This window comes from Xenopus laevis, chromosome 3S, assembly GCF_017654675.1.
Source record: "Xenopus laevis strain J_2021 chromosome 3S, Xenopus_laevis_v10.1, whole genome shotgun sequence".
Taxonomy (NCBI): Eukaryota; Metazoa; Chordata; class Amphibia; order Anura; family Pipidae; genus Xenopus; species Xenopus laevis.
In genome coordinates this window covers 96,576,129-96,648,217 of record NC_054376.1, presented here as the reverse complement: position 1 = coordinate 96,648,217, position 72,089 = coordinate 96,576,129, and the positions used below count along the sequence as shown (strand labels likewise).

Here is a 72,089-nt window from a genome sequence, read left to right as displayed (position 1 = left end):
CTGCATTTAGTAGTTGGGGTTCTAGACCCGAGTTAAAGGTTGCTACTGGCTGAGTGAGGGTTATGGAATAGCAGTACTTGTAGTGGGTTTGCCGGTATTCCTGTGACAATTTTGAAGGCCTGGTCCATTAATACTATAGAGATGCTGAAACTTTAGGCTGGTTTAATAAGTCCAATATATTAAATATGGCATTACAGGCCATATACATTTTTAGGGTTTAGTTCTCTTTAACCAAACCGCTTATATTAAGCCTATTCTGATTTATACTTGCTCTGTACAATTTTTCCAATAATGAAAAAATTCATGTCCTTTTGCAATACATGTTCTCTTTGCAGACCATCAAATGCCAAAGCAACACATTTTCAATATTTATTAAATGGGAATAAAATGTTAAAGAGGTTATAGTATGATTGTTACTAGGCAGTGTTTCTTGACGCTGCTCTGAACTCTCCAACAAGGCTTATATGGTTTTCATATATGCGTATTGATTATTTAATCTAAAAACAGCAGCTGGGAGGTATGGTTGATACAAAGGGGCAGATTCACTAAAGGTCAAAAAATTTCCAGAAATCACATCCGCAGGCACATTGGCAATTCATATGCACAGAGGACAATTCGCTATCGAATGAGACCATCGGTAGCGTTTGTTCGCACCTTATCTCCAGGCGACTTTTCGCTCTGACGAACGGTCGTTATGCCGCAAATTCACTAAGATGCAAATTTTACTGAATGTTACCTTTTTGGCCAAAGTTTACTTCGCCACCTCAGACCAGGGCCAACTGATAAAATGGAAGCTACATCTTCCTCAATCTTATGTCAGTGACATCATATCCTGTATGCCGGAAATACATTCATAATAAAAGTCCTTTTCAAATTAAACATGAAATCCAATTTCTATTTTTTATTAAAGCATTCATAGCTGCTGTAAGCTCATTTAAAAATCTCAGCTGTCAATCAAATATTGTCTGCCCCTCCTCTATGCCAATGGTATAGAGGCGGGGCAGACAATTACTTTCACTTTCCATTCAGCACTTCCTAGATGTCACAGCACTCCCCACATTCCCCCGTTCTCTTAACCATTTAATTGTGTATCCAGGGCATGGAAATGGACATTGGGTCCCCCATTCTGGTGCACAAACAAGATTCTGAGATGATACAAGACTTGCCTTAATAACAGTGTGCACAAAATGGCTCCTCCCTGCTTGCTATAATTTTGAAATCCCAGACTGAAGGAAACAAGATTCAAATAATTTATATAGTGTAATTAAAATTCATTTTGCTTGACTAATGTGATAAAATAGGATTTTGAATAATTTCTTTGGGTGACGGGTCCCCTTTAAAGATATATGTGTGAACAACTTTTTAATTAATTTGAGGGGCATGCTACATTTGTTCAAGGGTGGACTCATGTCTATGGCATTAGAGGATCTCTTCTGTCTTTATTATGGCTCATTGGACATGTGTTTGAAAAAGTGGCCACTTCAAGCATTTGCACCAACATTACTATTAAAGACGTCCATACGGATTTTTGCTACCCGCCCTATTCAAATGAACCTAAGCGCAAGAGTGCTAGCAAAGTTCCATTAGGCAGAAATGAATGCAAAAATTTGCTATGAAATGCTCACCCAGCTGATAACACCAGTGAAAATTCGCAAGCGCCTAGCATTTTAGTGAATTAGCGTAGTGGTAACAAATTTGTGCCTGGCGAAGCGGCACGGAGTGTGGTGAAGCGGTTGCTGGCAACAATTCGCCCTTTAGTGAATTTGCCCCAAAGTGCCCATGACATCTATTTATGAGAAACACCATGCTCCATGTAAGAGAAATATTCTTCTCTTTCTGTGCATAACAAATATTGCACTGCTAAAAAACACTTTTCTTGGTTGAATTCTCTGTTTCCCGTTCAATTAGCCATGGCTGTCCTGACCTGTTACAGCGCCTCAACATAGACTGTTTATGCAAAGTACAAAATGCTTCTTTGAAGCGCAATATTCTTGCCTGAAAATGGAAAACAAATCTAATTTGATTATTTTCAAAAATATCATGACATTTGGTACTTCATTTTCTTCATCTTTTATAACTGCCAGAGTGTATTGAACAGTGATGAATTTTAGCGATGCATCTCTGAGAAAATGAAGGTAACATTTATTTTTGATAAGTGACTTACTTTTTAAAGCTTTATTTAATTATACTAACCTGGAAGGTTGCTAACTTTCTTTGGTTTGTGTTTATACAAGGGACTTTACATTGAAAGAATGTGCAAAAACCACCGCCCTAGGGCAAGCAGAACATCGTTTATACACACTTTTATAAACAATTATTGTAGTCTTCAGAAATGAGTACAGTCTCTCAAACATAGGAGAATGTTTGAGGAAAACAAAGCTGGCAGCCAACAGCCATGGGACAATAAATAAAAGTCAGATTCATGGAGCTAAATAATTAGTAGTAAAATAACCAACAAAGGCTTGTCTATCCATCTCACAATAAAACCTGTGCTTTTCTCAAAGCAGTAGTGGAAATACTTCAACCTAAAAGAATCCCATTCCTCTGTAATTTATGTGCACGTTCATCATCATTCCCTGCATGATGCATGTAAGGGAAACACAAGGCAATAAAAGTGCAGCACTATTATTCCTTTAAGACCCATCCTCTCATGCAGAAGAGAATATAATCCCCCTCTCGCTACCAAGATGTCTTATTAGATTTGCTTTCAGAGAGGAAACGTAAATCAGTGCACTACCTATGCTGCTGTAACCCTTAATATTTGCTATTGATGTTTCTATACTTTTCTGTAGAGGTTTGTTTTATATATCAGAAGAACTGTTACTGTGCCATCGACCCAGACTAGTTCTCAATGTGTTAGTGCACACATTTTCTGAGGGAACTTCTGATTCCACCTATGTAATCTAGAAAAATCAAACTGCCCATTTCAGTCCCAATAAGTCCCTCATGGTTAGTTGTATTTGCACAAATACCTTCTTCATAAATAATTCCAGGGCAAAAAAAATGTATCCTTGATCCATATATTTATGAAGTCCACTGTGCTGGTAAAACAGACTAGCTAAGGTTTGCTCAAAAAGTCTTGGTCTGTCGTAAAAGCCTGGATGAGCAAACTATGCAGTTACAGTGAGTACTGTGTTGTTGACAGAAAAGACTTGGAAATGAAAAGGTGGTTGGAGTGAAGAGGCTGGTGGGTGTAAGAGTTTATAAAGAGAATGGAAGGAAAATAAATGAATTGTGGGTACAATTATGAATAGTATAAATTTCAATGGTGAAGGATGCATACATATAAATATATCTGCTCTTACAATCTGAGACGAGAATAAACTTAACGCTTCCTTTAGGACTTTTTTTTTGTAGGATAGAGGGACAAAAGTCAATGTTTTAGGTCAGTGATCCCCAACCAGTAGCTCATGAGCAACATGTTGCTCTCCAACCCCTTGGATGTTGCTCCCAGTGGCCTCAAAGCAGGAGCTTGTTTTTGAATTCCAGGCTTGGAGGCAAGTTTTGGTTGCACAACAGATCCTCGATGTAGGCTGACAATCTACATAGGGGCTACCAAATACCCAATCACAGCCCTTATTTGGCACCCCAAGAACATTTTTCATGCTAGTGTTGCTTCCCAACTCCTTTTACTTCAAAAGGTTGGGGATCCCTGTTTTAGGTGAACATCCTTGCCTAAATTTGGTCTGCTAGTTTAGTAAATGTTCACTATACTAGCAGTTTCAACCATCCTGCGGTATTTCCAAACTAAAAATTGTACGTATATCGCTTTATATGGGTAGTGGAGAGGAACTCAACAAGATTCTGCTCTAAGGGAAGCATGCAGTGTACTACAGTACTCAATTCACTGCAGTAGCTGACTGGAAAGCTAGAGCATTGTAGAGCATTGGTAGGGAAATTAGATTATCTAGGAAATATCCTGAAAGAGTTTATTAGCCCACAACCTGATAAGTAGCAGTGGTACAGTTTTATTTGAACAATTTCTGATCAGTTTAGCAACAAACTGGATTTCTTGAATACCCATTTTACCTGAGCTAGAAATACAGTCCCTAATCTTCTTCTATAATAAAGGTTATTACACTTGTAAGAGACATTTTTTGGCATATCATAGCTAGTAGCCTCCAGTGTAACTCTGGTTTCCCATTGCACTTTGTAAAGCATCTATCTTTTGGTTTTTGCAATGAAAGTACGTGAATTATTTCTGTCTGCTACAATTTACAAATACAGTAAATCAGATTTGGTTCTTTAAGTTTATGGCAGGTCGGGCATTCTGCAGCATGTACACACAGGAATCAGTGTACCTCTGTGCAGGTGGCTATTAAAGGGATCAGGCAGGGTGTTTTAGAATGTTGAAGTTGCCCCAAAATGTGGCATCCATACTGCCCAGATGTTATCACCAGTGTGGCACCTATGGTCCAGCGCAGATGTCCATTTAGTGTGTCTAGTTGCCTTGTGAATCATATTCCTACACATTTCCATAAAGTGTTTGCAAAGAAAACATAAGCAGCGCTGATCTGTGCCTTAGAATAGAATTACATTTCCTTATAATAATTTGAATCACCTTTTCCCATCATATTTAGAAGAACAAGTTATGTGTATAAAGCATGAAATTCTGATCAGTGCCTCATTATCCACATGTGTCTTCCATTCCCAATTAATGACCCTTTATAAGCCTGTCCCTGACCTAAGATCCGGGCTTGATTATCTGAGCTCCTGAGCCCGATCCAGCCCCTTACTTGCGACTCCTGATTCCTGACTCCTGTGTCCCCTGCCTGGTTCCTGTGTTCCCTGCCTTGATTCCTGATTCCTGTTCCCACCTGGTTCCTGATTCCTTTCTCTGTGGATTCCCTGGTTTGACCTTCGGCCTGTTATCTCGACCCTGCTTGAACGCTGCCTGCCTTTGACCTTGCCTTCTCTTTGGACCTTGTTTGCCTGCCGCCTGCCCAGACCTTCTCCGCCTGTTTATTGGACTTTGCTTTGCCTTTACCCAGGTTGTATCTTCAGTTTATACTGTTATTGATAATTCATTCATCTCCATTAAAAACTCCTTTATCATAACATGGCTTTTGCTGTTAAACCTGCAGTAAATGTTTATCACCTGGGTTATCCAGCATATAGGCTCCATTCATCCGTACCCAAACCTGACAGTATAATCAAGCCACACAATAAGGAGCCTGCTGTTAACTCCTCTATATCACCTGAACAGGGTGAACTGCAACTCTCTGCTCAGTGGCTCTCATCAGTTAAAAAATATGAAGGAGAAGAGGGAACTTTTTCTGACTTTCTACTCGCATGTAAGAAATTTGCCTCTATTCCTTTTGTCAAGCAGACTCCAGACTCTATGAAGAGCAGACTCGTTATGATATTCCTCTTAGGGGGTAAAGCACAAGAGTGGGCAGAGGCTTGCATTGATGAAGAAGCTCACTTTTTGGAAGACCCCTGTTCATTTCTTTCTTTTTTGAAAACAACCTTCACGGGTGATTTATGGCCAGTCCCTTCCGACATTTTCTCCTCCTCAAGTTCTCCTGTCATTCAAGGCTTTGTTAAGCCATTTCAACTTACCCCTCCAGTGCCAAGATATTCCCAACTTGTTGGCCATAAAAATATCTATCAACCTGTTGTACCCTATGACGAGAGTGAGGAAGAGGAAAGTTATTGGGAGGATATTTATGACGAGAGTGACTATGATGCCTGTAATGATGAAGACTGGGAAGATGTGGAGTCAGACGATCAAGTTCAAACTGCATTTACCACTAAATTTAAGGGTCGGTCAGTCTCCCAGTATCTGCCTGCAATGCACTCTCCAGTTATCTCCCAGTCTGCTTCTAAGCCTGTTGCTTTCCATAAATCAGCCTCCCTGGGTCTCAGGCCTGAACCACAGTTTATTTCTTTTTCTAATATACCACGGCCGGCTTCCCAGCCAAACTTCTCTCCCATCCCAGGCTCTGTGCCAGCAGCCCAGCCGGTTCCAGCAGCCCAGCCGGTTCCAGTGATGGCTTCCCAGCCGGTTCCGGCTTCCCAGCCGGTTCCAGCAGCCCAGCCGGTCCCAGTGATGGCTTCCCAGCCGGTCCCAGTGATGGCTTCCCAGCCGGTCCCAGTGATGGCTTCCCAGCCGGTCCCAGTGATGGCTTCCCAGCCGGTCCCAGTGATGGCTTCCCAGCCGGTCCCAGTGATGGCTTCCCAGCCGGTCCCAGTGATGGCTTCCCAGCCGGTCCCAGTGATGGCTTCCCAGCCGGTCCCAGTGATGGCTTCCCAGCCGGTCCCAGTGATGGCTTCCCAGCCGGTCCCAGTGATGGCTTCCCAGCCGGTTCCCCGAAAGCTGCCTCCCGTGCCGGTTCCCCGAAAGCTGCCTCCCGTGCCAGCATCCTTCCAGCCTGCATCTCCTGTGCCAGCATCCTTCCAGCCTGCATCTCCTGTGCCAGTGGTCCCGTCTGCAGCTCCTGTGCCAGTGGTCCCGTCTGCAGCTCCTGTGCCAGTGGTCCCGTCTGCAGCTCCTGTGCCAGTGGTCCCGTCTGCAGCTCCTGTGCCAGTGGTCCCGTCTGCAGCTCCTGTGCCAGTGGTCCCGTCTGCAGCTCCTGTGCCAGTGGTCCCGTCTGCAGCTCCTGTGCCAGTGGTTCCGTCTGCAGCTCCTGTGCCAGTACTTCAGCTTCCAGCTCCTGTGCCAGTACTTCAGCTTCCAGCCTCCGAGCCAGCAGCCTTGCCGCTTCCAGCCTCCGAGCCAGCAGCTTTGCCGCTTCCAGCCTTCGAGCCAGGAGCCTTGCCGCTTCCAGCCTTCGAGCCAGCAGCCTTGCCGCTTCCAGGCTCCGAGCCAGCAGCCTTGCCGGCTTCAGTCTGTGAGGACCTGTGTACTGTGATCTCTGGGCCCAAGGACAAATCCACTTCTAGACCTGCCGTACCTGCTACGGGATCTGATAGTTCTGGTGCTCCAGAGTCTACCAGTCTTGTTGCTGTTCATGATGGTCTTCCTGTTGTCCTGGGCAAGCCACCACCTGTAATGGGTGCCTCTGCTGGTCCGCCACCTGTAATGGGTGCCTCTGCTGGTCCGCCACCTGTAATGGGTGCCTCTGCTGGTCCGCCACCTGTAATGGGTGCCTTGGCTGATTCTTCTGCTCTGCTGGCTGACTTTGGCGACTCTTCTGATTTGGCTCCCGATCCTGGCAACTTACCTGTTTGGACTCCTGCATCAGGTGGTCCCCCGGTTCCAGAAGTGGCATCAGGTGGTCCCCCGGTTCCAGAAGTGGCATCAGGTGGTCCCCTGGCTCCTGACTCTGGCAAATCCTCTTCGGCTCCTGACTTTGGCAAATCCTCTTCGGCTCCTGACTCTGGCAAATCCTCTTCGGCTCCTGACTCTGGCAAATCCTCTTCGGCTCCTGACTCTGGCCAATCCTCTTCGGCTCCTGACTCTGGCAAATCCTCTTCGGCTCCTGACTCTGGCCAATCCTCTTCGGCTCCTGACTCTGGCCAATCCTCTTCGGCTCCTGACTCTGGCCAATCCTCTTCGGCTCCTGACTCTGGCCAATCCTCTTCGGCTCCTGACCCCGGCAACTCCTCTTCGGCTCCTGACCCCGGCAACACCTCTTTGGCTCCTGACCCCGGCAACTCCTCTTTGGCTCCTGACCCCGGCAACTCCTCTTTGGCTCCTGACCCCGGCAACTCCTCTTTGGCTCCTGACCCCGGCAACTCCTCTTTGGCTCCTGACCCCGGCAACTCCTCTTTGGCTCCTGACCCCGGCAACTCCTCTTTGGCTCCTGACCCCGGCAACTCCTCTTTGGCTCCTGACCCTGGCAACTCCTCTTCTGATTTGGCTCCTAGTTTATTTGGATTCATTTATTGCCACTGGTTTCAAGTCTATTTAAGAATATTCATTTTTTACTTTGTTTTCCTGTCCATATCCATACAGTTTTCCCATTGGTTTCTCAGTCCCACTTTAAATTATCTGGCTTTGACTGTGGACGATGATATGAATCAGAGACGTTTGAATGCTTGCTTGGACAATCTAGCTACTGCATCATTTCAAGAGTTTTCTAAAAGGAACTTTCTCTTTGAACTTATGTACCCACCTGACCCTGGGATCGCCCTGAGGTCGATCCTTTGGGTGGGGGTAAACTGTCAGGTTTGGGTACGGATGAATGGAGCCTATATGCTGGATAACCCAGGTGATAAACATTTACTGCAGGTTTAACAGCAAAAGCCATGTTATGATAAAGGAGTTTTTAATGGAGATGAATGAATTATCAATAACAGTATAAACTGAAGATACAACCTGGGTAAAGGCAAAGCAAAGTCCAATAAACAGGCGGAGAAGGTCTGGGCAGGCAAACAAGGTCCAAAGAGAAGGCAAGGTCAAAGGCAGGCAGCGTTCAAGCAGGGTCGAGATAACAGGCCGAAGGTCAAACCAGGGAATCCACAGAGAAAGGAATCAGGAACCAGGTGGGAACAGGAATCAGGAATCAAGGCAGGGAACACAGGAACCAGGCAGGGGACACAGGAGTCAGAAATCAGGAATCAGGAGTCGCAAGTAAGGGGCTGGATCGGGCTCAGGAGCTCAGATAATCAAGCCCGGATCTTAGGTCAGGGACAGGCTTATAAAGGGTCATTAATTGGGAATGGAAGACACATGTGGATAATGAGGCAGGGGAGAGAATATATTTCAAGTCTGTCCAGAGCAGTGTCTAACATGAGGACAGAGATCCTCCAGTGGCTCACCCTGGTAATGCAGAACCTCCCAACAGGGACCAGGGTTCGATTCCTGGCTGTTCCTGACATAGTCCCAACACTGGTTTAATATTTACTTTCATATTTGCTAATAATAAAGTAGTGGATTATTTTTAAACAAGAAATAATATATGGTGAGAAAGCTGTTGTAGTTATCTTGCTGATCTATTACCTTGACAAATAATACACTCGATGTACAGATAAGATTGGGGGACATGAACATATTTAACAATAAAGATTGCCACACAATGAAGACAATTGTGGACCAAACTCGATGCTTTTGCTTTTTGTGTGGGGTTCTTGCACACATTTTCAAACTACTATTGTTGTATTCAGTTGAATTGCAATTTCTGAATTAAAATCTTGTCAGTTGGTGAAATCCATTTGTGGTTATGGTAACTGGATGGATGTCAGGAAGCAGTAGAGTATGAAGGACCCTCAGAACTTGGGTTTATAGTGGATTTCAACAGACTTTAACCTCTTGTGGTTAACCGTCGGCTATGTTTTTAGGAGCAAAGCTGCCAGATGAGTCATTTGTTAATTATTCCCGCATCCATGGAAAGCTATACCAGATAGTTACTGCTGAACCCATCACATTAGCTCTATTCCAAGGTGTTAAACCTCTTTGGCAGCAGCATTTAAATGAGTGACTGTCTATTCATAATGCAGTTAGAAAGCAGCCAGTAACTAATGTCTGATGGGTACAACACAATTGAGAGTGTTATTATTAAGATCCCATTATTAATTATTCACATGAAGCTTGTACAACATACATCAGTACAAAGAAAAGTGTTGACTCAAAGTAACACTTCAAGGGCACACACCAAAGTCTTACAATCTATAAATAACAAAGCCCTTCTGGGCAGAATTCACAGTTAGTGATGGGCGAATTTGCGCAGTTTCGCCGAAAAATTCGCGAATTTTGCGCGAAATGGCGAAAAATCCGCGAAACTGCTTTTTTTTTTTTTTCAGCAAATTTTCACGGGCGTTTCGCGAATTTATTCGCTGGCGGCGAATCGCGCAAATTCGCCGCGAATTCGCGCCTGGCGAATAAATTCGCCCATCCCTATTCACAATTTCCAACTTATTTATTCAGCTACTAAAGGCTTAATGTGAAAACACAACAAATTGACACAGACATTGAAAATCAGTGTAATTGCCACTTGTGAACCCATAGCAAGCTGAATGGAAAACCCTATTTTTCCAGTAGTTGAAAATCAGTTTCCAGTTCAAAACCACATGGTTGGCAACATTACCTCTATTTTTATTTTGCCTGATGAGTAAGCCCAATGCTTTACGATTACAGGTACTGGATCTATTACACAGAAATCAATTATCCAGAAAGCTCTGAAATACAATGTTAATTTAGAAATACAATTGAATGATTTGGTCTTTAATTGTTTCTGTAATAATAAGAAATGAATTGCACGTAATAATAACTAAGCCATGTTGAAGGGAGTATCTTAGTATTTAAATGTTTGGCATTTATTGGCCAGATGGGTGTTTATGTTTCACAAGGCTTAAAGGAGAACTAAAGCTTAAAAAAAAGAAGTAGCTAGAAATGTTGTACATTATGTTTTGGGCTTCTGTACCAGCCCAAGACAACCACAGCCGTTTAGCAGTAAAGATCTGTGTCTCTTAAAGGGGAAGGAAACCTCGTCGGCGCTAACCCCCCTCCCCCCTCCCGTGTATTGCCCCCCCTCCCTCCTCCCCCCCTGGCCTACCCCTCCCGTTGGGCAAATGCCCCTAACTTGTTACTTACCCTTCTGCGCAGGTCCAGTCCAGGGAGTTCAAAGGCGACATCTTCTTCCACGCGATCTTCTTCCTCCTTTGACCGGCATTTTGGCGCATGCTAAGTAGGAGCATTTCGCCGGTACGGATCTACTGCGCATGCGCCAAAAGTCACGCGCATGCGCAGTAGATCCGTACCGGCGAAATGATCCTACTGCGCATGCGCCGGTCAAAGGAGGAAGAAGATCGCGTGGAAGAAGATGTCGCCTTTGAACTCCCTGGACTGGACCTGCGCAGAAGGGTAAGTAACAAGTTAGGGGCATTTGCCCAGCGGGAGGGGTAGGCCAGGGGGGAGGAGGGAGGGGGGGCAATACACGGGAGGGGGGGTTAGCGCCGAGGAGGTTTCCTTCCCCTTTAAGATGCCCCAGTAGCTCCCCATCTTCTTTTCTGCTGATTCACTGTACATGCTCTGTGCTACTGTCACTTACTGAGCTTAGGGACCCACTCACAATATACAGTACACATAGAATATAAATGTCACACTATAAGGCTGATTAGTAATTAATACAGATAATTATTACATGGCAGCTCAGAAACCAGTGCAACTAGCATCAGAATTTAATATTCAGCCCTGTAGCATCCGCTGATATTACAGACAAACCTTTTCTGCTTGTAAATTTGACGCCCCCTAAACTTAGCTTCTCAACAGCTGCTCAGAGCCCACTGAACATGTGAGTGTCACAGACACTTTCCAAGAAGGTGACCCCCTGTGACAAGTTTGAATTCCTGGATCATTGCTGCTATTGACAAGCTGAAACTTTAGGCTGGTGCAATGAGTTCATTATATAAAACATGGCATTTTTAGCCATATTAATTTTAATGGTTTAGTTCTCCTTTAAAACCAGAACAGAAAGTTGAGACCTGAACACAGGGTTGCCACCTTTGCTGATGGCTAAACCCGAACACAGGGGGCAGGGCAGATATGATTGGGGTGGGGCAGTGATGTAGGAACAGGCATGATGACATCAGAGGTGGGCACAATGATGTTGGTGGAGTTATGACACCAGGGCAAGGTTATTGCATTACTTAGATGCAACTGGCTGGATTTCTATCCAGTATTCAATGTTTTAAAGTGTTGACGCCCAGTTCAAAACCACACAGGTGGCACCCCTATCTAAGGTTGCCACCTTTTAAAAAAAAAAAAATTACCGGCCATGGTGGGGGGTGGAAAAGAAAGGGGTGGGGCATGCCGCAAAAAGGGGCGGAGCAGATGAGGCGCACCACAAAAGGGGTTGAGCCATGGGGAGTAGCATCACAAAAGGGGCAGGGCCATGTTGAGTAGCGTCACAAAAGGGGCGGGCCACCGCCCAAAGCCGACGAAAATGTAAGTTTTCATCGGCGGGCAGGGGATTTTCTAAATGGTATTACAAGCAGCTACATTGCCAGCAAATTTGTAATACCGGCCCCGGCAGGTGTTTTACCGGCTAGGTCGGTAAAATACCGGCCGGGTGGCAACCCTACCCCTATCTCTAGCTATATTCTGCCCAATACTTTAATTACAGGTATGAGATCTATTATACAGAAACCAGTTATCCAGAAATCTCTAAAATACAGAGCAATGCTAATTTAGAAAAATATATCCTTATTTTTTATTGATTTGCTTTTTTTTTTTGGAGTATCTTAGTAAAACCGAACAGAAAGTTCAGACCAGAACAAGCCTTACAAAAACTGAACTGTTCGGGTCAAAACTAAACAGGTGGTAACCCCAGTTCCTAGTGATTCTGACCCACGTTGGACGAACGGCTCAGTCTCCGTTTCGGCTACATTAACATAGAGCTTATTACGCTAACGCCATGTCGCTACAATGATAGACTGCGGGAAAGTGTGTACACTCTCACGCTTACCTACCCTGCGTGCTGCCGTAGAGTGCCGAGATCGCGCACGCAGAGCACGTGGGTGCGCGAGAGACAGTTGGAACGCATCGGTGACGTCACGTGGCTTTGCCCGAACCCGGGACGAAGAGTAGGGGAGGAGGGGGAAGAGTTCGGCTGGAAGGTGAGGTCCGGACACTGTAGGTGGCGGTGGGGGGTGCATAACACCTTCTCCTCCAAAAACAAGGCGCACATGAGCCTAATGGCCTGGTATATCATGTGGGCTCAGTTTGGTGGGACGTTGGAATAGTTTTAAACCTAATGTATTACCTGTGTTTGTCACTGTCACTTGGCTACCAGGGCAGGACTTGTGTGCAAACATGGCTTCTTTCTTACTTCCCGAGTTCTTTTCCTTTACGGGTTGTTAACTCCAATCCCAACTCCCACACTGTTGTACAACTTCAACTCAACCTAATTTTGTGTCAACACGGCTTTGCTCTGATCAGTAGCTGGAGCCTCTGTACAGCCTCTAATTGCGTGAGATATTTGGGGAGCATTCAGTTTGCATTGCTGCTTACTGACTGCTGGAATATTGTATGGAAGTGGAAATGTGCCCAGATTGTGGAAGACCCAGTCATGGTACATGGAATAGAATTTTTCAACAAAAAACAGCAACACCCCTTCCCCCCCCCCCAAAATATTGATGCAGGATTATGACCATTTTTTGTCATCATTAATTAAAGACATTGATGAAGGGAATTAAAGGGATTGTTCATCTTGCGGTGAACTTTTAGTATGACCTAGTGTGTGCTATTCTGAGACAATTTGTCATTGGTTTTCATGTTTTATTCGTGGTTTTTTAGTTATTTCGCTTTTTATTCAGCAGCTTTTATTTTTATTCAACAGTCTCAGCAATCTAGTTGCTAGGTTCCATATTACCCCAGCAACCATGTACTGATTTCAATAAGAGAAAGGAATATGAATCGGAGAGGCCTGAATAGAAAGATGAGCAATAAAAACTAGCAATAACTCTAAATTTGTAGCCTCGCGGAGCATTTGTTTTTTTTTTTTTTAGATGAGGTCAGTGACCCCCATTTGAAATCTGGGATGAGTCCAAAGAAAAAGGCAAATCATTTAAAAACTATAAAAAAAAATAAACAATGAAGACCAATTGAAAGGTTGCATTGATCTGGCCATTCTTTAACATACTAAAACTTAATTTAGAGGAAGTCTGATACAGAAGCCACAATAGAAGGAAAGAAATACTGTGTTACTTTGGACAGAGGACTCAGAGCAGCACTACTTTGAGGTTTTACTGGTATAGTTAGGTGGACCTTTCTGATAAAGCTTACTTAGTTTTAACCTTTCATTCTCGTTTATGTACTATGCATTTTGTGTATGTCTCCACTGAAGTCTGTGAAAAGTAGGCATGACAAATCCCAAACACAATCCAGGATTGAGTGCATCTCTATCTGAAAAAAGAAAAAAATCTGCCCATGCAGAAATGCCAGCATGCAATTAATGCCTATAAGATCTGAATGGTTCACATTTATTTTCCACGAGATTTAAGAGAAAATACCATGTGCATTATATAATCTTTAACCCATTGGGAGATATAATATGTAGGTCTATCCAGGTTTTTTCTCTTGTGTTGAATTAAAACCCAATGTATTTAGTACATTGTACAAATAATGTACTGTATTATTGTACAAATAATTTAATATATTTATAATTTAGGAATACCTTTGTAGTTTATAAGCATGCGTGATATTTGGTGTTGCAAAATGTGAAAGTAACTGATCTTTTCTAGGAAAATTAATGTTCCTGATGATTGTTTTTTTTTTTTTTTTCTACACAATACAATATTTTAACTTTGCGAAGAAAACATCACTTTTTCCAGATACATTTTAAGGGTTTATTTTCTAAGGGTAGATTTAGCTGTTTTTTTCCCTTTTACACTTTAAGGTTTATCTAAGTGTAGGAAAGGCATGTGCGGCATGTAACTGTGTTGGCTTATTGTTATTAAGGGGCCCATTTACTAACAATCGAATTCAGCTGTTTTTCAACGAATTATTAATCAACTCTGACTTTTAGAGGTTTTCATTTTTTTTATCGCTAGGAATTGTCAGAAAAACTCAAATTGTTAGAGGTATTCATATTTTATTTCTGGATTATTTAGCGCTTTTTTTTGTTCATACTTTTTTTTTATCAGAATGTTTAATAAATTCAATGACAGTTGTGGTTTTACAGTTTGTGAGCAAAATAAAAAAAAGTTTTTTTTAAAATAGTTAGTTAGCCAAAAATGTAATGTATAAAGTCTGGAGTGACTGGATGTCTAACATAATAGCCAGAACACTACTTCCTGCTTTTCAGCTCTCTAACTCTGAGCTAGTCAGCGACTTGAAGGGGAGCCACATGGGACATAACTGTTCAGTGAGTTTGCAATTGATCCTCAGCATGCAGCTAAGATTCAAAAGCAGTTATGACCCGTGTGCCCCCCCCTCAAGTCGCTGATCGGTTACTGCCCGCTAACCAATCAGTGGAAAGCAAGACAGCTACAAAGCAGGAAGTAATGTTCTGGCTATTATGTTAGACATCCAGTCTTTATACCTTACATTTTTGACTAACTAGGTATATTGAAAATATGTCTAATTTTACACAGCCTATCTATTTAGGCAGTTTTCATTTTAATACTGAACAATTCCTTTAAACTTAAATAACTTACAGTTAAGTTTTGTCAGTGATTTCACATAGGCCCAATGCTGTCACTCACATCAGTGTAATCAGCATGAGCATCTGGTCAATGTCAGATGGCAGGACCAAACTGCAAGCAATTTGTGAATCTAAGGGGCTGTATGGCTTCCCTTGAGATACCGCTGTAGAACAGAGAATAAAGCATCGCAAGTGCTTAGAAGAGCACAATAAAGCACATTGACATACTGTATAATGTTTTGGGGGCAACTATCCCGATTGCCAGAAAAGTTGATAGTCTCAAAAGGAAAGAAGAAACATGCAGCTTAAAGTGAAAGGTCAATCATGTGAATATAGTGCTCTTTATAACATGTATAAGTGGTAAGTGTCTCCCCCAAACTAGAATTAAGGGAAGGGAGCAATAATGTGAGAACTGGTTTGATTCTAAAAGGTGACTTCTTTGTTCCAAATTCTGGAACAGGCCACTGTTTTTTTTAGTGCAGAGCTGCCCAATCATTAAAGGCAGCTGTTAGAATTGATACAATAGTTGCTAACACTCCAGAGATGCTGCTGAGAAATGTATCCACTAAATATTGCAAAATTGTAACGGTTCAGATTCTGCATTAGAATCACTGAGCTGTCAAGCTCAAACACGACCATTCAACTTTAAACTTAGATTTTGGAAAAACAGTACAAAATAAATAATGGAAAGTAATTGAAAAAATAGTAATTATTTCAGGGGGAAAAAACAACTGAATTGAAAAAAAGTGTTTTGAAGGTGAACAACCCCTTTAATTTGTTGCAGTAGGATATTTCACTGGTGCAGTTTGGCAACAATGGTAGTAATTTATCCCAACAATTCATGTAAGTGTTGTGCAGCAGTTCAGGTACCTGGCTGGACTCCACGAGCATTTTCGTCGGATCGGTGCCTAGCAACAAAAAGCAGGCGACAAGTCGGACGGAGTCGCATGCGTCAAGATATAATTGGACTGAATGAAAAGTCGCAGGTTAAAACTACACAGTCTTTCCCCCCCATAATTTACAAAGCACACAGTCAATATAATGGACCGTAGGATTCCTATTAGCAATATAAATGATACAAAAATGTATATGATTGAATGTATATGGAACTGAACCACCATTGTGCACTTTCTACATTATTACTGTTTAAAATACACTGGATTGTAACTGGCATGTAAAAATGTAAATATAAAAAAAAAACTACACTGTCAGACTATCGAATCAAGACGCTGCTTTCTGCGTTCACATCCACCAGTCGCGTCAGATGTAATGTAACTTTTACCTGCGACTTTCATTTAGTCCAAATATAGCTTGACACCTGCAGCTCCATCCGACTTGTGGCCTGCTTTTTGTCACTGGGCGCCAATCCGACGAAAACCGTTCGTGGAGTCCAGCCCTAAATATACAAAAAGGGAGATTTGGTGAGTAGAATTTGCAGGCACAAGTATCAGTGAAGGTCAGCAGGCTATGAGTTGGAGCATGGGTTGCAATGTAACCTTCTACTCTCTTGACCTTTCCGCTAAGATGATAAATGGGTGGGGGCGGGGTCTATCGGGTTAAACAGACACACCTCTCTGTGGTTAAAGTTGCTATAGATGATTAAAAATGATTGCAACTATAAAAGAAAAATGAATGAAGAAACTTTCTTTTATGCTTTAAGTGAAGTGCTTGTCTTCAGTCTTGAAAATAAGCAAAATGCTTGTGTGATTTCTATGGCAGTTGACATGCTGCTCCAGGAAGCCCATTTGTGACAACAACACTTACATTTTAGGCATGAAGGGGGATATGTAATAAAAGACACTGTCTGCCCAGGAGCACTAACCCATAGCAACCAATCACTGGGTAGAATTTACTGGTCACCTGTTTAAAAGTCAACATGTTATTGGTTGCTATAGGTTACTGCTCCTGGGCAAACTTAGAGCCTTTTATTACATATGGGGGTAAGTATTTAAACCTGATTCTTGCCTGCTTTCATGGACCTTTTACCCATTTGCATTTTGAAATTCAATTCTCAATTAATTTTCATTTCAGGCAGCACCATGCAGGATAACATCAGATTTGCATCAGCTGGAGATTATGTTAAAATATGGGACTACTCATCCATGACTGTGGTGGAGCAATTCAATCCACACAATACATCACACCCAGTATCATCCTTGTGTTGGAGCAGTAACAGTATCCTTTGACAAGTCACGTGGTTGATCCTATACTTATGAGTAACCCTTTTGTTTGAAGTGATGTTAGTTATTTTTCTTTCAATTTGAGGTTCCAAAAAATGTTCATAACATTGTTTATGTATCAAGGAGCATTCAGACCATAAATACACAAAATGTTCTTGAAGCATTAATAAAGAGAATATACTGTATACCCCATTTTTTGTGACATGAGGTAATGCGGTTTTGTTTATGTAAAAAAAAGTGCATAAATACTAACTCCGAATTGCCAAAAAATAAATATCTTTAGACAGATTCCACAGATTAAAATGAAACCATAATAGCTTGTCTTTGAATCTCCCTCTCCCTTTGGCTTACAGTTTCATGCAACCCCTCCCTCACTTTGTTCTGTTGGGAAATTATGGATTGTAGAGAACTGCGTCGTGTTGGGTACCCACAAACTTATTGGGTCTCAGAATACAGTTCCTGATTCACCAACCAGGCAGGCAAATGGTCCATGGGTACCCTGCCTGGGCCCTACCAGGTTCAGCTGTGGGTCTAGCCTTCTCTCCCAGCATTGCCGATCTACAATGTTTGTTCCATTACGTGGTTGACCCCCCCTACAAAATGGCATCACTTCTGGGTCGGGTGGTGAGTAAACCCTTGCGGTTGTGTAAGATGTAAGGCTCGGGGGTGTAGCGGGGTGGCTGGTGCCGGTACAGATTGGGCACAGGTGTGCCCAACTAGACCTGTTGTAGGACTCTAATGGGACTGGAAGTCATCTGCTTTCCATAGTGGGTGGTGGACAGATTCTCTGAAAAACAGAGATAGCAGAGTCCCAGAATCCAACAAGAGAACAAGGGCTGGATCACTGAGGCTTAAAGGGGATGGGGAGCTTCCCACAGGCAAACTATTTTGGTTTCCTAACACCTAATTTAATGACATCATTGTGGATTATGATAAACAGATTATGCTGATTGGATCAACTTTCTAGAGGATATATATAGAGAAGCAAGATCCTATGTACTAGTTATTCTCAATTGAGAAAGCCAGTTGGATGACTGGTGAAACGACTTCAAGAAAAAAAAAAACACAGCAAGTCCAGTTGATTTGACTTATTTCTATAGATATAAAAGGGGTTGTTCACCTTTGAGTTAACTTTTAGTATGCCGTAAAGAGTGATATTCATAGACAATTTGCAGTTGGTTTTCGTTTTTTATTATTTGTGGTTTTTGAGTTATTTAGCTTTTTATTCAACAGCTCTCCAGTTTGCAGTTTCGGGAGCAAATTACCCTAGCATCCATGCACTGATATAAATAAGAGACTGAAAAGCGAATAGGCGAGGGTCTGAATAAAAATGTGAGTAATAAAAAGTAGCAATAACAACACATTTGTAGCCTACCAGAGAACTTGTTTTTTAGATGGGGTCATTGACCCCCATTTGAAAGTTTGAACGATTTAAAAGAAGAAGACAAATAATTTAAAAGCTATAAATAATGAAGACCAAATGAAAAGTTACTTAGGGTAGGACTACACAGACATTTTCGGTGCAATCCAACTAGCTGCGACAAAACGCTAGTGGCAAATCGCATGCGCCGAAAATAAGGTAAGAGATAGAAATGTCGGCTGAAGTTGCATCATTGATCCGGCACGACTGTTGAATGCAGACGCAGTGTGCAGCGTCTGCGTATAAGGAATGTAAATAGAATTGTATGAACATATAATGAACATATTTTTTACTTTTATTAGATTTTGCACAATACTTTTAACCTCTGTAATAGTTGCAACATTTTCCAAAATGAATACAAAATACCCTTACTTTAAATGATAACATATTTGCATCGGTCAATGCCAGTTCCTTCCCGAAAATTCACGGAACATCATGTCCAATGACTACATTTGAGAATCAACGAAAATCTCATATGTTAAAACAATGCACTTTAAAACTATGTCTGAAGAATAGAAAATGAGTTAATGGATTTAGCTTTCTTTCTGTGTTGTGTGATTCCTGCATTAATGAGTCATTGATGGAAACAGAGTCAATTTGTATTAGGGCAATGGACCTTTTCTGCTCAGTGAACAAATCTTATATCCTTTTAGTATGTCTCTAGTGCAAACTAAGAAAACAATTACAAATCAGTGCCTGCTCCTTTATTCTCCTTGTACTATATGCTTTATAAACAGACATTGGTTAGGGTTAGGTCCATCATGATAGGAAAAATAATTGGTGTACCTGTCAAAATGGCAGTTGTTTTATTTGCCTTTCACTGTGATTACCACATGTTAACAGCTTCAGTGATGCAGACAAAACTTAACAACAAACAAGGCAAAATAGCTTATGCTGAAGCACCAAATACAATATATTGTGCTTTTCCATCCCTCCTAGATTTTTATAGTGTTTTGACCCATCATAAATAACTAGTCTTCATTGTATAAAGAAAACAAACCTATAAAGAAAGCTTTTCTGATTGTTATGGGGCTTTTCGAAAATCTGTTGTGTATCCAAGAGCTTTGTTCCCATCATTTCTAAATTGATTTGTTGGAAGAGCCATCCATCAACATTGTTTATAAATCGTAAAATATTTATTTGTGGAAGATCTTTTATAAGCTATACTGATTTAATAAAATGTTTGCTTGCCATAGGAAACACACATTTTTAGGCAATATACTTTTGTTGTTACTGCATATAACATGCAGACTACGTGAACCCCTTGTTTTGTAAATCTTAATGGGCGCTGCCATCTATATGTTCCTGGGTCACCTATTCAGTTGTAAAAGAAAACTTGTATTTAGCATTGCATCATTCATAGCTAAGAATAAATGTTGAAAATGTGCTAATTTATATTGCTTATATTGCTAATTTAAATTATTGGGAAAATAATTTATCTAAGATCTGGTTAAGTTGCAAGGACACACATTATTATTATTATTAGCATATGCATCTGAACCACTTAATTGGGAGAAGTACCACAGTGCATCCATATTGCCCGGACTTGTTAATATTAAACCACAGGTAGGTCTAGTTTTCCAGCTATTAACTGGTGGTTTCTTGTATACTTTTTTACCTGGCAGAGAAGATTTAAATTCATTGCAGATAATGCTCTGGCTGGAATCAAACCTAGAACTTCAGTGCTGCAAGGCACTAGTGCTAACTGTGGTGCAACTGTTTCATATCAGCACTTAGGCATCCTGTTTTGAATGTAGTAGATATTCTCAGTATGATATATAAGCATATTTTGCTTCTGCATTTCTATAGCATTTAATAAGAAATAATTATAATAAATGGAAAAAGCGGGCGTTAAGCAAAGGGAAGAATTCATTATGGACTCTCACCAATAGGCTTAAAAAATAAGTTAATATATAATTGTAACTCTACATCCTGGAGGCATGCTAACACACCTCTCTTAGTAGTGGGGGAATCATTGTAATTAATCAGTGCTTTTTACATACAGTTATCGCTCAAATTTCAGATGCTTTGGTTCCTTCAGTTTGTGCCTTCAGGAACACATCACCAATAAACACCACAAGCTAAGTATAGCTTGCATAGACATGATCGCTAACAAGAAACATCCACAGTTGAAGCCAAGATGGGATTGGCTTCCACTGCACATGCTCCTGGTTGGTGATAAGCTCCATGGAGCCAGAAACCAAAAGTGATGCAGCTGAACATGGCAATGCTAAGCCCACTGTGTAGCTATTATTTAGGATGTCGGGTATAGGGAAGCAGGGCTTTTTCTTTCAGCACACTTATGGTATGGTTTTAAAAGGGGAAGTGGAAATTGTACACCAACTCTGATTTTGTTAGAGAGGTTTAGATGGATAAAGACTGGGTGTCAACCATGCTAAGCATGTAAGATCATGGTAAAATATGGTTAGGAACTTTTCCTTAAGTGATGTCTTAGTTTGCATCAAGCAAATAGTTTAAAATAATGGCAAAAGTTGAAATATCCAATTTCTCCTTTAATATAAAACCCTTAGCCATAAACCATTAACTGCTGTTTACTCAGACACTGACATATATCCATCATTTCATTCCTCAAAATATCCATCCTATGTAAAAATAATTTAAATGAATATAAAATGATTTAAAGGGATTCTGTCAGGATTTTTACACTGCAAATAATTCACTATACCATGTAAAAATGTCATTCCTAACCCAACAAGTGTATTTTTTTTTAGTTGTAATATTGGTGTGTAGGCAGCCATCTCAAGTCATTTTGCCTGGTCATGAGCTTTCAAAAAGAGGCAGTGCTGCACTATGGAACTGCTTTCTAACAGGCTATTGTTTCTCCTACTCAATGTAACGGAACAAATCACAGTAGGACATGGATTTTTGCTATTGAGTGCTGTTCTTATATTTACCAGGGAGCTGTTATTTTGTGTTAGGGAGCTGCTAGCTGGTTACCATCCCATTGTTCTTCTGATGGGCTGCTGGGGGGAGGATATCACTCTTAACTTAAAGAGTGACTGAAGTTTATCAGGACACAACAGTCAAGATACATGTTCGAATTCACAAAACCGGTATGTTCCCAGGCATATGCTCATTACATTGTGAGAGATGCTGAGAAACCAGCAACCGAACACGGAAACTTCTATATTGATTTTAAATGCGGGTTTTACAAGGACGTTGTGCATTTTTAATTGTTTATTAAAGTTGTTAAAAGCGCTTCTGCATATGCCACTTTTTTCTGCCCAAGTAAGGACTACAGAAGATTGAAAACTGAGCCAATTACTAACTAGATTCAATGCCTGCAATTTCCTCAGTCTTGTGAGTATGATATACCACCGGGAGGAATGCGGTTTTAAAGGCTTTCCATTATACTACTGATACAAGCCACTTATATTGTTTGGATGAAAACATTTTTTATTTAAAGTGTGGGTTACACTGTACCTTATTCACATCGTTTTTCTTATATCACTATAACTACTTTGGTGTGCGATTTTTGTTTGGAACTGTAATTTTTTATTCACCTTGAGTAATTCACTATTAGTTTCACTAAGTATTACTTTTGCTAAAAGAGAGAACACCGTTTCTCTAACATACACGGATAATTTTAAAACTTTAAGTGGAACGCTAAGGGTGCTAACAATATTTTTAAAAAATACTACACCATATCATTATTCTGGTTTTTTGTTTTTTTTGTTTCTATATTTTTCCCTCAATAATCTGTGATTTTTGAGGTATACATCAATTTATTTCTGGATATTATCAGGGCACAAGTCACATGACTGGGGTCACCTTGGAAACCTTCTACCTGGAGTATTCACTTTCTACCTGGAGACCCTAAACTTCAGATTTATTATTGATATTGTTCAGCACCTCGGAAACTGACTATGCCTAGCCCTATGTCAGATTTTAAAATTAAATATACAAAAATCTGTTTAATCTTTTGATACACATATTTCGGTGCAGACGTCTGCTGGAGCAGCACTATTTTCTGAGCATTTTAAAAAAACATGGTTTCCCATGACCGTATCCCTTAAATAAAACCATGATGAAAAGTGAATGAAGACAAGACAGCAATGTAGCATTACAAATGAACCAAAATATATGACCTTCCAAAGAGAAATAGACACATACACACATAGATATATATATCTATATGGCAGTGCGTAAAATACTTAGAATGGCAGTGTTACTTCTAAACAAGGGAAAGTTGTGCTCACCACTAATTTTTAAAAAAATTAGTGGTGAGCACAACTTTCCCTTGTTTGTTATAGTTATTCAGGAGCAGTGACCAGCTCCATGTTGTAGCTCCCACCCTTCCCAACTATAGTCAGGTGATCCCTCAGGTGTCTAATAAAAGGGCAGCCAAGTTTGGGAGTTTTACTTTGAAAGCAGCAAGTAAGTTGCAGATAAAACTTAGTCCCTTTCGTAAAATGTATAATGAAGCAATAGAATTCTTAATGAATCAAATGAAAATTAAGTATAGGACTAGCCAAATATGGGATGTCTTTGACGTAGTTGGCCAGCTTAAATATATTGCAATATATGGACAAACAATCCCTGTTTTGTTTAAAGGTTAAGGCATTTTTCAGTAGCAGTATGCACAAAATGTCTCTGTCTTAAATATATTGATAATGGGTTGAGTGCAGAGGACTCTTGTATGTGTCTAGTGTTACTTCTAAAGCCAGCTTGCCCAGCTTCACATTCATTTTCTGCTTTCATAACGAGACCTTTTAGTAGAAGGGCTGTGTAATATACAAAATGTTGGCTTTCTTCCACATAGACTATTACATTTTTATTTGACAGACCTAGAAGTCCTGCAGGGCTCCGTGTTTTTTTTTTTTTTTTATACGAGGAAGTGTTCTCCTTGACAATTAGTTTTGTTCAGGTAACAAAGTTTAATTTTCCGTCCGCTTAGGATTCCCAGAGTATAAAGAGAATTGCATTTAGTGATCCACAGGGCTATAATATCTATTACACGAGTAACTCTTATGTCCTACTTTAACACTGCTCTTTGAACAGCATCCGTAGTGTTATTTAGAGACAAGTCTGGTGTTTTTCAGAAGTATAATGTTGCAGTTTCCTTTGCTTTGAATGGCAAGCTGAGCAAAACTTTCACATCAAAGGTAGACAGACTAAAGCTAGTTCGCAAATTCTATTTTTATTTTCATTTTTAGGTTTTAGGCATTTTACAGATTAGATAACCAGTTTCTCTTTCTTTGAACTTGAAAGTGACCTTTGTTGATAGAAGTGTGGAGACTACTAACATCCCTGCTTTGCACTGTCAGAAAATATCCCAAATGTTATTACATTGTCCATAACTACAAATTCAGATCATTTTCTGGTCACTGCTTCTGGCAGTGGTGATAAAATTGTTGTTTCAAGCTGTAAATCTAAACCTGTTCCACTGTTAGAACTTGCAGAAGGGGTAAGTATGACACTTGCTGTTTTCAGCTTTAGCTCACAAGATGTTTTAATAAATACCGACCACTGGCTACTTGGTCCATCAAGTTCAACCCCTCCAAATGAAAACCCAGCATCCATAAACACACCCCTCTCTACTTTTAATTAAATTCTATATACCCATACCTATACTAACTATAGAGCTTAGTATCACAATAGCCTTTGATATTATGTCTGTGCGAAAAATCATCCAAGCCATTCTTAAAGGCATTAACTGAATCAGCCATCACATCATCACCCGGCAGTGCATTCCACAACCTCACTGTCCTGAGTGAAGAACTCCCTTTGTTGCTTCAAATGAAAGTTCTTTTTCTTCTAGTCTGAAGGGGTGGCCTCTGGTACGGTGATCCACTTTATGGGTAAAAAGGTCCCCTGCTATTTGTCTATAATGTCCTCTAATGTACTTGTAAAGTGTAATCATGTCCCATCGCAAGTGCCTTTTTTCCAGAGAAAACAACCCCAACCTTGACAGTCTACCCTCATAATTTAAGTCCTCCATCCCTCCAACCAATTTAGATGCAAGTCTCTGCACTCTCTCCAGCTCATTTATATCCCTCTTAAAGACTGGAGTCCAAAACTGAACTGCATACTCCAGATGAGGCCTTACCAGGGATCTATAAAGAGGCATAATTATGTTTTCATCCCTTGAGTTAATGCCCTTTTTTATGCAAGACAGAACTTTGCTTTAGTAGCCACAGAATGACACAACCAGAATTAGACAACTTGTTATCTACAAAACCCCCTAGATCCTTCTCATTTAAGGATACTCCCAACACACTGCCATTTAGTGTATAACTTGCATTTATATTATTTTTGCCAAAGTGCATAACCTTGCATTTATCAACATTGAACCTCATTTTCCAGTTTTCTGGCCAGTTTTCCAATTTAGACAAATCACTCTGCAAATTGGCAGCATCCTGCATGGAACTTATAGTTCTGCACAATTTAGTATCATCTGCAAAAATAGAAATAGTACTTTCAATGCCCACCTCCAGGTCATTAATAAACAAGTTGAATAACAGAAGCACATGTTTTCGAATAGTCTTGTACATTTATGGTTTAACATAAAACAATGAGCATTTATCCTAACAGAAAAGCCTATTGGTTATTTGATAAGTTCCCAGCCTTCCAGTGCCATTCAGTTGAGATTCCTGCTCTGTCTGTGCCCATGCATCCCTGTGCAGCTAAAGTTACAGTCTTCTATTCTCCACCTTGACTTTCCAGATCTGCCTTACCTAATTGTTTATCCTTTTCAAAGGACCCAGGAAGGTGAAATGGAAGAGAATGATGCTCTTTAACTTTCTGCATCTTTGACCATTTTACATAGCTCGCAGGTATTTTTTTTAAATCAAAAGCAGTCGTTGAACGGGTCATTAATTTAATGATAAATGTTTTGTTGCCATTGCTCCAAATACGTACAGAATAAAGTGACAAACAGAACCTTTAATCTCTTTATATATTCCCAGTGATTTAAGTAATTAAGTGGCTGCTATAAAACTAGGGCCACATGTAGCGAATGTCGGCATGAGGATAATCCCCTCTGCTACCACCTGAATACATTGCCTCGGCTTGGGTGCAGGTAAAAGTGGTGGATTTCCCCATGAAATGCAAACTCAAATTTTTCAGCACAAAAATCTGTTGCCTCTGTCTACACCTGAGTCAAGGCATGGCATTCGGGTGCAGGCACATAGAGCAGCAGCTAAGGAGCAGATTCTGAGACTGCGTTTTTCTTCAGGCCAAGCTCCACATAATTTGGTCATAGCCTAAAGGTCAAAGGGGTGTGCTTCTATACCTAGGCGTTCTAACTGGTTCCAGTGTGTGAGAAGAAGCCCATGAGAGAATCAAGGGACCTGTGGAGCCTGTGCTTGAGACAAAGCAATCATTCCAGGAGGCCTCAGCTTGAGAGAGAGGGGCTTATAACTGACCTTTGAGAATGGTTGAAAGAAAGTCTCAGGCCCTGGGTTGTCAGGAAGACTATATTCTCCTGTGCAATAGACTTGTAGACTGGATGCTGTGTGACGACAAGTACCCCTGTTACTACATGTATAGACAGTATGTAGATATATATATATATATATATATATATATATATATATATATATATACAGTATGTATGTGTGTGTGTATATATATATATATGTATATGTATATATGTATATATAGTCAATTAACAAGAAAGCTGAGAGAAAAGCAAACGAAGAGGCAGAACTTGCTGCTAGGTGCTCTTTATTGCACACAACATGTTTCGGGCCCAGAGCCCTTTATCAAGTGTATCAAGCACACACTTGATAAAGGGCTCTGGTTCCGAAACATGTTGTGTGCAATAAAGAGCACCTAGCAGCAAGTTCTGCCTCTTCGTTTGCTTTTCTCTCAGCTCTCTTGTTAATTGACTTCATTTCCTACACCTGGAGCGGGGGTGCCTTGTTGAGATTGAGAGCACAGCTGCCAAATCCCCCAGTCACTCTAATACATTGTCCATATATATATATATATATAGAGTCATATGATTCACCGGCACTCACCCTCAGTCGATCAAATCCCGGGTGCTCCTCAGAGGGAAATAAATAGATGCAGTTAGGAGCACTCACAGGTATAGTGATAAAGAAATGTCTTTTATTGGAGTGTTACAAACTACCCCACATCAACGCGTTTCGGTTCTCTCTGAACCGTCGTCAGGATGCACCCAGTGGTCATCACATGGTACATAAATACAAAAATCAGTGTAAAGTGTCAATTAAATATTCATGACAGTGAACATGTTCATCATTTAAGTGTTAGCAACAGCTACCATACTGATTAGAAAAATACAGATGTATGTTAAAAAGTCCAGATGTATGTTAAAAATCGTATATAAAAAATCGTATATAAAAAATGTATACAACATTTAACCACATTATCAAAAAGACAATTATAAAGTGCATAGTTGTGAACCATCAAGGCATTATAAACATACAAAAAATTGTGCAAATAACAAACTAACAAACTGGGTTATCATAGATGCCATTGTAGTACAGCTCCAAACAGGGGGTATTTTAGAGATTGAAAAGCCAAACATGGCAAAGATTGATTACACTTAATTACTTATTCAAAACACTGCCTCCCCGATAGTATAAAATTCTATTGAGATATGGGTCTATCCAAGTCCATACATACATATCAAGCATAGTTCCCAACATACCGTATATCAAAGTACTTGGATACTTCCATCCCTTTGTTGCATCTACATGTCGCAATGAATCTATCAAATAGTACCTTTCACATGTATTTATGTTACCTATATGATACCGAAAATCTTTGTTATCTAGGGGCAATGTTGGTCCAATGTTGTAACAAGTATTTATTGAACTTGCTTGCTCGAAGAATCCTATTATTGTGGTCATCCTTGAAGCCCAGTTTGTAGTTAAAAAACCAAGTGTAATCTACATGAATGTTAAAAAATTTCAGACTAGTGTAACAATATGTCACCATTTCATTGCACACTTATCCTGTGAAACAATCACCTGTCTCTAACCCATAAAAAATCAAAAAAGAGTTGTGCTGACAATCTTCTCAAGGATGTACAGCACTGATCAAATCTGTAAAAAGGATGGACAAATATATCATTTAGATAAAGCAAGCCAATGAATACATCTCATTGAGGCCCCTGGGGGCCACTGTGTCCAGAGTCCGGATCCACTTTGCCTCTTTTTGAAGTAATATTCTCCCCCTGTCCCCTCCACGTTTAAGTGGGGGGACATGATCAATTAGAACACATCGAATAGAGGGGAGCAAGTGTCCAAAGTTTACACAGTGTCTGGCAAGTGGGGTATCCGCTTTACCAGAAGTCAGGGCAGTGCGTATAGTGGATCTATGGTTGTTCATGCGGATCCGAAATGTTGTAGTACATTTCCCAACATAATGTAAGCCGCATGGGCAGATAATGCAGTACACCACAAATTCAGACAGGCAGGTTAACCTATGTCTAATTTCGTATCTCCTACCACTATGCGGATGGGAAAAGTGAGAACCCGTTAACAGAAACCCGCATGTAATGCATCCCCTGCACCTGAAGCAACCCATCTTGTTAAATTTCAGCCATGACTGTGGCACACTGGTTTCACGTTCAGTCTGCAAATCTGTGACCATCAGTATATCACGCAAGGCCCGACCTTTACGATAAGCGCACCTCGGCTGTTTCGCTTTAATGAATGGTAAGTTATTATCCATTTGCAGTATGGGCCAATTTTTCTTGATGGCTATACCTATGTGCTTGCTTACCGGCGAAAAATTAGAAACAAAAGTTAAGGTGTCTTCCTTATCCGGTTCTCCTGAAGTCATTCTGGGTGTGCCTGTATTCTCTTTTGTTAATGCTTTTTCCAGTTCACTGTCCAGAAATTCTCTTTGATAGCCGCGCTGTAGAAATATCTCACGCATCTCATACGCCTGTCGCTTTGCCAGCCCAATATCAGAATTGTTCGGAAAAACTCTTAGGAACTGTGTGTATGGTATTGATCTCAAAATAGAGGGCGGATGAAAACTGTGCGCATGCAAAACCGTATTTCTGTCAGTATCTTTACGGTATAATGTAGTGCTCACACCATTAGACGTACGAAAAATCCGAATATCTAAAAAATCTACTGTGTCACGGTCAAAAGTTAACGTAAATTTGACCGGAGTGGTTAGGGCATTCAATTCGGCAACAAATGTTTGGAGTCCGACGTGGCCCCCCCGCCAAATCAGAAACACATCATCGATATACCTCTTGTATAAAAATAACTGGTCAGAGTACTTAGAGAAGATGTTTCTTTTCAAAAAAATCCATAAATAAATTTGCATAAGAGGGGGCCACGTTGGACCCCATTGCCGTGCCCGTCAATTGTAAATAAAACTTTTTTTCAAAACGAAAATAGTTCCGAGTGAGTACCATTTCCAGTAAAGAGCAAAGAAATTCAACCGGTGGATCCCCAGTATATCCATTTATCAAAGCCGCCCTACATGCTGAGACCTTCTGATCAAGTGGTATGATGGTATATAGGCTAGACACGTCAAGTGTGGCAAAAATAGTATCGTCTGGAAGCGGGCCCAATGTAGTAAGAATTTGAAGGAAGGCCGGGGTGTCAGCTATGTAGGAGGGCATCTCTAAACAAAGTGGCTGTAAAAATGTGTCCAAATAACAAGCAATGTTGGATAGAAGAGACCCACGTGCAGAAATAATAGGTCGGCCCGGGGGTGTAGTGGTAGATTTATGAATTTTCGGCAACGTATATATGATTGGGCACCTGGGAAACTCCACAGAAAGATATTGACAGCATTTTTCACTGATCCACCCTGTCACTACAGCTGTATTAAGGTGAGAATCTATTTCTTTTTTAAACTTCACAGTTGGATCCCCTTGTAATTGCATGTATGTGTGCTTCTCAGAAAGTTGTCCAAGTAGTTCATTTCTGTAAAATGAGCGGTCTAATAGGACTATAGAACCGCCTTTATCGGCAGGCCGAATGATCAATTCACGATTATTCTTGAGGGTCTGTATGGCGTCTCTCTCAGTTTTGCTTAAATTCGAATAAAACTTATCCTGTTTGGATGTAATATTTCTGAAATCTCTCTGCACTATGCCACAATAGGTTTTTACTGAGGTTGGTGTATTGGGGGGTTCAAACTTGCTGACAGGGCGAAATCTCTCCATCTGGGTATCGGGTCTATCCTTATAGTAGTCCTTTAGTTTCAATTTTCTTTGAAAACTATGTAAATCAATTTCCAAGTCAAATTCATCAGTCCGCTGAACCGGAACAAATGATAAACCCCTACTCAGTAGAGAGACCTCACCCTGTGTCAGCATATGTTTGCTAAGATTGAATATTACATGTTCGTCTTTCTCGGTGGTCTGCCTCGGCGGTTTGTACCCCCCTCTCCTGGTATATTTCTTTTTCCTTTTGCATCCCCTAAAAAATGAGTGTGAGTTACAACTCCACTGGGGGTGTTCCCTTGAGAGGCACATACTGCCGGTTCCTTCGGTGTCTCAATGTCCGAAGAAGGTGAGTCACCAGAACTGTCTACCGTGGAGAAATTCCTCCTGTGTGTTCTCCGTCTGGACCACCTCTCAGTATCGTGTTTCCCTATTAGCCGCCCATAAACTCGACGGTCCCTGTAATCTGCGTCTACTTTGATGATTTTGGTTTGTTTAAATGCAATTAGTTCCTGTCGGTATTTCTCAATGCTAGTTTCTAGTTTAGCCTTCCAATTCGTGGACTGGTCAGCCACCATTAAAGGAATAGCGGTCAGTTACAATTCACCAATTTCAGCTCGTATCTTTTTGAGTTCTTTCCCAGACTGTTCAAGCACTAGCAACATAAGATCCAAGGAGCATTTATTCAAAATGCCGCACTAGCGGCTGCAAAATTCAGGGCTGGCACGACCAATAGTAGGTGTATTACGAATTCTAAAACCCCTTGGAATCTTGCGTTGCCTATAGTAATCAGAGAGATATAAACCATGCAGATAAAAATCAACCTCCCTCTTTTTGAGACCATTCAACTGATTAAACAGATCTTTGGGTAACTTACCCACCCTCTCAGTGGCAGTCGAATCCGTAAAGAGTATGCGAGTCACATCTTCTTGTGTGAATGTAAATTCACCGGTGGTGTCGACATCAAAAGAAGAGGCTCTTGCTTCTTCATCCATTGGCTTGCTTCGCAGAATAACCCAGTGCTATGTTAACACTTGTAAGTAAAGAGATGCATATAATGTTAGCAGAATAAAGGCACAATTTAGAATATTAAGGCAGATTGTAGCAATCCATGTCAACCAGTCAAACCAGGGCGCACTTGACAGGCCCAGAGTGAATAATCAAAAAGTCCAATGATATGCAATCAAGCAAATAAGCAAATATCCCTTCACTTATGTTGACATGTATATGGGAATGTTACAACCACCCTTATTCTCTCAGATGAGGTTCACACTCGTAGCTTGTCCGGTTGCCTGTCCTGTGAACCGGCTGTAATCTTTGCCATGTTTGGCTTTTCAATCTCTAAAATACCCCCTGTTTGGAGCTGTACTACAATGGCATCTATGATAACCCAGTTTGTTAGTTTGTTATTTGCACAATTTTTTGTATGTTTATAATGCCTTGATGGTTCACAACTATGCACTTTATAATTGTCTTTTTGATAATGTGGTTAAATGTTGTATACATTTTTTATATACGATTTTTTATATACGATTTTTAACATACATCTGGACTTTTTAACATACATCTGTATTTTTCTAATCAGTATGGTAGCTGTTGCTAACACTTAAATGATGAACATGTTCACTGTCATGAATATTTAATTGACACTTTACACTGATTGGTGGATTTTTGTATTTATGTACCATGTGATGACCACTGGGTGCATCCTGACGACGGTTCAGAGAGAACCGAAACGCGTTGATGTGGGGTAGTTTGTAACACTCCAATAAAAGACATTTCTTTATCACTATACCTGTGAGTGCTCCTAACTGCATCTATATATATATACACACACACGCACACACGCGCAAATGCATATTTGGTAGCACTGGGCATTAAACACAGAGCAACCAATGTTATATTTGCCTTCAATATTGTGCCTACAGCACAGCTAATTCAAAGCTAGATGCTCACTAGATGCAGTGGTTTTCTGCAAAATGGGGGTTTTACCACTGTGTTAGCAAATTAATCTTTCTAAAGGATTTTAAGTAGAAAATAAATGCTTAACTTTGCATGTTAAAGCAGCAGTGAGGTGCTTTTGAGACTAACTTTAGATATTCTGTATTCTCTGTAGAAAAAACAGACCTGCGTTAATTTAAATTCTACTTCACAATATGTAGTCAGCGGAGGTGTGGATAATACTGTGAACATCTGGGATTTGAAATCTAAAAGACTTCATCGATCCTTAAAGGTAAGTTATTTCTTTTTTAAAAAAAAAACAAAATGATATTGAGTAGCCTGGAGCTTTGAATATTTTCATAGCAAATTGGCAAAGCAGAATGCATTTGAAGTGAAATGTATTTGTTTCTGAGCACTCACTGAAGTCGATCACTTCCAGGATCACAAGGATGAAGTAACGTGCGTTACATTTAATGCGAATGACTGCTATGTTGCCTCAGGCTCTACGAGTGGAGAAATCATATTGCATAATGTAACTACTAATTTATCCAGCACACCTTTTGGTCATGGAAGCAGCCAGGTACTGTTTACAACCTTATTCAACAGCATTCTTTTTGTTTTGTTTCATTAAAAATTTAAAATACTTTGTGTTGTTTTATACGAATGCTCATGAGTTATTTTTACAACTGGTAAGAATTGGCAGTACAAATCATGTAGTCTGCATTCTTTTTGCATTGTGCTCCTTTATCCAGAACAACAACATACTTGGTCGTACACAATTCTAAATAAATTACATTTCTTTGAAGAGAAAAAGTTAGCTCCAGAAGTTTAAATGATGGGGACGTTTGGACAGGAATCCGGTATGGAAAAGCATTCTAAAGAATAAAAATGGTGTTCTAGCTTGCACTGTTGTGGTTAATCTATTGGCAATAAACTGCCTTGGTAGCTCTCCTTCTCCTTTAAGTGTTGTCTTCACTAGATCTAGGGGCCCTAACCTAAACCATGAAAAACATCAGACTATTATTTTATAAAGGCAGGTAAAGTACAATTAGTCAGTCTAGAGAAAGTTGAATTGCTCCAGGGTCCTGTGGAGGCACACTTCATCCTACTCAAAGCAATACTTTGTATTGTGTTTGGTAAAAACTCATTAAAAAGCAAACTTTCTCCCAAAAAATAGTCCAGACGACAACATTCCTATAGTGTAGAACTTGTGTGTTCCAGATTTGGACATGCTATGTTAGAAGGGGAATCCAGATGCATTTGGCCATATGGTGTTGACCCTTTTTCATCAGGTACTATAACTGACATACAGTACAGAAATAATATTTAATGTACAAAAGGGGTAGTTGTGGGGGCACTTCAAGGTATAGTACAATGTGAGGGATGTGGCCAAGTTAGCTTTAAACATTCAAAAATATTTCATGCAAAGTGTGTTCAGGAGATGCAATATTTCCTTTTCTCTCAACATCTTTTTATTTTCTCAACTGTGTTGATACATTCTGTGAATCAGTGTCATCTAATTTGTTTCTTCAGCCTATACAACATTTGAAGTACTCCTATGTTAAGAAGTCCCTTCTGGGCACAGTGTCTGATAGTGGCAGTGTAACCCTTTGGGATGCAAATAGCCATATTCCATATCATGTGTTTGAAAGTGCTCACAAGGCCCCAACCTCTGGAATCTGTTTTTCTCCTGTGAATGACTTGCTGATGGTGACCATTGGACTTGATAAAAGAATTATTTGCTACGATGTCTCCAGCAAGATGTAAGTAACTGCTTAGGTCAGTGACTATAAGGAAAAGTGTTGATAATATAATAGCTGTTCACTGTTTAAATTTTGACTGTTATTTATAAATTCTGGCTATAAAGGTAGAAATACACAGACGATTTTACCTGCTATACCTTCCTTTCTGACTCGATGACACTAATAGCAGGCGTCACGTTGGTTGCACCGAATCGAATGCAAGTAATACAAATGTCGCACGTAAAAAACTGATTGCATCCGACACGACTGTCGGATGAAGACGCAACATGCAGCAATCGCATGCGACAGTCGTGTTGAATGCAGTCAGCTTCTATGTGCGACATTTGTTACATTACATTCGGCGCGTTCGACGCGACGCCTGCGTTTAGTCTCACCACGTCTGAACGGAAGGTATCACAGGTAAATTCGCCCCGTGTAGTTCTACCCTAAGGGTGGTTGCACATGGGATGTCTTTGCATCAGTTTTATTTGCTGCCTGTGAATGAACTTCTAATGACTAAATATATTCAGCTGTTCAGACGTATAGAAGATTTTTTTAAGGCATTTGCCCCCACATGTAATAAAAGGCACTAAGTTTGTCCAGGAGCAGTAACCAGTAGCAACCAATAAGAGGTTTGCTTTTAAACATGTGACCTGAAAATTCTGCCTGCTGATAGGTTGCTATAGGTTACTACCCCTAGGCAAACTTAGTGCCTTTAATTACATAACCCCATTGGTGACGAGTAAATCAAAACAAGAAGGAAAAATCAGCTGTGCACAGAACAAACAGGGCACTTATTGGAGGATTCTCTTGTTTCGCTTGAAATGTAGAGCATGAAATAACTGTATTATAACAAGTTTAATCTTGCAGTGCTGCTTTAAGAATCTACCCCTGCAATTGCTAAACTACAATTCACCTCACACCTGAAACCTTGATAAAATCTTGGAGAATGTTGTTCACCATATTTATATGGATACACTACAGTATGGGGCAGATTTATCAAGGGTCGAATTTCAAGGGTCGAATTCGAAGGAATTTAGCGCAAAAGCTTCGATCGAATCATTCGAATCGAACGATTTTAAGCGTCAATCGAAGGATTTTTATTCGATCAAAAAAAAACTTAGAAAAGTGCTGGGGAAGGTCCCCATAGGCTAACATTGCACCTCAGTAGGTTTAAAGTGGCGAAGTATGAAGTCGAAGTATTTTTTAAAGAGACAGTACTTCGATTATCGAATAGTCGAACGATTTTTACTTCGAATCGTTCTAATCATTCGATTCGAACGAATTTGATTGAATTTGACCTATTCGATGGTCGAAGTACCCAAAAAAATACTTAGAAATACAAATATTTTTTCATTCGAATTATTCACTCGAGCTTAGTAAATCTGCCCCTATATGTATGCTAGATGAGTTTTTCCCTCTCCAACACGATAGAAAATACTTATATGTTAAGCTAAGATACAGCCATCAGTTCCTGTTTCTGAATTTTTCCTGTTTCTGTTCTGTTTTCTTCTTTAGTCTCTTGCAAACTGTAGTGGCAGAATCTCCCCTAACAGCAGTAGATTTCATGCCAGATGGTGCAACGTTGGCAGTTGGCTCCTCTCGTGGGAAGATTTACCTTTATGATTTAAGAATGTTAAGCTCACCAGTGAAAGCAATCAGTGCTCATAAGACATCAGTCCAGTGTATACAATTTCAGCACAGCAACATTTACAAGGTGAGAAAAGTTATAATTCCCTAATCACCACTACATGGCTTGTGTGTTACTTCATTATTGTACGGCATCCTGAAATATTTGTTTTGACCCAAACCAGGCCTCAACTGACTTCGACTTCTATTCTGTATTCTCCTGTATACTTATTTTTCTGCCTCTCGTGACACTGACACTGCCCATACTTCATTTCTCTTATACCCTTCTAATGTTTTACAGTTTCTCTTTTGCCCTTCAATCCATGTCCCTCCTGCTTCTGTTACCCCTTTAACCAGGCCTATTCCTGTTCTTTTTCTGTTTTCTTCTTCATTTAATTTTATCTTAATAACCCTGCTTTTCTCCTAACTGCTTCCTCTTTTCCACTGCTTTCTCCTTTGCTCTAACTTTTTCTTTTTCCTATTCTTTTGCCTTGACCATTTCCTTCTCTTCAGTGGGTAATGAGGTAATTCTGCTTTCCCTGCTTATACTTAATTTCTCTGCAATATGTGACTGGTTTCACTTTAGATTTCTGAATCAAACTTCTTATGCTTCAGTTCTAGCTGCTTCAGTCATCTTATTGTTCCTTCATTTTAACCAACTTTGTTTTCTGACCATGTTTTAATGTGCTAAATATGAAGCAGCAGAACACTGCTCTTAAGGAGCTGTAACCAGGACCCTACTGTCTATGGGGCGTCTATGTGTGTATGTATATATATATATATATATATATATATATATATATATATATATATATATATATATATATATATATATATATATATATATATATAAATATAAAACTGGGGAAGCAAGCTTACAGAGAAACAGATCACCAAAGTACCTGGAAGAATAACCCAGGAATTCCAATTCATGCTTTTTTAATTAAAGGGATCCTGTCATGATTTTTATGGTGTCGTTTTTATTTCTAAATTATACTGTTTACAATGCAAATAATTCTCTCTACAATATAAAATTTCATTTGTGAACCAACAAGTGTATTTTTTTTAGTTGTAATATTGGTGTGTAGGCAGTCATCTCAGGTCAATTTGCCTGTTCATGTGCTTTCAGGAAGAGCCAGCACTTTAGGATGGAACTGCTTTCTGGCAGGCTGTTGTTTCTCCTTCTCAATGTAACTGAATGTGTCACAGTGGGACCTGGATTTTACTATTGAGTGCTGTTCTTAAATCTACCAGGCAGCTGTTATCTTGTGTTATGGAGTTGCTATCTGGTTACCTTCCCATTGTTCTGTTGTTAGGCTGCTGGGAGGGAAGGAAGGGTGAAATCACTCCAACTTTCAGTAAAGAGTGACTTAAGTTTATCAGAGCACAAGTCACATGATTGGGGGCAGCTGGGAAACTGACAATATGTCTAGCCCCATGTCAGATTTCAAAATTAAATATACAAAAATCTGTTTGCTCTTTTGATAAACAGATTTAAGTGCAGAAGTCTGCTGGAGCAGCACTCTGTGTTTTGAAAAAAAAACATGTATTCCCATGACAGTATCCCCTTTAAAGCAGGTGCATGGCACACAGAGATTACAGACAGGTAAGGACTATAAGATGCGATCATTTGGCAAAATTAACAAACACATTTTTACCAAGTTTTTACCAAATTTTTACCAATATGCCAGGCTCGGGATGGGAAATATTAGGGTAATGTGATAGTTTGGCCCCTGGGCCTGTGATTGGACAATAATTACTATAATGCAGGCATTCGGATCGAGGACTGTGTCAACGTGCAGTCGTGGACCTTGTTCCGTCAGGAAAATGAAACCTGCACAGTCAACGTCTGGCTGATTTTTGGCCAGATATCAGTTGGGGGAGGCGGGGGGGGGGGGCAGTATCCTTGCTGGTTAGTATGTGATACAAACCTTTTTCACAGAGGAGGTGATACTTTGTTCTTCATGTAAGAGATATAGCCATTATTAATGGAGAACTCATGCTTCATACACCCTTGCACCTTGACATCCGGTTAATGTTAAGATAGTGACAGAATAGTGTACAGCAAGCATATTTTGCACGAAAACTTCTCTCCCTTCAAGGACAGATAGATTGTTTACCTAGAAATGTAAAGGACAAAGGGGAGACTTGAAAAATATACTAGCACCAATAAAAGGTAAAGGAAACAAATGCCCATATTTATGTGTTTCAATCAGCTTATTGACTAGTCATTTTTGACTCCAGGCTGTCTCTTATACTCTGTATACAGAACCTTAGCAAAATGATACCTCTTTTCTTTGTGCGACATTGCCTACATTTTTCTTTCCTTAGCTCAGAAACAACCAAAGGGCTTGATCTACTTCTGAAACTTTTTTTTTCATGTGAGCTTGAAGTAAGGATCATATTGTCTTCAAATGCTCAGTACAGAAAGTCAAGCAACTAGTCAATGTGGTCACCAATCCCACTGTGCAAATTTATCTAAATATTAAAGAGTGCAAGATCCTTAGGTCAACCATTATTTATTGATCCACTGCTAGTTCAGGAACAGCTGAATGTGCTATACATCCTTTCATTACTTAAAGGGATACTGTCATGGGTAAAAATATTTTTTTTCAAAATGAATCAGTTAATAGTACTGCTCCAGCAGAATTTTGCACAGAAATCCATTTCTCAAAAGAGCAAACAGATTTTTTTTATATTCAATTTTGAAATCTGACATGGGGCTAGACATATTGTCAATTTCCCAGCTGCCCCAAGTCATGTGACTTGTGCTCTGATAAACTTCAATCATTCTTTACTGCTGTACTGCAAGTTAGAGTGATATCACCCCCTCCCTTTTCCCTCCAGCAGCCAAACACAAGAACAATGGAAAGGTAACCAGATATCAGCTCCCTAACACAAGATAACAGCTGCCTGGTTTATCTAAGAACAGCACTCAATAGTAAAAACCCATGTCCCACTGAGACACATTCAGTTACATTGAGAAGGAAAAACAGCAGCCTGCCAGAAAGCATTTCTCTCCTGAAGTGGAGGCACAAGTCAAATGACTGGGGGCAGCTGGGAAATTGACAAAATGTCTAGCCCCATGTCAGATTTCAAAATTGAATATAAAAATAAATCTGTTTGCTCTTTTGAGAAATGGATTTCAGTGCAGAATTCTGCTGGAGCAGCACTATTAACTGATTCATTTTGAAAAAAAACATGTTTTCCGATGACAGGATCCCTTTAAAGTACCTGACAAACTTTACTTTGTTTTACTTGAGAAGAAGCAAGAGAATACGCAAAGTTGTTCATTGCAGAGACACTGAGCATCCTTAGGTTTATAAGAATTGCTGGAATGATAGGCTCTTTACTAGTTTGACTAGTAAAGAACCAGTTTTTTATTTATACCAATGTGACCACACTTACAAGTATTCTTCTAGCCAACGAAACGCATATCATTTGTAATTTGCACTTAATTGACCATGTTTTCTACTAAATATCAGGTAACACTGTTTAGTTTCTTCAGCAATACTATTTAATACAGTTTTATTTTAATAATTATTTTCTCTTTTATTTCTGCTGCATGTTTGTATTTTGGATCCAGTCAAGCAAGGGTCCCTCAAGTAAAGCATCCATTATGTCCACTGCTGTTAACAAGAAGCCTTCAACAAAGACAGCTGCTGGAGGAATACATAGTACTAACATAACCAAAGATTTACCATCTGCTATGTCTTCATTACCTCAGCCTGTCATGCCTGTAGATATTAAAGGACCTGGAGTGAATGATGATAAATCAGGTAGAATACAAATATTTTTGTTTTAATTAATCTGGTTAAAATACCACAATGCCCTAAATGAATTCATCTAAAGGCCCCAAATGCATTTAAATATAATGCTCTGAATTGTTTCTAGAAAGCATAAGGGCTTTTGCACATAGTATATTCTTCACTAGTGCTTTTCAGTTGGTGGAGAAGTGACTGAAACAGTATATGCGACAAGAAAAACAGGGCTGTCCAGCCCTCAAAGGAATCCACAGTGCCAAAAAATAAGGTAAAAACCTCTATTTATTAATCAAAGTTAAAAAATATTATTACATCTCCATAGGGCCTACATTTTTAACTTTGATTAAGAAATACGTTTCTTTACCTTCATTTTTAGGCCCTGTAGATTCCTTTGAGTGCTGGACAGCCCTGTTTTTCTTGTCGCACATTCTGGTTTGCCGCTCCCTGAAGCTGAGGTTCTGGGGCTGGTGCACCTGGCCCACCTAATTTACTCGGTGAAAAATTTACGTTAATGTTCTGGAGCACCCTTTTTTCCTTTTGTTGCCTGAAACACCCATGCAGGCTATCATTGGCTCTAACCGAAACTGCTTGGTACTACTCTGATGAGCCTTTATAAGGAAAAAACTTGTCTGTAGTTGAGACCTGATCTTTAACCTTTTTGGCTGTGCTTTGATACCCAGTGGACAAGATTTAGCCTATAGGGTATTGTATGAAATGGAATACATTTTCCTAGGAAATGCAATACATTTTCAATTGCTTGCATTAGAAGAGAAGGGAAAGAAGTTACTATGAATGGTCAAACACAGTTTATCTATTTAACTGTGTTGTATGTATGTACTGAGTCCTTAAAGGAGAAGCAAACCCAAATGTTAAAAAACCCCTACCCTACATAGACCACCCCCCAGCCTAAGTGTTACCCCAGGCAAACGCCCCTAACTTTTTACGTGCAGATTCAGGCATTGGAGTTCACAGGCGCCATCTTCAGTCGCATCGATAATCTTTGGAATAAGACCGGCACTTCAGCAATTTTCGTGAGTTTTGGCACATGCACAGTTGTCGCGAAACAGAAAATTGCTCCAACTGCGCATGTGCCGATCTGCTGGTCTCATTCCAAAGATTACCGAATCTGCACAGAGGAGTAAGTAACGACTTAGGGGCATTTGCCCAGGGTAACACTTAGGCTGGGAGTAGGAGGGAGGGGGGTCTATGTAGGGTAGGGGGTAGGGGTTTTTTTTACTTTTGGGTTTGCTTCTCCTTTAAAAACAAGAAAAGGCTAAACACAATAAGGGTGTAGGGAAAGGCATACCTAATTGCAGGCTAACAGTGAAGTCAGTTAGCTGAAGCACGGCTCCTTTTAAACTATCCTAAGCCGATTGTTTCCACAAACTGCAAAGTTTAGCAGTAACATTAGAAGGTATTTTCTCAAAAAAAGTTAGCGATCTGGGAGAGGTTAATGCAACCATTTAAATGATCCACTTACTAAAAACAGGCTTTCCTTGTCCTTTAAATAAAAGTTCTCTGCCATTCAAAAACGTTTAACGACAGTTAAAAAGTTGCTTGTTTGCTGTACCTTTCCATGTTACTGTCGGAATAGGCCAAAAATTACACCTGTTTATATCTTCGTTCAGCATGCTGATATATTAACACAGCAGACAGATGTGCTGGACTGTGGGTTGGGCTTCTCTTTTTGATTGATAGAGAACCGGTGCTTGGAAGGTATTCTGTTCATTCAGCACCTTGAGCCCATTACCACTCATCGTCATGTTTAGCCTTAAGACTAATTGCTGCATAAATTAACTAAAATTGGAATAAATAGATAATGCTTGAACTAATGAATTGGCATCAAGGCCTACTTGCATTCAATAGGGTACTTGCTATTTATTAGTATATGGAAGGCTGACAAGTAAAAAGTTTGTTTTGTTTGCTCAAGAGCCCATTTTTGGGACAAAAAACCTTATGCCCCATTAAGTAAAATCACAATATTCACTTTCTTAAAACTTTTTTCTGGGTGGATTTTAGATTCTGCTTATAGGGATCAAAGTGTTTGTTAGTGGAAATGATATGAAAGCTATCTTTTACATTTTTCTGTCGACAGGTTTTCCAAGAAGCACCAGTCTTGATATAATCCCCTCAAAAGAAACAGACTTTGCCAAAACATCTGATTTTAAACCTGTAGACTCATTTGGAAGAAGTAGCTTAGGGGATATATTTTCCCCTGTCCGAGATGGTAAGTAAAATGAATGTTGATGGCAAATATAATACTGTAATGGCTTTTGTTAATGATTTTTTTTTTTTTTTTGCATCTATTTATTTATATTAATCAAAGTTGTTAAAACTGGTAAGTGTGGACTATATGCATTTGGGCTTATAGGAAAAAAAATGGTACTACTGATGCTGACCACTCATTCCCTTCATCCTGAATGCTTAGTGTGCTGTGTTCCCTTTAAATTTATGGTCATATTATGTATGACCAAATATGTTGAGTATAATTTTCTGAATATTTGAATTTCAGAATTTTCTCAAATTGGAATGGATCACTTTTGATATGATGGAGAGAACGGATGGAGATAGAGTAATATTCTAAAACAATTTGCAATTGGTCTGCCCATTTGAAAGCTGTAAAGGAAAGAATTTAAATTATAGAAAATGAAGACTAATTTAAAACCTAATGTTAATGAACATACATTTTATTTCACACGCTTTAACAAAATGAAATTGTAATTGTATGTTTCTCATAAATTTGGAAGTTTGGATTTTTTTAAAACATACCTTTTGGTATTTATACCTTGGACTAGTCCCTGGATCAACTTGTACTATGAGCTATCTTCTGTAACCCTGTATTTCCCTCACTTGATAAAAAGCTATCCAACCCCTTCTTAAAGCTATCTAATGTATCAGCCTGTACGACTGATTCAGGGAGAGAATTTCACATCTTCACAGCTCTCACTGTAAAAATACCCCTTCTGAATATCTAGATGAAACCTCCTTTCTTCTAATCATAATGGTTGACCTTATGTCAGCTGGAAAGACCTACTGGTAATTAAAACATTAGAGAGATTATTATATGATCCTCTTATATATTTATACATAGTTATCATATCACCCCTCAAGTGCCTCTTCTCCAGCGTGAACAACCTCAACTTGGCCAGTCTTCCTCATAGCATAACATTTTCCATACCTTTTACCAACGTAGTTGCCCTTCTCTGCACCCTCTCTAATTCAATAATGTCCTGTTTTAGTGCTGGAAACCAAACTATAAGGTCCTTACCAGTTCTCTGTACAGTGGAAGAATAACCCCCTCCTCCTACAAATCTATGCCTCTTTTAATACAGCTCAACACTGAATCTCATCTGCCACTTAGCTGCCCAGATTGCCAGTTTATCAGGATCCTGCTGCAAGTATGCCACATCCTGGATGGAATTTATTGGGCTGCATAGTTTTGTATCATCTGCAAACACCGATACATTACTTACAATACCGTTCCCTAATTCCTTAATAAACAAGTTAAATAAAAGTCGACCCAATATCGAGCCCTGAGGGACCCCACTAAGAACCATACTCCAAGCCATGCTGATTGCAGCTCATAATGCCATTCACTAGGACAAAATTTTGAATGTGATTCCTTAACAAGCCTTCAAATAACTTGCCCATCACAGATGTCAAAATGACTGGCCTATAATTGCCAGGCTGAGATCGTTTTAAATATTGGAATGACATCAGCTTTTCTCCAATCCATATCTACTATACCAGATGAAAGTGAATCTAGAAATAGAGTCCGGTCTAAAACTGCAACTAAGCTCTTTTAGATCCCATGGGTGTATGCCATCTGGCCCTGGCTCCATGTTCACATTCATTTTTATTAAAGCTTTATGAACCATATCCTGAGTCAGCCACTGACTAGATTGAGCTGAGCCATCAGTGCAGCTATGAAGTGAGCCTGGGAACTCTGACTCCTCTTTTGTATACACTCAAGAATAGAACTGATTTAGCACATTTGCCTATTCTCTATCTGTTACAACTATATTGGTACCATTATTTAAAGGAGCAACACTCTCAACCCCAACCTCAATGAAGGGAGGCTTACTTCCGTAAACACTATTGCCATTTACTTTCTGTGGCTAAATAAATGGCATCTTCAGTGTGTTCAACTTCTGTTTCCAGAAATTTGCATGCATGATAGACATCTGAGGAGTTTACAAGATTGCATGAAATACTGGCGATCATTTACCAACACTGGTCAGTTTTTCACCTGCGGGGATGCACCAAATCCAGTATTCCATTTGGTATTCAGTTGAATCCCAGCACTACAGTATATGCAAAGATTATGGATTTGGTGCATCTCAAACATTCAGGGAATCAGCTACTCCATTTGGTCTTAAATGTTAACTTAACTTAAATTAGTTACTTTATGAAGGGTTCTTGTCAAGTTGTGTGTGAAGCAGTATTTTTTACCTTCAGTTAGCAGCAAGATATCGATTCTATGAATATTCTATATGTCTGTATTTTTATTGTAGTTTTATCTATCTCTATTCTTTAGATGCTTCGCATTTCAGGGGAGCTGAAGATTTAGCCTCCAAAGGAAACGGTATGTAGTAGGCACACTTACAGTATATCTTGTTTCGTTTTTAAAGTTCTTCTCACTGTGCCATAGCAATGTTTGTAAATGAGCTGAAATGGAATGATGTTTTAGAATACTGTCAAATTGTTGATAATTGTTAAAACAATTGACAGTATATGAAGTGTATTTAGTTTCCTTATTGCTTTTTTTTTTTTTAAAGATCTTGATTACCTGACTCACTTTAGTACATTACCTGCTTCAAGGAGAAATCCTGTGGGTGCCAATACTCAAGGAATACATGGATCTCCCCTACACCTAATTATTGGAAGCCCTATAAAGGAAGAAGATGAATCACAAGATTCAGAATTAAAAACAAGGAAACCTCATCACCTGAAACAAGATTTTAAAGAAAGTGTAAGACATGTTAATTTAAAGGGATCGTTCACATTTAAATTAATTTTTAATATAATTTAAAGAGTGATATTCTGAGACAATTTGCAATTGGTTTTCATATTTTATTATTTGTGGGTTTTATAGTTATTAAGCTTTGTATTCAGCAGCTCTCCAGTTGCTATAGTTCAAATTACCCTAGTAACCATGCACTGATTTGAATAAGGGACTAGAATATGAAAAGAGAGGGCCTGAATAGAAAGAAGAGCAATAAAAAAATAGCAACTTTTGGATGTCCCAATCTTCTGTCCTGCCACTAACCATTCAGATTAAATAAAGTAGTAAAAGAACAAATCAGATGATGTTCTGCCCGTGACAGCAATCATATGAAAGTTATGCCCGACGGATAGCAGTGACAGTCACCCATTGATATCGTCAGATAGGCAATACATGCAACGAAATTATAGTTAGCCAACAGAAATCTTTTAACCTGTCCAATTGACTGATCGCCATGGTAAGAAAAATGTTGGGATGGACCAGTCTCGGCCTGAAAATTGTGCAAAACTTTGATGCTTTATCTTTGTGTCTGTGGCCAGCTTTACAGAGCATTTGTTTTTTAGATGGAGTCAGTGACTCCCATTTGAAAGTTGGAGAGAGTCAGAAGAAGAATGCTAGTAATATAAAAACTATGAAAAATAAAAAAATAAAGGCCAGTTGAAAAGTTGCTTAGAATGAGCTATTGTATAACATACTAAAAGTTAAATTAAAGGTGATATGCCTTTTTAAGGGTTTTTTTTCTTTTGCCTGACCCACCTCACCTAAAGGTACAACTTTAACAATGTAAACTGCCCGACACTTAAACCTGTTGCTTATGTAATGCACTTTTAATGGCTTCCATGGTCCGTGTTTGACGATTACATTTTTTGCCTTGGAACAATGTCATATATTTAGTATGTTAAAGTCTTAAAAATAATTAACATTTTCGAACACTTTGGCCAAATGGGAGAGTTTCATTTTATCACAACATGTGCGTCTCCATAGTTTCCTTTTAACCAAATGGACAATGCCACCTGAAAGATACATAATGACTTCTTTTGGCCACTTCTGTACAGCTGTGCTTGTGTAAAGGCAAACACACATGGGGCACATGCTGGTTCATTAAGCTGGCAGGAAATGTATTGCCAGCTTACTAGTGTAGTCAATAGCAGTAAGCTTCTTGATATCAGCAGTGTTATTTTAAGGGGGGCTTGCTCCACCTGCCATTTTTTTGTAGTTTATTATTTTTTTTAGAACCAGCAATTGAACACTAAAAGTAAACAATACCTTATTTCTATTGTATACCTTCTCAGGCTTGCAAATATAATTGAACAATTTAATTGTAACATCATGAATATTGTGTGTTTTATTTATAATTTTGTTAATCTAGAAAATATTTTTTTTGTTTACTTTTTGTGTGCACTTCTTCAGACCTCAAAACCAGCAAGTATTGACCAAAACAGCCTTAATAATTTGCCTGTTAAATCTGTAACTCGAACGCCAGAAGCAATTGAAAAAACAGCACACCAAATTCTCTCCCGTTTGAAATATGATGTTCCTGCACATGGCACAAAGGTAGCAAGTAAGTTTTGGAGTTGGTTATTAGCCTTCGCTGAACATCAGTGTTTTGCTTGTTTCTTCAGTAGACTGAAATAAAAGCCTTGTGTTAAAACTTTTCAGTAGGTAACATTGATTTAAAAAGACATGTAGTAAAACTATAGTAACTGTTGTTTAAATTGGGAAAAAAAGGGAAGTGTTTTAAAGAAGGGAAGCTACCGAGGCAATTTATTGTCAAAAGATTAGCCACAATAGTGCAAGCTATAGCACTTTATTTATTGTGTATAATACTTTTCCATACCGGAGTAAACAGCTCTAGAAGCTCTCTGCCCTACCCCCTAGGCTCCATAGTCCCCCTCCCTGCTCCCCCCACATAGTCAGCGGAGCTCACGGGGGCCATCTTCAGCTCTTTGGGAATCTTCAGTAAGTAAGTGCCGTATCGGTGCAGTTGCAGCAATATTCCGGTTCCGAACAACTGCGTATGCGCCGAAAGCCACGGAAATTGCTGAAGGGACCCGAAGATTACCAAAGTGCCACAAAATGGCACCCGTGAGCTCCGCTGCTCTGACTCTGCAATGAGGGGTTATTACCAATTTAGGGGCATTTACTTGTGTGAACACCTATGTGGGGGCTATAGGGTGTAGGGGTTTTTATTAGCAAGAGGGTTTAGTTCTCCTTTAAGCTGAAAGAAGGCAGTCTCATGCAGAAGCCCATGTGTACACAATAAAATGAAAAAAAAATGCTGTGTTTCTTTTATTCGTTTGTAAATCTACCCCTGTGAACGGGCCTCCCTGGTTAGTAAGCTTGATATTTAAAAAAACTTCAGAAGACTTTTAGGGCTATGTCATGTGGTGTTTATACGTTACTGCGAAGTTCCACTGTGGAGTGAAACACCAAATAAGCATTACTGTAGAAAACACTGTAATGTGCTTATGAAACAAACACGTTGTACATGCTTACAGCTGCCAAAAAATCAATCAGAATGTGTGTATTACTGAAAATATACAGACATTTGTGTGTAATTAAGCAACATTATTGCATGGTGTCATGGCTTCATTTCTGCATGCATTTCTCCTACCAGATGTGAAACATTAGTTTTTTTTTCCAATTTACTCTTACTGTATCAATTTACCCTAGACATACCCATTGCTTTATAAGAAGGAGTTTTACAAGCAACATTTTCGCAATTAAAGAAAAAAATGAGAAAAAGTACCCCGTATATCCCAAACTCAAATAAATATAAAACCCTATGGTTATACTTGGCTTATGGAATCTATTTCTTGGCTTGGCAACTTTCAAATCAATTTTTAAATTAATTGTTTATTAATAAAACAAAATTGATTCTATTGATTAGATTGAGTGATGATTTAATAATAAAGTGCTTAGGTGCCTAATAAGAAATTATTATAAACATTGATTAATCACCATTCTAACCCTAACCCATTCTAACCCTAAAAATTATTAATCACTGATTAAAAGGAAATGATTCCTTTATAAATACAAAGTGCTAGTGCTTCAAAAATACGGAGAATTGATCTATCCTTAGTATTGGTGTATAATAAATATAAAGTGTGAAGTGCTTCAATTGGTTATTTCAAAATTCCTATAATTCCTATAATAAAAAAATACCATACAGATGAAATTGATCAGATAAACATTAAAAAGGGTAATTGATTTCCTGGAGCGCTTGAATTCATTGAAATAGATGGAAAAAAGAAAATATAGATGGTGGAGCTGTCCCAAGCAACAATTTCGCCCAACGCTAAAAGTGGTGTTTGCCACATAATATTAGTGGAAATAAACGAATGCTGGAATTTGAAATCAGCTGAGGAAGAAGACACATTGTATTCAAAATGTATTGGGGGGGGGAAAACTTGTGTTTTGATGAATCTCTGTGACTGCTTGTGGTTTATTCCTTTATATCAGGTCCCGAGGTAACTTCAAATATGAGTACACAACTTGCCAGTTCTTTGTCTGAAAAGATAGCGGACACCCTTGCAGGTGACAAAACTGGAGCACCATTAACAGCTGTCCAGATTAATTTCATCAAAAATATGATTGAGGAAACACTGGATGACTTCAGGTAATATTTTTATATCTTTTCCCAACTATATTTGTATGGTTGTATGTGCCTCATAAATTTGACATAATACACACACGCTCATGCAAAGATTCAAGAGTTTAGTTTTCTAACGGCATACTGCAAATGAGTATTTGTGTGAGATATTATCAATCTGACCGAGAACCCATTCAGAGTAATCGTAAGTTAATTGTACTCTGTGATAACATTCTGATTGGTGAAATAGTTTATTAATTATTCACAATAGTGTCTAAACAGTTTTATGCAGCCCTTCAGAATTTGGTAGGACAAACAAGGAAATTAAGACCTAACAGCACAGTAGGGAGAAGCGCTCTGCCAAATGGAATAACACTCTCATTACTCTGTAGGCCTCTGCTTGAAATACATTGAAGAAGAAATTTTACATTTATTGAGCATAAAAAGAGCTGTACGTTTTGAATAGATGTTATTTGTCTTTGAATAGATGTTATTGACAGTCTTCCCAAGGAACACTATTTAGAGTCAGTAGGTTTAGTGTAATGAATAGCTGCATAATCCTTAAAGATAACATGATATGCTGATGTCCCAATGTTGAGGGGGTTTTATTCAAACCTGTTCTGGGCTGTTCTTGTTTCTGGACAATGTCGTTTTTAGAAGCATTTAAAAATGTTTGCTTTTTCACTTCTGAAAAGATAACACCACCGTAGATATAAATATTTTTATATCAGATATAGGCAGTGTTTGGTAGGTGCTTCATAACTTCTGTTCTCAGAAAATATCTAGGCAACTAAACTGGGGGTTTTAGGGTAAGGGCACACCTGGCGATTCAGGGAGATTTAGTCACCTGGCGACTAATCGCCTCTTCTTTGGGGCGACTAATCTCCCCGAACAGCTTCCCCCTGTCTTCCGACGGCTATAATGAAAAATCGCCTGCGGCATGGCACACGCAGCACTTCGTATTTCGAAGTTGCCTCACGAGGAAACCTCGGGCGACTTGGGAAAACGAAGCACCGGGTGTGAATTTTCCGCAGGCGATTTTCATTATAGCCGGCGGAGGGCAGGGGGGAGGCAGTTCGGAGAGATTGTCGCCCCGAAGAAAAGGCGATTAGTCTCCAGGTGACTATCCGAATCGCCAGGTGTGCCCTTACCCTTATTCCTGCAGTTGCTGCTGCTTCTTATTACTTATATGCTGACATAAAAACGTCACGGTTCTCATAAATGCTATTAGAAAAGTGTTCCGGATAAGTGCACACAGGAGAGATGTATGCTTGCAGATTACGTTTTATTATACCAAGTAAGTGCCAGATGTCTTTATAGAGCGTAACTGAACTTATGATCACACTTAGGGGGTTATTTATCAAAGTTAAAATTTATCTCAGTATTTTCTGAAAAAAACTCTGACCAAATCCGCACGGGTTTTTTGAGCTTATTTATTAATACACTTTCCCGAAAATTTTGTTTGTGGGAAAAAATCCTAAAAAAATTGTTTGGCTCAAGAAATAAAATATTTTTGTGATTAAAATAATAGGCAAAAAGTATTCTCATAACAGGTCGTATTCATTAAACTGATGGGGATGTACTAGCCATTTAACGGGGGGTTCCAAAAGAGGTGTCCTTTCAGTTGAAGTCTGGTTTAGGGTTTGTTGTCGATAGAAATAAGGCCATCTCTTGAATAAGTAGAGAAATGTTTTTTGGAAGAAATTTTGTAGTTTTACCAACACCACCTCTTATTTGGGTTTGAAGGGGGAAAAACTTGTCTATCACTTTAATGCCAATTTAGGAAGTCCTTAAGAAGGACAGAAAGTTTTCCCTTTACAGGGATTTTTGGGCCTGGACCTAGGCAATTTATCTGGTACCAAAATGCTCATCACATACCTGGTAATATTCTGAATATTGTGTGTGTTTTAGTTTGGGATTCCCAATAGTGTGATAAATACACCTTTTACATCTTATCATGTTGACTTAAGCAGAAGTGTTGAATATGATTGTGTATTAATTATCCTTTTTTTGCTATTTGTTTTGTAATTTAAATTCAGTAACTACAATGGGAAAGCACCTCTTCAGTGTGATTTTCTTAGTCTGGTACATAGGTTTCCAAATGAAATAGTTTAAATGGATCTATTGCTTTTATTTTACACCTTTTATTTAAGAGATCACTAGTGCAACATAAGGCCAACGTGAAATTCGTAGATACAGAATGCCCTCATAATGTGTTCTGCGTGATATATTGCATTATATTTTGCTTTCAATGACCTAAAATGCCCTGCTGGAATTTTCACTCTATATCAAGACAGTCTGCCAGATGGGGTTATGTCTAGAAGTTCTAGAAAAGAAAAGCTTCTGACAGAGGGTGTCTGACCCTTTTCCATCTTTGTGAACTGTGATAGGACTGAAGGGGGGCTCATCTGAAGAGAGAGACAATTCTTGCCAGCTGCTGAATTTCAAAGCTTCAATGTGTGAAGCTTCCAAATTAACTTCCTCTAGATCTAGAGAATCTTCATTGAAATGAAAAGCCACCCGACAGATTTACAACTTGTAGTACAGACAACGGGATGTTATTAAACCACCTTTACAGGACTATTTCTAGAAGAAATGTATTGAAGTACAATGTTTTGGCTTGTCACACAGGGTGATGATTTTAGAACTGGTGCTAAATAACAGTCTCCCGAATCTCCTGGCATGGCTTATTTGCACGACAGGTGATTCAAATGCCCCATGTGCCATTACCCTGAAGGGTAAATATAGCATTGCTATGTGCACATGGTGCTTTTAAAGGAGAACCAAACACTAACAATAAATATGGTTAAAAACGCCATATTGTATATACTGAACTTATTGCACCAGCCTGAAGTTTCAGCTTGTCAATAGCAGCAATGATCCAGGACTTCACACTTGTCACAGGGGGTCACCATCTTGGAAAGTGTCTGCAACACTCACATGCTCAGTGGGGTCTGAGCAGCTGTTGAGAAGCTAAGCTTAGGGGTTGTCACAAATTATCAAGCAGAAAATGAGGTTTGTCTGTAATATAAGATGATTATTAAACTCTGATGGTAATTCCGCTGCTTTCTGAGTTGACATGTAGTACTTATCTGTATGAAATACTTATCAGCCCTATATAGTGACATTTATATTCTATGTGTACAGTATATTTTGAGCGGGTCCCTCAGCTCAGTAAGTGACGGCAGCACAGAGCATGTGCAGTAAATCAGCAGAAAAGAAGATGGGAAGCTACTGGGGCATCTTTGGAGACACAGATCTTTACTGCTAAATGGCTGTGGTTGCCTTGGGCTGGTACAGAAGCCAAAAAACATAATGTACAACATTTCTAGCCTCTGTGTATTTTAAAAATGCAATTGTCTTATTTGTCCATACTAGGCATCTAGTGATGGCAATATATTGTTGGGAACAGGGGAGGCAAAGACATGAAGGGCCTGCCTTTATTATACTGACTGGTACATATATAACTCTTTTTTTAATGAGATGCATAATTAAAGAAGAGGGTTAAAATTAGCTGGAATAGGAGGAGAGAATGATGGAAAGAGTAAGAGAAGGGAAACACATAAAAAAGACATGATCCAGGAACTATATAGATGGGGCTTTCTCCCCTCTCAAAAGAAAGTGCTCTTCTAGCAACCAATCACTATGGAAATGATTTGTAATAATAAACCATCAAGTCATCATTTTTACATGTCTGTCTTCTGTTAATGTTTTCATCCTTGCAAAGTTGTGATGTGAGAACGGACCTGTCTTAATGAAACATAGTTTTGTTTTTTTCAATCACAGTTTTTGTTAAGCCATTGTCTTATAGAAGCAAATATAAACATATGAACAGAAAAGCAGATAACTGACATTGGCTAAAGGTTAACATTGCTTGTCATCTCTTCTGTGGTACTGAACTTATTAGCTGTGTTCTTGCAACTATAATTGGTCATTAGGGAGATATTCAGTAGGTCCAGTTAAAATGGCAATTATAAGTTGGCTAATTATGCATAAATGGGTTTTTATCCCAAAAAGTGTTTTTTTTTTTTTGTTTTTGCTAAAACAAAACTTCTTGTTAAATGCATTCTAAAATCCTTCCGAATAACCCAAATTAGTTATTAAACATGGTGTTCTACAGCTAAGGAGCACCCTAATTGCAGAAATAACTACTACTCACTATAATCTCAGTATGTGTATTGATTACCCATTTCATCTGTCCAGAATTTTGATCTCCTTTTTCAAATTGTTGGTAATTAAGAAATTTGTTGAGTATGTTATCTGAAATTGCTACATAGTTAAAACAAACCATTATCAGTTTTACTGTTTAGCTTTTAAACTGAACTGAAAATCAGTAAATAACTTAAACATGGTTTTCAAGGTTTCAGTTCCAGCCCCACTTGGAGGTCCAGCATTTTTTCAGGCCCTTCGTAGTTTATAAAATTACAGATACATTAAAATACTGACATTCAGCCATAGTTTCAAGAATATTTAGAAAACTAATCCCAAATGTCATTGTATGGGCTAGCATGCCTGGCTTCCAGAGTACTTGGCATTTAAGTATCTGCTCACAAACAGGTCCAGCAGGTGACACAAACAACTGGATTTGTGGCCACTTGTTTAAAGGGCTTAATTGGCTGTGGACCAATGAATGCGTAATGGGTACTTCTAGACACCTAGGTTCAACTAACTAGAAACGTCTAGAATATTCAAGTGCACATGCCTTACAGCATAGAAAGCAGAATATCACTAAAAAGTTGAAAAAAGGTTGTGCTGGTTATTTGAGTTAGCTTTAAACATCTACTAGGAAAGGTAGCCACCTAAAAGATCTATTAGACCTACCTATCAATCAAAATCAGACCCAGACCTCAGCATAAAGGCAACATAAGGAGAGACCGGTTGCAGAGTGTGAGATTCTGAAAAACAACTTGATTATTTCATAAGCAATACAGAAGTTTTAATTGATTATATTTAGAAAGTGGCTTATTTTAGTAAGATGATGCTTATATTACATTCTTAGTTTTCAGTGATCTCATTTGGATATTTCATCAGGTAGAGCTGGTTAGTTATGACACTGTACATCTAAGCTTACCCACAATGAGTAGGAAGGTCATTGTTAAAGGAATAGAGTGACTATATTTATAAGTCTTTATTGGGTAGGCCTTTCTTGTCTATACAGCCATCACTCATTGAATTGAAGTTGTTGTGTAGGGTTTATTGGACCTTTAATTTGCCAAGCAGGAGTAAAATGTCTTGTTTTTTCATCTGGGGTTGGCAGAGGACATGTTCAACGTGTATAAGATTAAGAGGTCCTATGGATTGAAAACTGGTTAAAAAAAACATTGCCATAGATTAGTTGCTTTAAATTTATATTAACCTAGAATTTTATGGCTGCAATGCAGCTTTAATAGATTATTTTTAGTTTTAGCCGAGGACCTTCTGCTGAGACCATCTCTTTTGTGTTTGTAGCTGCATTGTGGAAGCTTTTGTGGTTTACTCTTCACCCTCTACACTATGCTCTCTAGCAGGGACATTCTCCCTTCTAGTTAATAATGACGATCATTATGGTTATATACCTTTTGAAGAAACACGTTTAAGAGTTCCTCCTCTGAATCTGCATCATTTGTAAGAGGAAGAAAATGCTGTACATATTCTTATGAGATTTACTCTTAAAACTGTTTTCTTTATTGCTTAGAGGGAAAACACTTGAAAACATTTTGTTTCTACTAGTTTAGAAATAATTGCTTTCCCTCTTCTGCCTGTAGTTTAAAACTGATGCTTTGTTAAATTATTAGAAATTATCCAAATAAATGTTAATCCAAAAGGAGGTTGTTCTAGCTAAAACAATTCCTTCTTACTTTAGTTTGAAATGTTCTAGAGCAGTGATCCCCCAACTAGTGACTTGTGAGCAACATGTTGCTCCCCAACACCTTGGATGTTGCTCCCAATGGCCTCAGAGCAGGTTCTTAATTTTGAATTAAGGGTTTTGAGGAAAGTTTTGGTTGCAAAAATACAGGTGTACTGCCAGAGTCTTCTTTAGGCTGACAGTCCAAATATGAACTTCCAAATAGCCAATCACAGCCCTTATTTGGTATCCCCATGAACTTTTTTTCATGCCTGCGTTGCTCTCCAAATCTTTTTATAATTCAATGTGGCTCACAGGTAAAAAAAAGGTTGGGGACCCCGGTCTAGAGTCTAGACAAAGTAAGATAGTGGGAAACAAAAGCAATACATTGTATGCTGGAATAGCATAACTGACTAGTGATCAATGGCATCCTTGGTGGATCAGAAGTCTATTATGCAGGGAATCTTCTGTGCACTAGTAATCCATGGAGCAGCTTCAGTTTCCCTTATGAAATAGCGGGCAAGGGAATGTGCATTGAACAATCCCCCTCTTTTTGTATGCTTGTAGTTAATTTAGCCAGATTAGTAGCAATTCCATTGTATTTATATATTAGTTAGGGATGCACCGAATCCAAGATTCGGTTCGGGATTCGGCCATTTTCAGCAGGATTCGGATTTGGCAGAATCTTTCTGTCCGGCCGAACCGAATCCTAATTTACATATGCAAATTAGGGACGGAGAGGGAAATAGTGTGACTTTTTGTCACTAAACAAGGAAGTAAAAAATGTTTTCCCCTTCCCACCCCTAATTTGCATATGCAAATAAGGATTTGGTTCGGTATTCGACCGACTCCTTCGTGAAGGATTCAGGGGTTCGGCCAAATCCAAAATAGTGGATTCGGTGCATCTCTAATATTAGTACTTAGCCTTGGAATGCTCCCACAACCCCCCCCCCTTTTTTTGCAGTGGAATATTAAGCAATATCTCTTTTTAATGGATAATAATTTAGTCTTTTGCATTGTGTTATGATATAAGCATAGAAAGAGGGGATATCTGTAACATCCATCTGAAAGCTTTTATGTGGGTACGTTAAAGGACTATTTGAATGTAAAATGCACAGTATAAAGAACTTTTGTTAACATTTGTGTATACTAAATGTATTTGGGGAGTGATCATAGCAGTTCATTGTGTGTTGATAGAGTCATGAAAATATAACAAAAGAATTGTAAAGTATTTTCTGCATTTTCTGTTTTACAGAGAAGCGTGTCATAGAGATATAGTGAACTTGCAGGTGGAGATGATCAAACAATTTCACATACAGTCGGTATGTACCAGACCCCAGTGCCATTGAAAAAAAAAAAGTCTTTTGATTTAGATGTTGTTTTGATGGATATTAAGATAAAAAAGGGATGGATTTTTGAAGCATTAAATCCAATTTCTAACATGAAAATATTTTTCATACTTTCCAGCAGTCAAAATATATTGTGTTTCTAGGTACTGTCTCAATTTACAGTAGTGTTTTTTATGCCTATCATGCCTCCTTTAGCTCCATTTGCATGTGCAGGACCGGCATCACACTGTTTATTTACTGATGCCAAAAATAATAAATGCAGAACTGTAGGTGTGGGACTTACTGGGAAGGGTTGCAGCACAGAAACAAACACTAGAAAAGAAATAACATAAATAAAACCTGAAAAGTTGTGTTTACTAAATATTTTTGAATATATCTGCTGCAAATTTAGGTATTATTTTCATTTTATTTATATTGAAATAGTTAACAGTAGGTTTTTCACTAGCTATAAAAATTTGAATAATCCCTCCTAGGCAAAAACCTTTGGCCAAATTATGCCAAGTATGAAAGTCACTGGCACGCAGAATGGAATTCCCTATTCCACAAATCTGTGACCTCAAACTGTCTTGTCTGACTGCTTAGAACATAACAAGCTAAAGAGAGTATTTGTTTTGAAACAAGCAATTGAAGTATACTGTGTTCCGCAATCAGTGGAAGTATTTTAATATTAAATGTGCCTGTTGAAGCAACATAATAAAGACATGCTGTTTCAGCAGTTTTGAGGAAAAGAATCTTTGCAATAAAAATTAATATGTACATGACTGTGAGAAAGTTATTAAGACACTGTAAAATATTGCCTTAAATGTAACTTGCAGGAATTTCAGTTAATATTTTTCTAATGGCGTTCACTGCTGAGGGTTCATTTCACAGCATGCAATAAAGCATTGAGGTTATCCTCGGGAAACCATGGTGCCATGCAGATGCTGGGTGGATGTTGTGTGCATGTTTTGGTGACGTTTGTCATTTATAATATGAAATTCCTCATTGTTGTCATTGTTAATGTTTTTTTAGAATACAGTTGATTATGAATAATGTTCACTACTCAAACGACGGTGTTAGTAAGTGAATGCCATATATGTAGACTCTTTAACAGTTACCCAGCTCTATTACTGGTTCTTTAAAATCCTTTATATGTTTCGATAAAAATTTTTTAAACAAGTTCCGTAATTTCTAAAATGCTTTTAAATGTGGGGTTTGCTTTTATTTACAAGTTGGTTGACCAGCTTTTGCCATGATGTATTACAGTCTGATTCTGGCATTGTACGCTATGGTTTATACACTTACTCGCATCTTCATCATTTCTTTGCAGAGTGAAATACAGATGTTGTTGGAAAGATACTCCTTGAACGAAAGCTTAGTTGCAGAAATAGAAAAGCTGCGGGAAGAGAATAAAAGATTACGGGTCAATTTTTAGAAGCAAATTGGACGACTGTTAATAAGCACTTTTTGTTTTCTGGTTAAAAGGCGAAAATAATATTTCTGAATACTCCTCTCTCCTCTGTGCCTGTATCTGTATCACTATTGGGTTCAAGTATTGGGCTTAAGGTTCTGCATGTGCAGCAATAGTGAACTACTTTGTGAATGAAACTTTCTTAGGATTCTGAGATAATAAGTGTCATCGCCTTCTCAAGCCATTCACTGAAACCATAAAGGTTTTTCTTGAGAACATCAGGATTTACAGATTGAGGATTGCTATTTGTTGTTGCTTAGGCATATTTCATGAAATAACAATATAACTCCTTTTCAGGTATTTATTGGATCCATTTTGATTCTGGTGTAACACTGAATCTTACACCATAACTGGTTGGCCAAATACAAAACTGTATTCAAATCTCAACTTAACATTTAAAAGTGCCGATCACAAAATTTCCACTTCTTTGAACAAAAAAAGTAGTTTTGTGCAGTGAACATAAATGATAACAATGGTTTGGGTTCAGTTCAGAAGAACTGGTCAATTCATTTTAGGTTCTGTAGTGGGTCTTTGTCCCTTTACCGTTAACATTTGCAAAATATTGCAAGTGAAATTATCTGTCAAGCAGAATGCTTATTTATAAGTATGGTTTTATTCTCCCCAAGAAAATGCAGTTAAACATGTGAAACATTATATATATGCCTATCCAAGTGCCTGTTTTTATTGCATTGTTTATAAAAACTACAACTTTTTTATAAACAATGCTGTTGCTAAACTTTTGGAGGTGAATGATTTTGAAAAACATTTCTGATATCTATGAGATAACAAAAAATGACTACAATTTTTATCTGTATTTTGTATTTATTTAGATTAGACAAAGAGTTATTTTTCAACACCGTCCGGATTTGCATACATTTTTCTATTTTTTTTCTTGGATAATAACCTGAGTCTGTATTAACACTATTTATATAGTGTAATGTATATCATTTGCCGGATGTAGCCTTTGATTCCAGTTCCAACTAAAATGTGTCTGTAAAGTAAAAGTCTTTTTCTTGTTTCACTGGTTATTTTAATTAACTTAAAATGGTTTTGTTCCTATCTGATACGGCAAATCATTTTACTGAAATGGTAAAAATAAATGCCATTTTAATCCTCAGCAGCACTACATCAATATTTAGTAATAAGAGATGAAGAAATGGTACTCAGGCTAAGTCTGATTGATGTCTGGTCAAGCATGATAAGAAAAATTAAAAAGGTGTACCAAGAGAATCACAGTGCCTTTATACCGGTGATATGAAATCATTGAATTATTTAATGACCTTGAATTTTAATAAAATGTCTTCATATTCAATCACACCTCTTTTGTATTGCCAGCTATGCACATTATGTTCATGTACTGACCAAGCAGGTCAAGTGTATTGATACTTTATGTGGAGCAGGAATTTTAATGCCTTTAAGCAACCTCTTCTATAAAGCAGTGTAATATTACTCCAATGTATTCCCAAGGTAGTGCAATGTTGACTTTTCTGCTCACTCCTTAAAGGATAACCAAACCCAAAAGTCAAGTATGGATAGAAATGTTGTATTTGCCATATTAAACTTATGACACCTGCCTTAAGGTTCATTATCCCATCCAATATTGACCCAGGCTTTAAAAGTTGTCACAACAGCTCACCGTCTTGCATTGTTTTAGGATTGTCATGACACTGCACATGCCCAGTGTGTTTGTGGCAGCTATTGAGATTTTAAGATAGGTGTCCTCACACATTATCCAGCTAAAAATGAGGTTGGCCTTTTTTTAAGATGATTATTAAATTCTGATGCTAATTGCACTAGTGTGAATTAATTACTAATCAGCCTTGTGTTGTGTATATTCTATAAATGCAGTATATTGGTTGGTCACTAAGGTCAGTAACTGTCAGCAGCACAGAGCATGTGCAGTAAAGAAGATGGGGAGCTACAGAGGCATCTACAGATTTGCATATCTTCACTGGTAAAGTTCTGTGATTGGCTTGGGCTGGTACTTAATCTCACAAAATAATTGTGTAGCATTTCTACCCTAATTCTATGTTAAGCTTTAGTTCTCTTTTTAAAGATGTCTACTTATAAAAGAAGAGTCAATTCCCATGGGCTGACCACAGATCAACATCTTCACTAGTACTTCTCTAGCATGTAACACATATCTGTACAGAGACCTTGTAACATATAGTTCATGGCCCTTCTGATAACATTTAGAGATTTCAAGTGCATTATATCACAAGGGTGGGGGCAACTGACATGGACATGTCCCCACAAGGGTGGGGACCAGGCTTACATGGACATGGTCACGCCAGTGCAGTATTTGGGTAACGCACCTTCTGTTACCATCTCACAAGTATATTTATCATTCTGTGTAAAATTATTTATGCCGGTATGATTTGGGCCACCTGAACCCAGTATTCAATGCCTTTATTTTCAATGGAAAAAATGTAGACCGTAAGTAAATTCCAATTGCTGTTTTTTTTTGCACTGCATTTTCAAGTAGCTGCTAGATTTTAGAAAGTTAGAAAATTAACTTGAAATGTTGTGTTCAGCATAATAGCAGTCCTACATCAATAACCTGATCAATCACTATTTTTGGTTGAAATTATATTTCTATATGGCAAATAATTTACTTATAGATGTAGTAGAGTACTAGAAAACCAACAGACCCAACGGTCATGCATGCTGCTGATTCTGTGTCATTGAATCATTCAATGAGGCTTGTTCCAAATAATAGCAGTGTGGAGTTCAATTAGTGAGGTCATTCTTTCTGTGAAAAACCAGGTGTCAATTATGGCCCTCATTTAAGGAAGGAAGGCAGAAAATCTGAGTAAAATTGTTCAGAAGAACAGCGTACTTTGATTAAAAAGTTGATTGGAGTCAAAAACATATAAAAAAGTGCAGAAAATTGTATGCTGCTCCGCTAAAATGATCTCAATGCTTTAAAATGGCAACCAAAACCTTAAAGACGTTGAAGAAAACGGAAAACTACAATTCGAATGGATAGAATAGCCAAATTGGCAAAGACTCAGCCAATGATCGGCTGCAGGAAGATCAAAGTTACATGTGAGTATTGTTACAAGTAGAAGACCCCTATGTGAAGTCAAGCTATAGGCAGGAAGCTCCTGCAAAGTTCCATTGTTGGGAAAAAAAAGACGTGCTGAAGAGGTTACAATTTGCCAAAAAAACACATTGACTGGCCTAAAAAGAAATGGTGCAACATTTTGTGAACTGATGAAAGCAAGATGGTTTATTTTGGGTCTAGGGACCACAGACAGTTTGTCAGATTCATTTCAAGTCACAGTACACTGTGAAGCATGGTGGCGCAATCTTCATGATATGGGGATGTTTCTCAGACTATGATGTTGGGTCTATTTATCACATACCAGACCAACAAGATTGATGTTATGGAATGGCCAGCCCAATACCCAGACCTTAATCCAACAGAAAATTTGTAGGGTGACCTCAAAAATGCTGTTTCTGAGGCAAAACCAAGATATGCAGAAGAACTGTGGATTGTAACAGGTGCCAGAAGTTGGTGGACTCCATGCAACACAGATGTGCAGCAATTCTCAGAAACACTGATTATACAGCTAAATATTAGTTCAGTGATTCAAAGGAGAGCAAAATCTTGAAACATTTTTCAGTTCATACAGTGAATGTTTGATATCAATGGAAACCAAACCTGAAAACTGCTAAAAATATTGCGTTCATATTAAAGCAATGGACTATGGTAAATTTTGAGTGATGAGAATGGGAAAATCAAAGGACCTATCTTCAGTAACAAAGTGGAAGTATTGACTTTCTCAATTGTTACTTGGATTTTCTACAAATCAGCCATGTGAAACAGTACAATATTCAGTACAGAGACAAGAAATGTATTGATAGCAGTAATACAACAATATTGTGTACATGTTGTTGCAGAAAATTAGCTTCTGACCCTTTCTCCTTTTGGTTTAATGAGTCAAAATTAATTAGAAATAAGCTTAGTGGGGTTATAAGTCAAAAGGAAAATTGGTACTTTACTCATAACAACTGTACAAAAACAAGGTAAAAAGTTCTGTAACTTGAAATTGCTCTGTGGGTTCTTTTCCCTCATCTAGCTTTGCTCATTGCACTTTTGAACCAAAACCTCATTTATTAGTCATACTGTTCTCTGCTCAATAGTGTTCAGAATGAGCCGTATTATTTCATGTTTCCGTTCTTTCTTAAATCGTTCAACTTCAAGATATACGTTCAATAGCAATGTTCTACTGAAATCTATATTATGATCATCTGCCTACTAATTGAATGCCGTACACAGAGTTCTAAATGAACAGTAAGTCCCTGCCTTGAAAAGCTTGCAATCCAGTTTTGATGCTAAGGTTTAAAGGAGAACTAAACCCTAAAAATAAATATCCTTGCAAGACCAAGACTATGCACATGCCCAATGTGGGCTGGGCTGCTTAGGGATCGTCATAAATTATCAAAACAGCACAAGTCAAATAATATCTGCCAGAAGTTGATATACGTAGGTACATAGTTACATAGTTAAATTGGGTTGAAAAAATGCAAAGTCCATCAAGTTCAACCCCTCCAAATGAAAACCCAGCATCCATACATACACCCATCCCTACTTTTAATTAAATTCTATATACCCATACCTATACTAACTATAGAGTTTAGTATCACAATAGCCTTTGATATTATGTCTGTCCAAAAAATCATCCAAGCCATTCTTAAAGGCATTAACTGAATCAGCCATCACAACATCACCCGGCAGTGCACTCCGCAACCTCACTGTCCTGACTGTGAAGAACCCCCTACGTTGCTTCAAATGAAAGTTCTTTTCTTCTAGTCTAAAGGGGTGGCCTCTGGTACGGTGATCTACTTTATGGGAGATTTCAGCTTTCAAAGTGACTCTGTCATCAGAATGGTAAGGTTTTATTTTATGCATTAGAAAATAATCACTTACATTTAGAAGTAAGTATGGGAGGATTATTTGCTTATCCAGTTATTCCTTGAACTAGTGCAGTTAACTAACAACATCCCATCAACTATTATTGGCAAAGTTAGCAAAGAGTGGAACCGTTCCTTAGAGGAGAACTCTGTTCAGCCATTAATGGCCATGCACCTTATATTTGATCTACAAGTTAGAGAATAAAATATGCTTATGATTGCTATGGGCCACAACACTAGTTCAGTTTAGCACATCTATTGCTTGCATATTTCTATAACAGGCACACAAGTTACAAAAGTCACATGTTCTTTCTTTACATTTTCTGAATTTAATATTACACACATGTTATTTTGATCATTATGGCTTTATCAGTGTTATCCCTACAAGGACAGTGGCTTTCGAAATGTCCCATGTGCAAATACCCTAAATGGTAAAGCAAAGTACCAAAAACTTGATTGACCTTAAAGGAGAAGGTAAGACATTTTCTACTTGGGGTGCCAAAAGTTAGGCACCCCCAAGTGATTCCATTAACTTCCCTGACACCCGGAGTTGGTGCTCCTATCAGCAGGAATCTGCACCAGCCCAGGATTCTTCCGGTGAGCACCACGGATCAATCGTCTTACTGATATTCTTGCGCATGCTCAGTAGAGCAAAAAGCCAAACTTTAACAAAAAAGCTGGCTACTTTCATTCTACTGCGCATGCGTCTGCCCCAGGATATTTGAAGAAAGAAGAAGCAGGACTGCCATTGCACTGGACTTTAACCTTTAAAGATTTCACCTCCCATCTCTAGAAGCAGAATCCAATTGAATGCATACTGTACCCTATGTACAGTATCCTCACAGGGTTTAAACAAATTATTACCTGTATCTGTGTTTTTCTAACTTTTAATCATTTCTACAGCCCACACAACTTAATTAAAAGGGGATCTATCACAAAAATCTGAATTTAATTTAAGCTTCATCTTGCTGAAAAAAAGAAACTTTCTAAATATAATCAATTAAAAATTAAGTACCATTTATAAAATCAAGTTATTCTTCACACTTCCCCTCTGCCTCTGAGCAACCTTTCTCTCTTCATTCTGTCTTCATGCAGTAGGTGGAGTCAGTTTTTGATTGACAAGTCTAATACATCCTTTGGGAGGGGGGCAGGGCCAGGCTAAGGTATTTTGGCACCCTAGGCAAGAGCTTCAATTAGTGCCCTCCACCCGGCCCTGCATTACCATTTCCCACCTTACTATTCCCCTGTACCTATGCCAGCAGCCATCATATTGCCCCATGTTCCTATGCCAGCACCTATCATATTGCCCAGCAGCAGCCAAAAATCCATTATATTGCCCCTAACCATCTGCTTAACTGTGATAGAAGCTGCCAAGAGGGAGGTGGGGAGTGCAAAAGGGGGTTGAAACAAGCAATTTATAAAATTGAAAACTATTAAAGGCCACGCAAAGGCCAGTGTAAAAAAAAAAAGAAGAAAAAGATCCCCTTAAAAGTGCGCCCCCCACATGATTGCGCCCTAGGTGGGCGCCTACCCCTAGTTCCGGCCCTGGAAGGGGGGGGAGGTTGCACCCTTAACCTAGGTGCTCACTCTAAAAATAACTGGCTCTGATGTTTTTGCCAGAGTCTGTTATTTTGTCACCTTTTGTTTGTGCTAGGGTTGGTTATATGAGTTATTCTGCTAAGAAAGGGAGCCCCCCTAAAAGATGTACTAGCCCTACCTGTCAATCAAAATCTGACCCAGACCTCAGCATGAAGAGAAGAGCAGCGAGGCCACGCCTTTGCATATGCGCAAAACAGCGCAAGAGAAAATGAAGCGAGAATGCGTGTGAACTGATGCCGCAACTTCTGCACAAAACAGTCTGAACTAGGGGAAGGCGTCAGAAGAGGTATGTGCCTGGGACCCCTCTGCTCCCTAGGCACGTGCCTCTTCTGCCTACCCCTAGTTCCGGCTCTGACCAGTAGTATTCCTAATATTGATGGCGTGTTGGTTAAACCAGTGTTCTATTAATGGCTTCTCTAATACACAATATGTTTGCACTGATGTCCTATTAAGCCATTTTTGGGTTTAACTGTCTACATTCCTGATAGAATCATGCTAATTATGAGGCACAGTTGGGGAATTTTACATTCTGGCTCTTGCCTTTGGGCCCCCTTAGCCTGTTTACTGGCTTACAAATCTGTGAGCCCAGTATCTGTTTAATAACATCTAGGGGACCTGTGTGGGGAATGCAATACCTTGGCTTTTGAGCCTTGGAGGCCCACCGGGGCTGCAAATGAAGGGCCCTCCTGGCAGTCCCCGGGGACCCCTCCCTTAATCCAATTCCCTGCCCAGCGCAGTTCTTACTTTATGGGGCAGCAAGAGCCAGGGTAGCAGTCTGGGCCAACGGGGGTCCATGAGGGCTGGGGCCCACCTGGTCCTGCTGGCCCAGTCCGACACTGGTCTCAGCTTTACTATTGTAGAGGGCATTGCTTGGGAATGCTTTATCAATGGCTCCTTCTCCAGCAATGCAATTAACTCCAGCACACGTAGATTTCTCAAGGGATTCTCCCGCGTTTAATGTTTAAGCCAACAATACAACGTTTCGGGGGCATGCAGGTGCAATCTACTGCCTAAATCCTTCTCGAGCAACCCTAGTCTGCTCAACCAATGAGAGTACCTCTCTCCCTTGACACCTGCTGCCTGCTCAACATCACTTACATAGGTTGACCTTGGACACTCTGCATTTCTGACTTTGCTACTAATACGCAGTAGATAACGTTACCCGGTTAGTGTGCATCTATCCAATGTTACATTTTATAAACTCAGTGAAAAAATGAATGCGGCTCATCTGTACCACATTGATACTGCGTTTTCTTATAGCAATTAATGTTCATTTTGTTTGGATACTATGTCAGGATAATAATAGTATTGTGAGTGTTTTGACATGCTGAGTAAGGCAAGAACACACCGATTAGGTTCTGGTTTCCACTGTCACATTTATTTACATATGAGTGTTTGCTACAGTTACTATTGCAACTTACAGACTAACAGACTTTTTGGTGCTTATTTGAGTCTGATCTTTGTAAAGTACTGTAACCTTGATTTCTTATGAGACCTAAACGCCGGTTGAATACATTTATTTTTTGTTACATGTGTGTGTAATCTTAAATATTTTATAGCTCAAAGTCTGGTACTGCAGGATACTGTATATTTCTACAATTAAAGTCTGAGGGCATAAGACATATTGTTATTTGGTTTGGGAGATGCCTGAAGCCTTGTTCTTGTTATTATTACAATGTATGCATTACTAAGCAAACTGCACTGCTCAGCTGGAATGTAAGGCTGGAATCTATGCAAAGTAATGACAATGCAAAAATAATTACAAAATATGTAAAACTGAGTTCTACTGAATCAGATCTGGAGGCAGATAAAATCCTGTAGTCCTGTATTTTTCTTTAAAATATAGGTTTTTTTAAAGTCAGGAACTGACATTGAATACAATAGCTAGGTCAAGTATCAACTCAGTACCAAGCTGTGTTTGTTGAAGCTTAAAGGGGCAGTATTCCCCACAGTGGAAACATGTGCTTCCTTATTATTTAGCTCAATTTTGACAGGGGGAACACAGCCTTATCCTTTAAGCTGCTTACTTGCCCTTGAAATGTACACATGCATATGTATTACATTTATAGTTTATAGAAGCAGTCAAGTTGTCAGTGTAGAGCATAAAGCTAAATGAATCCTAGCAAAATGGCCCCAGTTCTGTAACACACAACAACCAATTAGCAATTAGCTTTGATAAGACCGTGGCAAGTTAAAGAAATGAATGCAAACTTCTGACTGCTTGCTATTATCGGTAAAAATTTCACAGATTCAGATGTCGATGGCCAAATGTTTTCTGCAAGAGAAGTCAAGTGGCTTTTAGGATAAATGTCAGTGTTAATATTTAATTGGTATTAAATGGCCCCGAATAGATATGTAAAAGACAAAAACTGGAACAGCAGCAAGTAGAAATGTGGCCTCATTTAAGGGCAGCGAGGCTGTGGAATGCCCTGATGGGTGATGTTGTGATGAGAAATTCTGTTAATGACTTTAAAGGGAAACTAAACCCTAAAAATAAATATGGGTAGAAATGTCATATTTTATATACTGAATTTATTGATCCATCCTAAAGGTGAAGCATCTCTATAGTAGTAATGATCTAGGCCATCACACTTGTCACAGGAGCTTGCCATCTTGAATTTCATTATATTTAATGTGCTTTGAGCAGCTGTCGAGAAGCTAAGCTTAGGGGTTATCGCAAATCATCAAGTAGAAAATGAGGCTTGCTGTAATATCAATTAATGCTAAAGGGCTGGTTATGAAATTCTGATGGTGATTGTGTTGGCTGAGCTGCCATGAACCAATGATCTGAATTATTTACTAATCAACATTGTGACATTTATCTCAGTATCTCAGTAACTGAGCAGCACAGAGAATGTTCAGTGCAAAAGGAGAAAAAATGGGGAGCATCTTTGGAGGCACGGATCATCCCTGCTAAAGGGCTGTGTTTGCCTTGTACTGGTATAGAAGCCAAAACATAATGTACAACATTTCTACCTACTTCTTTCATTAAGCTTTAGTTATACTTTAGTGTGATTTGAAGGATCCAAACTTGAAATCCAAATTTTTGCCAAAAATATATTTTTCTGAAAGCTTGGATAGCTTAATTTACTAAAGGAAAACAAAAACCTCCCAAATTCTCATTAAAAAACTTGGCAAATAAAAGGTTGTGTGTCTCTCTAGAAGTTGATGGGAATTGTCTCCTACAACTTTATATTTTCCCAGTTTATTAAAACAGTTGAGATTTTCAGCATCACTGAAAATAATTGGAATAATGTGGTTCTCGCTTGTGTGCAACCCTTTTTTCTATGACAATATATGATTGCAACTATTCTGAGTTTTTTTGTTAGTTAGTGCTTGAAAATAAGAAACTGCTTTTTGTTGTGTTTTTTTCTTAGAATATGAAAATTGATAAATGTGCCTCCCCATTTTGGCATTCCATCAGAAAGAGCAACATTTCTGTAGGAATAAAGTAGGAATAAATGTAAATTATTTTGTATCATTTTATTCATAGGTTGTTTGCATTAACATACACTTCTTGATTTCTTTCAATGATATGATCTAAGAGTCACCAGTAAAAAAATTATTATATTGTAAACATCCCTTCCAAAATCAGATTTGCTCTGCATGTGCTGCCTGATGATTTTAAGATAGGGTGTGCTGATTAATGCTGAAAAGGTAGTTCTCAGAAACCTAGATAAAGAGACAATATATAGAGTAGTACGCCTAGAATAGATTTGTTGATATTTGCTCATCTCTAGGTTGGAGATCATGATATCCAAAGCTTCCACAGTTTGGACTACTTTCCATTTTTCAAAAATTGGTTTTATACAATTTCCCTTTTCCATTTATATCAGTGGGGCTTGTCCCAACATTCACAGCACATATGTCTACCACTGATATGACAAACTCAAACAGACTGAAGAACACAAGTAAAAAAGATGTTCCCATAATTGTAATCCCATCGATTTTTGGGATGTTACGAGTGTTAAAGGGGGGAAAGAATCATTTCTGTCTCCGATAAATCAGATAAAAAGTCAGCACTGGCACATCCAAGTAGCCATAGTTGATAAACAAGAAGATACAGAAGTTAAGAGGTCTGGGATGAAATTAGGAGAGGAGAAATAGATTCAATGACCTTCAGCCTAGAGATACTGTTGGAAACCATGTTGTTTAATTGACCAAGGTCTGTAAGATGTTGTCTAGGACATAATCTTGTGGAACTCCAACTCAAAAATGTAATGTGAAAAACCATTGTAGGAGAAACTAAATTAGGAATTTGAATGATAAAAGGAAAACATAGCAGCGACACTAAGGGCAAGATCATCGAGAAGCTGTAGGAGAAGAGTGTGATGATTGGTGCCAGTATCTGCTGAAAGATGAGTATTTGTAGGGAGAACTGTTTTTTTGCAGGGAGCAAATCATTTTTCAATTGTGTTTCTGTGGAATGTTGTGTCTGAAAACTAGATAGTGGGGGTCTCAGTTAGAGAGTTATTGAGTCAGTTATATAATAAATGCTCAAGCAGAGGTCAAGAGAGGGTTTCTTCAGCATGTTGTGTTTAGTGCTTGTTTCAACTGGATGGAAAAGATTCCAGGTGAGAGATTGAATAGATGGGTTTAGACCTTTATTCAACTGGGGTAACAATCAGAGGAGTTTGGAAGGAATAGGAATTTTATATATATATATATATATATATATATATATATATATATATATATAACAAACAAGGGAAAGTTGTGCTCACCACTATTTTTTAAAACCATTAGGCGGGGGTGCAATGAGTCTGTGACCACAAAATACATATAGACAAATACAAGAGTCCTCTGCACTCAACCCATTATCAATATATTTAAGACAGAGACATTTTGTGCATACTGCTACTGAAAAATGCCTTGCCCTTTAAACAACACAGGGATTGTTTGTCCGTATATTGCAATATATTTAAGCTGGCCAACTACGTCAAAGTCATCCCATATCTGGCCAGTCCTATGCTCAATTTTATCTGATTCATTAAGAATTCTATTGCTTAATTATACATTTTACAAAGGGACTAAGTTTTACCTGCAACTTACTAGCTGCTTTCAAAGTAAAACTCCCAAACTTGGCTGCCCTTTTATTAGACACCAGTGGGATCACCTGACTATAGCTGGGAAGGGTGGGAGCTACAACATGGAGCTGGTCACTGCTCCTGTATAAACTATAACAAACAAGGGAAAGTTGTGCTCACCACTATTTGATATAAATATATATATATTTGATGTTTTATACATGTGATTTACTGAATCCATAATTTTTTGGATTTGGCTAAATACAGACTTGCCAGCAAAAGATTAAGCTGAATACTTAACTAAATCCGAAATACTACTTTGCATATTCAAACTAAGCAAACTCCCCAAGCAAGTAATCATCTGAAAGATAAATGCTATCTTCAGTTATGCAAAATTTTAAAGTCACAGGGCATAAAGGGTTAGAATTTGGTTTGCCTGAGGATGTTATTGAATGTACATGTGCTGAAGTGCTGGAATTGGACAAAATTCTGGACCTGGTGCATGCCTAATCTGCATCCTTTGTAGCTTTTTTAAAAAAGATACATTTTATTCAATACATGTTAAAAGGAGGTCAACGTTTCGGTCTGTTCCTAAGACCTTTATCAAGATTGGTCTTGATAAAGGTCTTAGGAACAGACCGAAACGTTGACCTCCTTTTAACATGTATTGAATAAAATTTATCTTTTTTAAAAAAGCTACAAAGGATCCCAGTGTGCACCTTACCTTTTTGGATTTTATATATATATATATATATATATATATATATATATATATATATATATATATATATATATATATATATATGTAGTATATAAATTGTTTATAAAATTGTTTATAAGCAGAACATTATTTCTTGTGCACAAAACACCCACCTAGAATCATATCTGCCTAATATTGTGTTTGAGAAGTGCATCTGGCCTTTATTCTAATTGTGTCCTTTTTTCCTGAAGTGGTGTACTTTTTTAACCTAATTTTGTTAATACAATTGTATGGATAGGTGGGGGGTGGGGTTAGCATATTAGCTTCACAATCTCCTTTTTTTATGCACTTCGGCTGCTCCTGAAGTTCCAGCTTCATTTTGCGATTCATACAAATTTAATGCTCCTGCTGTGGCTCATATGAGGCAGCAGGAAGCTGCGGATGATAAAAGTTTAAGGCAGAAATGAAAAAAAGAGCGAAAGCTGCAGGATCTTTTGGTGTATTTTATAGGCTTTTGAATTAAAGATTGGCAGAAGAAGCAGGAATTCTACAATGCTGATTCTAACCAGTTTTGTCAGCTCTGCTGCTGTATAACATGGTGAATCCATTAAACAAGGCATGAGATGGTCTACATAGGAAACGTCTCCTTTCATATGCTTTGCATTTGGGTATTTCTACGAGGATTTTCTTTCTCCTTGAAATCAAAGTTTAAGGCAATTTCAACATGATTATAACAGCCACTAGACTTTCTTAGGCAGTAGTATATAAAGGACGGTTACAGTAATAGCATGTCTCTGGCAATATTCATATAGGAATTCTGCTCAGTACGTAGAAGCTTTTAAAACCTCCATTCAGCAGTGACATCATGGAAGATCTGGGGAAAATAGGACCCAAGTTAGAAAACATTATTTCATATGATTGCCTCTGGTAGATGCAGGTTATAGAGAGAGGTTGCACCTATTATCACCATTTGGTTGAAAACTTAAAATCGAAATGATGCTGAGTTTGCTTTATAGCTGTATCTTCCAGCTACCACACCTAGAAACAAAGCCCTGTACATTTACATTTATACAGAGATGCTGCCAACACCTCATGCAACATTGTTTTAGGAGTCAGAGCCTGTAGTTCAGACAATATAAACAAACAGGCAGATACTATTTTCAAGAGCAGTTACATTTGCAAGAAAATTAAAACTATTGGCAATTTTATCATGAATGTACACAGGACCCCTTTAAATGGTACAAATCTGGAACACTAAATTTCCTACTAAAATAAAGGATGTTTTCCATCATATTGTGAGGAACTGCTTGGTCTAGAACAGGAGAGCCCGTACTTTAATGCGAGGTCTACTTTTAGTGATGTGTCCCATTATGATCTACATCCATAAAAGCATTCTGTTCCATGTAAATTTTGAGAAAATGCATATTGCTATATTTAACAAGTACCTACTGTATTTCTTATGTATCCTTAATGTAATAAATATCTGAATGAAAAGAATGAAACAGAAGGGTGATTGAGACAAGTTGTTTGTTGGCAGTGTCTTGAGATCTACCGATCACCAGCTAAAGGTCTACTGGTAGATCCCGATCCCAATCCTGGTCTAGAGCAAGGAACCTTCTATTTCCTTGCCACTGCATCTTCTTGTTCCGGTAAACCCGGCCAGCCAGCCCGCTACTCCTTTGCGCTAGTCCTCCTGACCATGTCTGTGCGCATGTGCAGTAACAGAGTGGTGGGTGAAGGAGGGGAGGGAGGGTGAAGGAGAGGGGAGAGCTAGAGATGGCAGTGAACACCGACTAGGGGTAGACAAAGGTACCTACCAAGCACCCCCTTATCGTTGCCTCCTAGACAGGTGCCTCTTCTGCCTACCACTAGTTCTGGCCCTAACAGGCAATGACAGACTGGGGCACCAGGAGCCCACCAGTACTGTGAGTTCAAGGGCCCTCCTTACAACCTCCAGCTGCCTCCTTCTGGCATCTGCACATCCCACACACCCCCAGCGCACATCTGCACATGAATGTGGGAGTGGGTATTTTTTGACTTGATAGTGGACCTGGGTTATCTGGGCCCGTAAAGGCAGGGGCCCACCGGGTTTCTTCCCTGTGTCCGGCGCTTGCCACAGGATGCCACATACTTTTAGTGCTGCTTCAGAATTAATGACTCTCTCCCTTGTTCAGTTTCCCTGGCTGACACCACCTATGATCCAGCTGCAGACAATAGCCCAGTCAAAGACCGCTGCCCTTGTGCTGAATCATTAGCCTTTCTGCTAAGACCTCCCGGCTGAGTTCCTGTCTTGGTGAGGATCCCGTATCCTGAAGTCATTGTTCCTGTAAATCCATTTCTGCCCTGGATTCCCATAGTCTATTTACATGGTTTTCGACCTATAGCCTGTTCTTCAGTTTTCTGCTTTTATTCGCATACCCTGCCCTTGTCTGTACTGTCTGTTATGCTAATCATTCTATTTAATTGTTTGTATGTAATATATAACATATGTATTATATGAAAGTTTTATTGTATATAGAAAGAAGAAAGTGAATAGGTATTTTTTCCTTCTAAAAAGCTCCGAATTATGGAAAGTCCTTTTCCTATAGACTCCATTTTGACCGTATAATATGAATTTCATAAATGATTCCCCTTTTGTCTGTAATAATTAAACAGTACCTTATATTTAATCCAGACTGAGATATTATTAATTCTTCAAATTAATTAAAGCAAAACCAGCCTATTGGGTTTATTTAGTGTTTTAAATGATTTTCTAGTAGATTTAGGGTACAGAGATCCAAAATCCAGGTTCCAAGCATTCTGGATAACAGAATGCTTGGAACCTGGATTTTGGATATAAATAATATTATATTATATTCAAACAGTTTAATTTATTTAAAAAATTAGAGGAAAAGTTCAAAGTTGGAGAAGTGATAGAAGAAAAATCTAGATATAGGATAAAAAGCTACAGTATAGGGTGATATTTTTGAGCATTTTAGAAAGCCTGTGAACTAGCGCTCTACTTAATCTCTTAGGAATTAATGATGTACTGGAATAGAAGAAATTTGCTAGTTATTTAATAAATTGATTTGCATAAAGAATTAGAAAGGTATCTTCTCTTAGAAAAATAATTCAGATAATCTCTCTGCTCGGTGCCTTGGAAGGGAACACTAAACTGTCACTAAAATATTTAAATATTTCACTGATGATAAAAGTCAGTGGAAGAATCTGCAGTTTGTCATTCCAATATAATGGACTCATCGGGAACAACATGACTTAGGCTTCATTGATTTCTCCATTAAAGGATCTATAATAGTTATCTAATGTACTTTGAGCAATGTCGGAGTCATTTTTACATGTTACTAGTGAGTTTATGTCCTTGTAGACATAAAATTAATTTCAAATTAAACCTAGTCCCAAGTGTCAGATTGTAAATTTCTTCACAAGCTGTAAGTCATAGATTTTTTTTTTCTCTTTTGGGCAGCCATTGATCAAGTATGTCGTTTTCATTTGTTTGAACAGACTTGGAGACCTTGGAGTATATTTGTGTGGGAATGTAAGGTAATGGACACAATGCGACCAATCATTCCTTTGATGAGCAATTTTTCCATTGCAAGTGACAACGTATATTCAGGTACTTTTCGTGCACCCCAGTTGTGTTAAACAACTCACTGGTGTGCAGAAAAGATTATATGGCTCATTTAACATCACAAATGCACTAGCATTAAAGTCAGCACAAAAGTGTGTGCATTTAGACACCATTGCTAGAGGTACTTGTGCCTATACTTGTCATGCACCTTGAATCTTGTGG

The 72,089-nt window shown here is 38.8% G+C and overlaps 1 protein-coding gene across 1 annotated transcript; it reads left to right on the top strand.

Annotated features, from left to right (window-relative positions):
* Window positions 1–12,346: 12,346 nt before the first annotated feature.
* nedd1.S (NEDD1 gamma-tubulin ring complex targeting factor S homeolog) lies at window positions 12,347–57,071 on the top strand. Its single transcript, XM_018256047.2, has 15 exons — window positions 12,347–12,501; window positions 17,061–17,204; window positions 23,963–24,057; window positions 31,874–31,990; window positions 32,138–32,278; window positions 33,232–33,461; window positions 34,959–35,157; window positions 38,656–38,848; window positions 40,929–41,060; window positions 43,371–43,418; window positions 43,612–43,805; window positions 45,249–45,399; window positions 47,301–47,457; window positions 54,510–54,576; window positions 55,913–57,071. Exons 2-15 carry the CDS (start codon window positions 17,069–17,071, stop codon window positions 56,015–56,017), a joined length of 1,965 nt encoding a protein of 654 aa, XP_018111536.1. The 5' UTR covers window positions 12,347–12,501; window positions 17,061–17,068; the 3' UTR covers window positions 56,018–57,071.
* The last annotated feature ends 15,018 nt before the right edge of the window (window positions 57,072–72,089 follow it).

Excerpts from the sequence above, each read along its gene's own strand:
- nedd1.S (XM_018256047.2), top strand. The coding sequence starts at position 17,069 with ATGCAGGATAACATCAGATTTGCATCAGCTGGAGATTATGTTAAAATA. Across the intron at positions 38,849-40,928 it reads AGTGAATGATGATAAATCAG|GTTTTCCAAGAAGCACCAGT; the intron begins GTAGAATACAAA and ends TTCTGTCGACAG. Across the intron at positions 43,419-43,611 it reads TTTAGCCTCCAAAGGAAACG|ATCTTGATTACCTGACTCAC; the intron begins GTATGTAGTAGG and ends TTTTTTTTAAAG.